Source organism: Dipteris shenzhenensis, chromosome 16 (assembly GCF_047967505.1).
Source record: "Dipteris shenzhenensis isolate YYH24624 ecotype China chromosome 16, Dip_SZ_1.0, whole genome shotgun sequence".
In the NCBI taxonomy this organism is placed as follows: Eukaryota; Viridiplantae; Streptophyta; class Polypodiopsida; order Gleicheniales; family Dipteridaceae; genus Dipteris; species Dipteris shenzhenensis.
This window is the reverse complement of record NC_141611.1, coordinates 12,820,111-12,887,652: the sequence shown is the minus strand read 5'-3', so window position 1 is coordinate 12,887,652 and position 67,542 is coordinate 12,820,111. Positions and strand designations below refer to the sequence as shown.

General features: G+C 41.7%; 1 protein-coding gene and 1 pseudogene across 1 annotated transcript; both read left to right on the top strand.

The window, feature by feature from the left end:
• The first annotated feature begins 29,268 nt into the window (after nucleotides 1-29,268).
• On the top strand, nucleotides 29,269-33,270 carry LOC147892570 (pentatricopeptide repeat-containing protein CRR2, chloroplastic pseudogene; annotated as a pseudogene).
• Nucleotides 33,271-56,750: 23,480 nt separating this feature from the next.
• Nucleotides 56,751-58,770, top strand: LOC147892569 (BOI-related E3 ubiquitin-protein ligase 1-like). Its single transcript, XM_087387305.1, has 4 exons — nucleotides 56,751-56,947; nucleotides 57,073-57,209; nucleotides 57,314-57,681; nucleotides 57,785-58,770. The coding sequence occupies exons 1-4, from the start codon at nucleotides 56,895-56,897 to the stop codon at nucleotides 58,319-58,321; spliced, it is 1,095 nt and encodes a 364-aa protein (XP_087243431.1). The 5' UTR covers nucleotides 56,751-56,894; the 3' UTR covers nucleotides 58,322-58,770.
• Nucleotides 58,771-67,542: the final 8,772 nt, after the last annotated feature.

Sequence of the window (67,542 nt, the reverse complement as noted above, 5' to 3'; positions counted from 1 at the left end):
GTTTATGGAAGGGACTTGGCCTACATCGGGTTTTGCTTTGGGCTATCCTAAGGCATGTATCGCACCCTCAGCCTTCATGGAGTAGGGATCTTCATTACAAAGTTAGTTGGCCCCAAAGTAAAATGGCCTACCTCACACTATGGCCCTTCAGTAATCTTGCAATCAGCATACGTAAAAAACAGTCTGATAAATCTTCAAAACATCGCTCATGCTCAAGGTGCTTGTAGCTCATGGAGGAATCTCCGGTGTCCTCGCTCCCCATCGTTAGTATTCTAAGTCACATATCTATTCGTGTCGCTAGGGGGAATAGATCATAAGAAACGGGAAGGGGAATAGATCACAAGTGGAGAATGCACAGGCAGTAGTATGACAAAACTCGACGTTATTGTAGTTATAACTATGTAACAGACAATAGCCACATAAGGGCATACAAAGGAATGCCTGTATATGCATACTAGGCACCAGACTTTGCGTAAGAAGTGAAAACATCGCTTAAATGAAGATCTATCTCACTAGACGTCCGTCCATCGAATCATTGTGTCCATTCCAAAGACAAAGGTGGAGATGCAAGAGTGCTCAAAAATGTCATTGCACATGCACAGCTCCCCATTCTATTATGTAAAACCTTCTCTCTAAGTCTATTTACTTTTGAATGTCTATATGAGGGGACAAAAATGCATGAAAGTCTCAGAACTTTTATTGAAATGACAAACAATATCTATTTCGCCTTATAGGGAATGTACATAAGTGTGTCTGAGTAAACATCATTATGCCTGTGCACACTCATCCTTGTGAGGGTAATCCCATACTTACAATCACTAATAATTGTGCTTAATGACATATGAACCCTACGCTAGAGATAGGCATGCCATATACTTAATAATTTCCTTTAAAATTTGTACTATATAAAAGAAAGCATAAAGAGAACATTAGAAATCTTAAAGGAAGACTACTACAATTAACCAAGTCTATATTTTTTTTCCAATTATGAAAGAAGGAATACTCAAATTAAGTTCATATAAAAGAACTACATTAAAGGAGTAAAAGACTATTTGCTAAAGAAAATTAACTCATTAGTTAAATATGCAACCAAAGCTTAAAGAACATGGAGATCACATCATAAGAACTTAAAGTTACCTATGATCATATCATCACACTTGTAAGAGATCCTACCTGAAAGAGTTATAAATGGAATGCCTAATTGACTTGCCTATATATGCAATTGTATTCCATAATATAGACTAAAAGTTAAACCTAACCCAAAAGGAGCTTTTAAAAATTTAAGAAATACCATAAAATTTACAAATACTATTAAACTATGCATGCAAGGAAAAAAGATAAAACGTGGGATGGTTTTTTATGATTGAATTATGCAATATATGAATAAAGCTATACTAAGTAAAGGTAACATGTGATTATAGATTCTGGCTAAAAGTGAAGTAACAAGTCTACAAACCATAGCCAAATACTCAAGTCCAAATGCAACATTGCATTGTCGTTGGAGACAAGAGAAATGGTTTTCTATCCATGCATTTTTTGACTGCCAAGCCTAGAGACCTTCCTAACCCTTCAATTGTTATTTCATCACCTCCAATAGGTTGGTATATCTAACAAGGGATGTCTTGTAGGTCGTGTGCAGGTGCATCAACATGTGGCAACGAGCAATTCACTTTTTGTAGCTTGGCAAATCACTGCCAAAACTCAAGCATTAGTGTTGGCACGGGAACTTTCTCTGAGATTTCATAGGAACTTTTTTGTAGTAGCGGTAGACGTGCATTGTGGTGGGTTGAGCTGAGGCTAATATGGAAAATTATGGGAAGGTAGAGTTCACAAACTCAAATGAAGTATATACTAGAAGAGCTATAGGTATGAGAGTAGAGATGTAGGTGCTGGAGTTGAGTTAGGGGCTAGCACTAGTTTTGGCTGAGTGGGTTTGCTTGAGCGATTCCAATAAGGCAGATAAAAATTATGGCTATAGAGGGGCCAATTCTAGATATAGTTGAGGCAAGGGCTAAGGTAAAGGTACATATCATAAGGAGATGAACTAGTGTTGCAAATGGTTATAGGAAATTGGGGATGATAGTGACTTAATGAAGATCGGCTCATAGAAACGCAGAGGGAGTGATGATCTTGGAAGTATTCAAATGAAACTACACAAGGTGAGATAATTGAGGGGAGGTGGCTCAAGGATAAGGCAAGCATAATAGTAGAGTGATGAGAATCGGTGTTGTTCATTGTCACTATAGGAAATTAGACTACCTGCTTTGGATTTAGCTACATTAAAGTCGATCCAGGCTGTCAAATATTTTCTTTGTGCACTTAGCTTAATAAGGACATCTTGAAAATGAGGGCTAAGAAGGAGGATGGACCCAAAGTCACACCCTCTCTAATAGACAATTGGAAGTTTAAAGTCACAAAAGCTCAATTAGAGGATTGCTCTCCCACACCAACACAGGCTAGTATCCAATTGACATATAGATCTCATTTAGGGAGCTATAAAGACAAAATTCTTTAGCAAAAGTAGACTTAAAGCTTGGGGAAGAGCTAGGAGTGAAGATGGACAATAAACATAGATGCATTAGTAAACCTTCCATCCATAGTGATAAATGCAACAACAATGACACTCATTAAAAATATTTTGCATAGAAAAATGAGCCAAATGATATTCATTGGAAATCATTTTATAATTTTCTATGCAATTAATCCCTTACCATGAGGCATTCCAGGAAAATAATCTATAAGGATTCAACATTTTTAAAAATAAAGAGGCACTACACCCTATAAGATGACCTCCTCTAGTGCAAATATGCAAGAATTCATCCATTCCAAAGCAAGCATTGCTTTTGAATTCTTCATCTTTCTCTGCATCAATGAACTCATCCACTCCTAATAAGATGTCACTTCTATACTGAGTTCATTGAAATCATCCACGTCTGAAGGGACAAATCTTGGCTTGTAGGCATATTCTTTAAGTCCTTTGAAATTGTAGTATACTCTATCTTTATCATTGAAAACCACAAGTCCCTAGCCAATACCCAAGATTTTGAGAGATATGTGGCCCAAGATGATTATGCTAGCATGGAAAGGGACAAGCTACCCTTTATGTTGTTAAAGGAAAGAAGATAATTCAAGAAAAAAGAAAGAATCAATGAGCAAGCCCCTCTATCAACAATCCAAAAGACACTACTTTGATGGAGAGAGAGAAAAGAAGGATGTCATGAGGCTTTTTCATCTCCACTCAGCACAACGCCGTTAGCTTCAAGAAGAAGAGGAATAAGAATATCTCCCAATAATTCACAACCCCATGCAAGAAAAATTTTATTTCCTTAGTGTAAATGTCCAAGGTTTGATGAGAATGATCTTAAGCCTCTTGTCTTTAGGAGGTGGCTAAGAGGTAGTGGTATTACAATAAATTTTCTCCCCCTTTATGAGGTTAAAGTCGGAGGGGAAAATATTAGGTGGCAACTAAAACAAGTAGACAAAAAATGAATTTGGTTCATAATAGACCATGAAGAAGGTAGAGGACACGTTGCTTTTAGGGTTGCTGATCATTTGAGCTAGGCTATTAGTGTGATTTGGCCTCTTTTAAAAAACAATGGGATTGGAATTAACTTTAACCATGGTGAACTATCCTATTAGATTTTCTCTGTTTATGCCCCTAACACAAGCTAGGAAAATAACTCTACTATGGGATGATAAAACAATGAAAAATTATAATTTTACTAGGGATTTCAATATGGTTGAGTCTAAAAGAGACAAATGATAGGGGCTTCGCAATGTCACTAGAGGTAGGAGTTCATTGCTTGGAATTCACTAAAAGAGTCTTCTGAGTCAGAGGATGTGTCAAAAGACACTTCATTCACATGGTCCAATAATCAAATAGGCTGTGCATGCTTCGAAGGATCCTAAACATGTCCTCGTTAGCACAATCTCCCTTCTTGGCCCACCATTCCCTTGAGTAAATCTTAGCTTGAGATGCTTGTATCAAGGCTTCTACTCGGAGTGACTCCTTACAAGTATTTACACAAATCTGGCCTTGCTCGAAAGCATCTTCATCACAAGATATGATCTGTTCTTCAAGATCCTATTCCTCTTTATCTGATCTCTTCTTAAGAGGGGATGTGCATCCTAGTGGACGCATTAGGAAGGGGGATCCTGACCGCACCTGTATGCCCAGTAGGGGTCACCAATCCCTCTAGGAGTCAACCCATAGCCATCTCCAAATTGATAACTAACTTTCTTGGGGAAGCATTCAGTGCTCCTAGAGATCTAGAAATGGTTAATGCTTTTAGCCTGGCAAGACAGGCCAATGGTACAGGCCAATGGTACAGTGCCCTCAGTCCAAAGGAGAAAGTCAACTAGGAGGCATTATGGAAGGCCTACATCGTAGGGTTCACTCAATGGTCATAAGTGGATCCTGATTAATCAATTATATGAGGTGAAATAAAGGAATACCTTTGAGATTACATCACTAGGATCAAACTCCTCAATTCCTGCTACAAACCACATGAGAGGATGAGCGACAAATGTATGTTGCCACGCTTCCTCATTGGATTGGCAAACTTGAAGCTACATGACCACTTATTAATGGTTATGAATCCCACTTCCTTTAATTCTATAGCCAAGTAGCCATCCGTATAAGTGATAATATAAGGTTGTCCAGGACAAAACCACAACTCCATCGAAGGTATCACAATCGGTAAGGTCTTCTAATATGGAGCCTACCAAGAAGGAGGATAATGAATCTAAGGGTTTATATATGAGTGAGTTGGCCTCTAACATACTGAATCAATTGGGCCAGTAGTGGAAGTCAAGAACCTCCAAGGAAACACTAAGGAACCCCCACTTATTCCCCAGGAGGGACAATGTTTGGTGCGGGGTATGCAATGACAATCACCCCTTGAAAGAGTGTCCCCACCTCAAGGCAAGGCAAGCCCTCTATTGTGCACACTGCTATTATAGATAGGGAAACCACGACACCTCCCAATGCTGATTTTTGAAGGTCCTTCCCCAACCGATCTATTAGCTGAGATCCCAATTAGCCCTGACATCCCCACCCAACCCAATGAATGCACAAGGAGCCCCTCTAGCCAATCCATGTCAATATGGGGCACAATAGGCTCCTTTACTACCACCCATACTAAGCTCGCAACCACCCCTACCTCATATAACTTCGGTCAATCAAGTATTGGCAAAAGAACTACCTACCGATAGGGAGGAGGTGGAACATTATCATGGACATCCCAACTATTACCCTTGTGAGGAGGGAAGTGGCATCACAAGTCACTACCTCTAACATGACAATCAACATGTCCCAATGTTCTAGATAGTGCCCATGGCCACGAGGGCAAGAGACATGAACTCCTTGGTGCAAAGGCCCTCGATCCAATGCTATACATGCCAAGGTCCACATAGGGCAAACGGATGCCCATATAAGGGCACAGGGAATCTCCCATGTCATGTCTTAAATGCGAAGGGCCACATTTTTTAAAGGATTGCCCATATAGGGATCTTACCCCAGTGGTTCCTCCCACAACAGGCCCCATGACCTTGTGTGTTGGGTGCATAGTGGAGCATTTATTCAAGGATTTCTCCCTAAGGAGGCTAGCAACTTCGGCCACCCAGCCCAAGAATACTAGTGACCTTGAAGGTCATCACAAGGATGCAGGCAAGGGTCAAATGAAGAAGCAAGCAAGGAAGGATAGAACATCTATGGTGCAAAATCTTGAGGCACCCCAACCCCCATAGACCAGGTCCAAGAAGGTCACGATGGTGGGCAAAGGAACAAACTAAGTGCTCAGGTTTAGATGGAGACAGTCACCCTCGCCACCTCCTCTACCTCCCGACAAGCCCCTTCTCAGGACAATTTGAGTATGCCCCCGTACTTGGATGTAAACAAGCCAGTGTGGGCCCAAGGCCTTACATCTCCACCTTCTTATAAGGGAACATATCTAGACCCAGCCTTAGAGAAACAACACTTAATAGATGCTCGGAACTTGGTATGGGAATGCCAAGAGAAATTCAATCATAGGCTCAAGGTCAACAAAGGGTTAGACACCATCCACCCGAACCACTTGAACACTCATAGGGGGGCAAAGGCACTTAGGGTACTAGAGAGGGTGGAAGAACAAGAGCTACCCAGCTCCGGTAACTTAGAGGATCCAGACTTGATGCAATGGATGTTCCAGGAGGACCCAATGCTGCGGAACCTAAGAGGATCTGCTATTGGTAGGAAGGGAGTCCTCTCAGGAACCATGTGATATTTTTGAGTTAGTGGCCCTCCTCTCCACAAAAGTCAGGCAATTGCATTCTTGTTGTTAAGAGGGAATCCTACCCTCTAGTGAGACCTCTCAAACTAAATGAACGAGGAATTCTTGCCCCAAGGTCCTACCAACCCCAAAGTCAACCAACCACAAGAAGAGAGCCTACCCAAGGTCCCAATCAATAAGTTAGGCCAATACTTTGAAGGTGATGATACTAATGCAGCTATCCCCATAACCTATCAAAACCAAAAGGTTGACAACATCATGAATGGGGGAGCATCTGTGAGTGTCTACACCCATGAATGTTGGGAGAGGTGAGGAAAACCTTTTCTCGAGGAAACCCATCTGGTATTAAAGCTAGCCAATGGTAGAGCTATTGAACCCCTGGGAGTTCTCACGGGTCTTAACATTAAAGTATTCGGCTTCACATAGCCCGTTCAATTTGTGGTCATGGGCTTTACCCACCCAGCAGCCTAGATATGAGTCATCCTAGGTAGGCCCTTTTTGCAAATGTTTGAACTCATACATGATTGGCATGCGGACAACATCTAATTACGGCATAAGGACAAAATTGCGTGAGTGGACTTGTGTACATACGAGGCCCACCCAAAAGGACAGCATCCCTAAAATTGTTATGGAATCCCTAAAATTTGTTGCAGAGTCTGACACAACCGCAAGGACCGCATCCTTAAAACTGTTACAAACTTGTGAGAGACAAGATGATGGGAAGGAGGAAGATGAATTTTGGTATGCCCCACTTCCTGAGCCAGAGTTCTCTCAGAATTAGATGCACATTATGGCAAACATTGATGTCCCAGAAAGAATAGGATTCCAAATAACAACCCTTGAGCATGAAGAGTTGAGTACAATGGTGTCCGTTGGAATGTTTAACATGCTCGAACCCCACAAGGTGAGAAGAGGGATAGTAAGGGTCAAATCAGACCTCCATTGGCTAACATATGTGGGTGCCACTATTGCTCACCATGAGTTCACCTCCAATTGGGGATCTCGGTTGAGTAAAGTTACCTCTCCAATCGGCTCCATAATTGCCATGGAGTCCCCCCTCAAGTTCGAGGCTCCCAAGTTCCAAAAGCCCAAAGGCTCCCACTAGAGCCAATGGGGAAACCACACAAAGGGGAGTGGAGGAGGTGGATGAAGAAAAGGAGGACCTGCGACAGGTACCTTTCCATTACAAGGCCTACACGATTGAGGATCACAAGATCTTATACTATAGCAGGCCAAGAGAACCTGGGAAGAAGGGTGCTTCCAAGGGTACGATGGCCCAACTAAGGTTAAGGAATTAAACTTGGCACCATAAGGGGTGGACCCACAATCAGTATACATAGTAGATGACCTCACCCTCAATGAGAAGCATGCTTTGATTGCCTTTCTTTGAGAGTACAAGGACTGCATGGCCTAGAAGTACATAGACATGAAGGGTGTGCCCGTTGAGGTCATGCAGCACATGATACCCATGCTAGATGATGTCATGCTAGTGTGACAGCGTACCTATCCTATGAATCCTGAATATGCACTCATAGTGAGGGAGTAGATTCAAAAACTCATAGATGCGGGATTCATCTACGAGATAGAGCATATAGACTGGGAGTCACCCATTGTGCTAGTCCTGAAGAAGAATGGAAAGATTTGAGTATGTGTAGACTTGAAAAAGGTCAATGCCGCTACCCATTGCCTTTCACAGAACATGTTCTAGAAAGAGGAGCCAGGAAGGAAGCTTACAGCTTCCTAGATGGATTCTTGGGATAAAATCAGGTATCCATCACGTTGGAAGATCAACATAAAATTTCCTTTGCAACTGGGTGGGGTGTGTATGTGGCCAAAGTGATGATATTTGGACTTACCAATGCGCTCGCCACATTTTTAGCGGGGTTGATGATCACCATCTTCAAGCAGTACCTAAGGGACTTCATAGAAGTCTTCTTGGAGGACATGTGCATGAACTCAACATGGGATGATCATTTGAGACTCCCTAAAACCAGTCCTTGAGAGTGCAGGTTGTACCGGATATCCCTGAATCCTCTCAAGTGTCAATTTTGGGTCAAACAGTCAATTTTGGGTCAAACACGGTGTGATTCTTAGTCACATAGTGTCCAAGAATGGCATCTTCATGGATTACAACAAGATCAAGCTCATTCTAGAGGTACCACCACATGAATTCCAAGGGAGTGCAGTGGTTTATGGGCCATATGGGCTACTATTGAAGATTTATCCTATTTTATGTAGACATAGCCTGACCATTGTACAAGCTGTTAGTAGTATTTGAGTGGACTGAGGAATGTCAAAAATCCTTCAAAAACCTCAAGCTAGCTTTGGCCACAACATCGGTATTGCAGGCCTAGGACTAGAATCTAATATTCCACGTCCACATAGATGCCTCAAACTTTTCCATCGGATGTGTGTTAGCCCAACCAAGGGAGTACAAATTGGACTACTCAGTGTACTCTGCTAGCTGGCAATTAAACGATGCTGAGGTTAATTACACTACACCAAAGAGGGAAGGTTGGGCATGGTCTATGCAGTTAAAAAGCTTAGGCATTACTTGTTAGCCAAGTTTGTCTTTTTTGTTGATCATCAAGCATTACTATATTTGGTTAACAAGCCTTGCATGATGGGACACATAACAAGGAAGATGCTAATCCTTTTGGAGTTTGACTTCACAGTTGCAGTGTGAAAAGGAAAGATCCACATCCTAGCCAACCACCTCTCAAGGATTCCCAATGGAGAAGCTCCAAAAGGAGTCGAGGATAACCTCCCAGATGCTCCCCTATTTCTCATTGACATAATTCCGAAACGGGTAGCCAAAATAGGCCACTACTTGGAAAATGGGTTTCCCCTGAACGAAGCCCTTAAGAGGGATAGAGCCCACAAACTCATTAAGGATGCAACACCATTCTCTACCACATGGGCAAGGATGGCATCATGTGCAAGTGCGAGTGCCAACATGAATATATCGACATACTTGTTACAAGAAGGCCTCTGGTGGCCAACTCTCTTTGAAGATGCAGCCGAGTTTATCAAGCGATGCGATCCCTGCCAAAGAGTGCAAATCCCACATAAAGCAGACATGATGCCCCTAATGGGAATATTAACCAATCAGACCTTTGAGAAATGAGGCATAGATTTTATTAGTCTGATAAACCCAGTAGCACAGCTAAAGGAACAGGGGCTAGATACAACATCCTAGCCACATATTATTTCACCAAATGGTTGGAGGGGTGAACTACAAGGAAATATGATACGTCGTCCATAGCTAAGTTTTTATACGAACAAGTCATTACATGGTTTGGGTGTCCCTTGGAATTAGTTAGCGATTGAGTAGCTCTTTTCCTCAATAAACCCATAGCGATCTTGACTAGCAAATTCATGATCATACATAGAAGTCAATGCCCTACTATCCCAGGGAAAATGGCCTAGTTAAGAGCTTGAACAAAACATGCTACACGATTATAGCTTGCACAGTCGAAGCCAGTCGTACCAATTGGGAACACAAGCTCATCGTAGCCTTGTGGGCCTACCAAACGTCTTACAAAGTGGCAATGAACTGCACCCCCTTTAGCTTAGCCTTTGGGGTGGAGGCGGTTATGCCAATGGAGTATGTAGTGCCCAGCCTTTGCATCACGGTCAAGGAAAGGCTTACCAAAAATGCTTTGGTGGAGTGCTTAATCGATCTTGAATGACTAGATGAAACGAGATTGTGTGCAGCCTATTGCCTTCGAGTGGAGAATGCAAGGTGTAAAAAATGGTTTGACCACAAGCTAAAGAACAAATATCTCAAGGAGGGAGACCTAGCACTCGTCTATAGCATCCGTAACACCAAGCACAAGCTTAAATATGAGGCATGGGTCCCTACCACATAGTGGAGATTACTTTGCGAGGTGCGTGCCAAATAGCTACCCTAGATGAAGTGAAGATGGATGGCTACCTTAATGGTAGCAAATTGAAAAGATACTATGGACCTACAAACCATCCAAGCCATACATAGGGAAAAGGAGCTCAAGGTCGAGGTAGCCCAGATGAAATGCCAAGCCATCAAAGAAGTCAAGGCATGTAATGCCAAAATCAGACAACGAAAGCAAATGGCCTTATTTAAGTAGAACACCTAGGGTTGACGAGGAACTAACCATAGATCCGGCTAGGTTGAGTGTCCAATTGTAGGGTCCAAGTACAAGCATCAAGGCACTTGATCATCTGAGAGCAAGCCATAATTTCATCTTTTGCAAAAAATGGGAAGTGCTATAGGTACCCCTAACCCTTACTGTGCTTTAGTTCGGGCAATCAACAAACAACTCTTAAGTACATTGGGGTACGTAGACTTGGAACTAATGCCAAGAGGTAGAGATTTGTTTTTATGTTCTCCCCATAGAGATATCAAGGAACAAATGATATTGGGAAGGACCTGGTGTTATACCGTGAACTGTCAAATCGACTGGAGAGTTAGAACTACAACTCTCACGTACAGAGGGAAACTACAGTAATTCTGCTCTGTAAAGTTCATTCCACTCCCCCCACAGTACAACCACCTACTGCAAGAGGCAAGGAAATTTTAAACAAAGGCAATTTCAAAGATCTCAAAGCCTCCAGTGCCGCCTTGTCCAATCCTCAGCAGAAGGAAATCCATACAAATGCAACTCAAAGTCCTAATCTTGATAACGTTAAACACTTGCCACAAACTGCTCTCCCACCCCTACTTTCCACACATAAGGCCAGGGGCCCGACCCAAAAATTCTTCAAACAACAAGTGCATGAAGCCGTTCTTTGTGCACAATGCCACTTCAAAAGGGAACAACAGCCTAGAAGCCCAAAGCCATGGAAGGGTTTTTGACCCCTTCATGTCCCATGCCAACACGGGCAATCCCATTAAGGAGCGGAGCTCATCATCGCCAATCACCTTGCCGACAAGGACAAATTCCAACACCCATCTGGCAGAATTTTCACAAGCATTGAGTTGCGACAAGGCTCTTGGAAGCCTAAGGCTACTATCAAGGCAAGCGATACATTTGGGTCCCAATGCTTCCAATGACATCGAATACGTGACCTCAACTTGTTGGGATTCATAAGGTAGCAACATAAGAATTTGTGTCAACTCCTGATGCAGTCCCACAAGAACCTACCCTCGAGCCCAACACAATCAACAATTCTGTAAGCCCAAGGAGTGTCATGATTCCACGTATAGTGCACCTCAATGAGAAAGCTGCCAAGGTCCTCGAGGAAGCAACACAAGAACTAACCCCTAAAAGTGAGGTAGTTACACAAGAACCTTCCTCCAGGCCCATGAGCATGCCATTAGAAGACACCTTACTCAATGGAGCACTTGTGATGTCACCCGGACCTACCCCGCCTGCCACATCAAGGGTCATGGTACCACAAGAACATGTCCCCGCTTTGGTTACAGCCACACAAGAACTCACATGCCTAATTCTGAGAGAGTTCCATCAAAGTGAATGCACAGCACCGATACACACGTGACAACCATGATGATGCACAAACTCAACACATCCTCTACTTGTTCGATGATGTGGTATGCTGCTATTAGGTATTCATCTCCATTGCATTCCATATAATCATCAAGTCCAGGTCTAGGTGAGTCTGTATGGTAGGCATATCACCCAGATGCACCAGCAGCTCACAAGTCCTTGGTTCCAATGCACGCACTCACATTCACGGCCACCAGTAGGTGAATATGGCAATGCATTTTTGTGCATTTTCTTCACATTTTGCATCCTTGCATGCTAATTGCACAAGTCTATGCATCACCTAGTCCATCCACCCCATTTTCCCTCTGGGAAACACACTTAGGATCAATAGCCCCCCTTCCATTCTTTTTTCCCCTTTCACCTCTCAACAATTTTGATAACTATCAACCTGATGACCCTTTGCCTTATAGCTATCCCGTCGGAACATTGCCTTACAGCAGCTAACCCAACGACCCATCACCTTCCTCCCATCCCATCGGATTGTCGCCTTCCTCCCATCCTGTCAGCTTGTAACCTTATGCTATCCCCCCAACCATTGGGATACCAAAAACTATAAAAAGGCACCCTATCCCCCCAGATCGTCACCTTAGCAAAAAGGGAAAAACTCTACCAAATTTTTGCAAGATTTTCCATTATCGCCAGAGAAGTTTTTGTACTATTTCATAGTAGCCACTACTACATGTGGCCGGGAGCTTCAACAGATCTTTCCGTCAAGGACCATCCTTATCTACTGCTATGTACAACTTGTTCATTGAGTTTTATTCATTACTTGAAGAACTTGGTCTACTATCTCAGACGCCATTTCTATGCAAATGCTATTGTGCATCACAAGGCCTAGTTTCCCTAGTTATTGCTATATCTTCAAATGTTAAAGTCTTTCCAAAGGGAGCTTCTAGATATTATAGTTCTCTATATTGAGAACTCACTCTTTGATTGATGCTGCCTATGAAGGCGATGTGGGCGACGAATTGTTCCTGTCCCTCTTATAATCTCAAAAGAAGCACTTTTACAGATGCTGATTCAGTTGGTTGTTGGGTTAGTTTGATAAGTTGCTAAAAGCTGTGCAGTTGGACATAGCAGTCTACCTCAAGTACTTGCGAGCTCCTCCATGAGACCTCTTATAACCCATGACGTCGATGCCCTTCTTTTAAGTAAATGTGTGCAAACTAGTAAATATGTAACCAATAGGGAACCAATATAAATGTAGCTCATAAACTAGACTTGAAACCAGTCAACCTGGAATTAATGAATCCAACCCCAAAATAGATAGTCCAACAATTACCTTTCGAAAGTTTCCCCTTAGCAAGGGCTAACAATTATCATGCATCAAGCCAATACTATTTGTTTAATCAGTCTACCCTATAGCGATTGCTAGAAACCAAACTTGAACTTGCAACAAATAGCCAATAGCAATAAAACAAATTGATAGCGCACAAAGCACAAAAAACTTAACATCCCCCAAAGGAAGACGCATAGATGCTTGAAGGTTTAGATTAGGTTGTTGCAGTTCAAATTAGATATGGGATATATCGACAGTGTTAATATCTACATACATAGGTTTGCTTTTTATAATCGTGTATATTAATGCACCATATTTGATGAATCGAAGAGGTTCCTCATAAGATCAAGTGAGTCACTCGTTAGGATATAACAAAGGATTCTCATTCCTTGTATAAAGAATGATACTCATCATCCAATAGAGATCCCTTCTCTAATTGCAATAAATGCATATGAAAACTCTATCTCTAACACACCCAATGTTAGCATTTTTGAAATACACAAACTACCTACTATTGATATGATAGAAATAAGGCAGCTAGGCCAATATATGAAATGGGCAAGCCATAGAAATTCAATAAAATAATGATTCATGCCATGGCTATTGGGCTAGTATATTATCTATGCTCGTTGCATAGATATTTCTTCTTGCTTGAGCAAAGCATGCTTCCTGAAGTTTAGACTTACGTTGATCGAGCTTACCTCGCTGTGCTTCTTTGAAAGTAGGGGATGCTTCTCTTCGTTTGATCAATGATCAGGGTAGCACGCGTATCAAGATTGCTGGTTTTATTCATGAATGGGAGAGAAACGATAAGGGTCTAGACCCGGAAGGAATCGAGGCGGCAGGTGCGCGATATCCAAGGCAAGATGCAGCAGACTCGGTTCAACAGGATGACAAGGACCTGTGTAGTTCACCCACATGGTTTGTTTCCATCCTAAACACCCTAAGGACAACTAGAAACTACTTGAAGATTTGAAGCCTCGAAAGATTTGAATAAATGACCTCTGCATTGGAAACCCATAGCCAAACCACTATGCCCTATTATTAAAAGCTAAGTCAAGGCTAGGAAGAGAGCCTCACTGCCTGTAACCTTGCTGACATGGTGACAAAATCTATGGCTGTATTATCATGGGCATCGAGCATGCCTGATTTTGCATCATCTTTGGATAGCCTAAGACCTTGCTCTCGTCTAATTTGGTATCCCAATCATCCGGGTCGGGATACCAAATTAGAAGAGAGCAAGGTCTTGGGATCGTTGCCTGTCCCATGTTTGAGACGGATGGCCACTCACCAACATGTTGGGTGGAGGTCCAAGTGGGCCAAACTCGCACAAGAGTTGCTAAGCGGGCTAGGAACTAGCAAGGTGGATGTGCATCATCAGAGTGACCTTGCAAGGAATGAAGACTCTAGCTTGAAAGAGGAGATCCTCTGTCAGCTGGGTCCAGAGACAGATGTTGCAACTTATGCCTCCCTGTTGAGGCGTTGCACCGATAACAGGGCCCTCTCTGAAGGTAAATGTGTGCAAGAACACATGACCAGGCGTGGTTATGCGGACAACAGATTTCTGAGTAATCTTCTCCTTCAAATGTACAGCAAGTGTGGGAGCTTGGAGCATGCACATGCTGTATTCGATCAAATAGTCCATCGGAATCTGTACTCTTGGACTATTATGATTTCTGCGTGTGCACAGAATGGGCATGGCAGGGAGGCTATCCAACTGTTTGGTCAAATGCTGGTCCAAGGCTTTGAACCAGACAAGGTTACCCTCATATGCATTTTAAATGCGTGTGGCAGTGTGGCAGCCTTAGAAGAGGGTTGGGAGGTCCATGCTACTATTGCTGGCAATGGATGGGAGGCTGATCTTGTTGTGGAGACATCCCTGGTTAATCTGTATGGCAAGTGCAGGAGCCTGGATGACGCAAACACTGTGTTTTCAGATATGTTGTTGCGGGATGTCGTCTCTTGGAATGCCATGATGGCTGCCTGTGCCCAGAATGGACATGGCAAGGAGGCTATACAACTCTTTGGTCGAATGCTGATAGAAGGCTTCAAACCGGACAAGATCACCTTCATCTGTGTTTTAGAACTCGGTGGCAGTGTAGATGCCTTGGAAGAGGGTCAAGAGATCCATGTTACTGTTGCTGGCAATGGATGGGAATTGGATGTTGTCATGGGGACAGCCCTTGTCAATATGTATGGCAAGTGTGGGAGCTTGGATGATGCAAGGGCTGTGTTTGCAGAGATGCCACTGCTCGATGTGGTCTCCTGGAATGCCATGATTGCAGTCTGTGCCCAAAATGGGCATGACAAGGATGCCCTACAACTGTTTCATAATATGCAGGCCAAAGGCTTTGAGCCAGACAGGATTACCTTCACCTGCATTTTGGATGCATGTGCCAGTGTGGCAGCCCTAGCAGAGGGTCAGGATATCCATGCTACTATTGATGAAAACGAATGGGAGTTGGATGTGGTTGTGGGGACAGCACTTGTCAATATGTCTGGTAAGTGTGGGAGCCTGAATGATTCAAGGGCTGTGTTTGCATTGATGCCGCTACAAAACGTGGTGTCCTGGAGTGCCATGATCTCAGTGTGCGCCCAGAATGGGCATGACAAGGAGGCCCTGCAACTGTTTAGTCAAATGCAGGCCAAAGGCTTCGAACCGGATGAAATCACCTTCGCCTGTATTTTGGGTGTCTGTGCAGGTGTGGGAGCCTTAGAAGAGGGTCAAGAGATCCATGCCACTATTGTTAGCAATAGACCAGAGTTAGATCTTATTGAGGAGACAGCCATCATTACTATGTACGGCAAATGCCAGAGTCTGGATGATTCAAGGGCTGTGTTTGCAGAGATGCCATTTCGTGATGTGTTGTCCTGGAGTGCCATGATAACAGCAAGTGCCCAGCATGGCCAAGGCAAGGAGGCCCTACAACTCTTTGGCCAAATGCAAACTGAAGATGTAAAGCCTAACATGATCACCTTCATTTCCGTTTTAGATGTGTGTGCCAGTGTGGCAGCTTTAGAAGAGGGTCGAAAGATCCATGGTGCTATAGTTGGCAATGGATGGGAGTTGGATGTTACTGTGGGGACAGCCCTCGTCAACATGTATGGCAAGTGTGGGAGCCTGGACAATTCAAGGGCTATGTTTGCAGCATTGCCAGTGCGGGATGTGGTCTCCTGGAGTGCCATGATCGCAGCATGTGCTCAAAATGGTCATGGCAAGGAGGTGCTTCAAATGTGTGGTCAGATGCAGGCTGAAGGTGTAAAGCCAGATAAGATAACCTTCATCTGCATTCTTACAGCATGCAGTCATGCAGGTATGATTGCTGATGGCAGGAAATACTTTGTCTGTATGAACGAAGAGCATGGCATAACCCCCTCGATTGAGCACTATATGTGCATGATTGATATTCTTGGGCGACATGGAATTTTGGACGAGGCAGAGGATTTGATTACGAGCATGCCATTTGAACATACTGCTCCAGCATGGTTGACCTTGCTTTCATTGTGCGGAATTCACAATGACGTGGAGCTTGCTGTGCGTGCTGCAAATGTTGTTTCTGAGCTAGATCCCAGGAATCCTTATCCATATGTATTGCGAGAAAACATCCATGCTAATGAAGGTAGTTAATTATCCTGCCGGCCTGACAGTCGTTGATCCATGGCCATAGCGTTATCCCCACGATCGTTGTTATAACGTTATCTCGCCGATCGGTGTCTTCAGGCACCCCCATGTCCATGGCCATATTCATGTACTGCCAATCCAATTATTATGCCAATCGGCACGGTAAGCTCATCCCCATGACCGTCGCCATAATTATTTTGCCGACCCCGTTATCCCTTCGACCATCACTATTTTTCTATCCCCACGCCCATCGCTATAATTATTCCATCGATCGGCACATTAGTTGCTATCTTGCCAACTCCATTATCCCTCTGATAATTGTCTTAAACATATCCCTACGTCTGTGGGGATAACATTTACGTCTTATCCTGCGAAACATGTGGCACGATCTATTCTGCCAACCGTCGTGTTATGCCTATTCCGCCACCCATTGCGTTAAGCCTATCCAATCGCCTATTACTCTAGTGGTATCCCACTGGCCGATGTGATAACCCATCCTTACAACTGTCGCCATAGAGCTATCCCTACGACCGTGGGGATACCTCTGAGGTTGTCCAAAATATAAAAATTCTAGAATTATAGTTTAGCCTAAGTGTGCCTAGTTAGAGGTCTCATACGTGCACTTGAGGTCCGGGAGAATTTTTTCCAAGGATCCCATGCCAGAAGATAGTGCTTTGAGCTATGCTCAGTCCACCTTTCACCCTAGTAGGGATCCGGAAGCTCGATTTCTAGCTCCCACTTGGTAATAGGCCCTCGACAGGAAGATCTATCTAGCTCCGATGAGGTAATGCAAGACCCCTTGGGTCCAAGGGCTTTCGAAGCCCCATTCACTAGTGTGGCCTCTCCCAACTCTCCTGCACCTTTGGTAGCATCTAGGCTAAGAGGTACATTCTCCAACATGTTCAAACGTTTAGGCCAAATAGAGTCGGCATACATGGAGAACCCCTTTGCCAACATCTCTGTAGGAAGGGAAGGTCAACAACATCCAGCCCCCGAAATGCACACCGGGATGGAAACCACCTTCGCGGACCCAGTACCCTCCTCCTTCGCAAGAAATTCCCAATGGGAATGCATGGATGAGAAAATTCCAAGGGAAGACCCTAGTCGAGGGGGTATGAGAGGCTTTCAAAGAGGGGTGCCTTATGAACCCCCAATAGCCCATATGCCACCAACTTTCGTCAACTATGGGACTCCACAGGTTCCACCTTATCACTCATTGCATGAAACCATCATGCCCATGCCCCATGACCCACCCCCTCTAGGAGTACGTCCGTTTCCATCCATACCTATTGCACCAATGAATGCAGGCCTTGGTGCATCTATTCAATGCCGGCATTAGCAACTACATGGATACCACCACCAAGGCCAGAACCCTGCGTCCTGTCAGGCCCACAGCGACACCGTCCCCACCAACTGCTCAAACAATGTTAACTAATGAGGCAATGCGCATCTTGGTGAATGCCCTAAGAATGGGGGCCATACCACCCCCACCTGCTCTAGTGTTTCCCGTAGGGATTATGAATCCCTCGAGGAGCCGACCCATAGCTATATCCAAGTTAATGATCAAATTCCTTGGAGAAGGAGACTTGGTCTCCCACGTGGAGCGATTTGAATAAATTTGTGAAGCCTTTGGTGCTCCCAGAAATGGCCAATGTATTTGGTCTCAGCTTGGATGGCAAAGCAGTCCAATGGTATAGGGCTCTCACCCCAGAAGAGAAGTCAACTAAGAGACATTGAGAAAGGCCCTAGCAGCCATAAATGGAGCCCAATTAACCAGTTGTATGAGGTAAAGTAGAACGATAAGGAATCCCTTAGGGATTACATAGCCAGGATCAAGCACCTCAATGCCCATTGTGAACCATACAAGCGGATGAGCGATGAACGACTATTGCCCCGCTTCCTCATCAGATTGGTAGACCCGAAGCTACACGACCACCTAATGGTGTTGAATCCTACCTCCTTCGATCTATGCAGCAAGGTAGCCATCCATAAAAGTGACGACATCATGGACAAGGCAAATGCAGATAAAGCCCCGAATCCCTTAGAAATTGCTCATCAATTAAGTCTTCCAATGTAGAAATGATCAAGAAAGAGACCAACGAGCCCAAAGGCTTGGATATGAGTGAGCTGGCCGCCAATTTGCTAAATCAGCGAGGTAGACACTAGAGGTCGGGAACCTCCAAGGAGGTGCCAAGCAACCCCCACTTGTTTCCACAGAGAGAGCATCTGGTGTGGGGTGTTGTGACACCAAAAATTGATATTTTTTATTTGGCATTGGTATTGTTTTCTTCTATGTTTGATAAGAGTTTGAGTATCAAGTAGCCTCGCGGCTCTCACTTATTTCTATTTTCTAAGATATTGTATGGGATTGAGAGGATGAGTGGAATGGATCATTGGAAATACCATGTGTATGAATGATAAATACCTTGGTATGGGGTGAGTGTTATCTGTGTATGGGATATTATGGGGTTTTTAGAAAATAGGAAGAGTGAGTCATATAAAGAGGTGGGCTCATGTTCATGTGTTCCAATAATATAAGAGAGATCACATGCCAAGTGTGTGGAAGGCATGTGGAGGAGTGTGGAGTCAAGAGGAATCCTTCTAGAATTCTTATGTGGAATAAGGAGGATGTGGACATATGGAAAAGAGAGGGTCCCTATGGGCTCCATGTGGGGAGACTCTTGACTTTCTCAATATTTTAAGAGTCTTGAGCATCTTTTGATGGGATACATGCCAAGAGTAGCCAAAAAGGACATGGATGGTGACATACGGGCTTATGTGATTGATGGGGAAAGGAATCTACAGGCAGCAATTGTAAATGGGTGAAGGAGGGTGACAAAATCTCTATAAGAGAAGCCCTCCTCTCCCTTGTTCATCATCTCTTCGACCATTAGGCCTCTTGTTGCTGTAGCTCTAGTCTCCTCAAGCCTCTTCCATGAGTCTTCTCTCCCTCTTGTAGATATTCTCTTATGTAGACTCTTGAGTCCATCTCTCTCTAGTTCATTCTCTCTCTATGAGTAGTCTTGGAGCTTCCGCTCCCTCTTGTACGTACCAAACCTCTTCCTCCCCCTTGTTTTTGTAGTATTTTGAGTTGCATTGGAGTGGAGTCTCACTCTATTGGTAATGAAGGTTACTTCAGGTTCTCTCTCTTGAGTGTCTCTTTCCTTTTTCCATTGTTTTCTCTTCCAAATTGCTCAAAAGTGTTGTCTATTCAACCACTCATTGTGCATACATGGTTTATCTATTTCCCAAGCCACAAAGGGGGCTCTTCCTTCCCTCCTAGGCAACCTCTATGGGAATTGGATCGTTGGTTAAGTCTAATCATGTACTCTGCCCAGTAAACTACCCATATCTTTCCGATTGCTTCTTTGTTTCTTACGAAACTTCTCAAGGCACATCTTAATATGGGTTTGAATATTTGATATCATGCTACTGAAAGTTATAGGTCTCTGCATTTAATGACAATTTGTAGTGTTTTGAGCTAATTGTAGAGGTATCTATAAAGGAGGTGCAATGTTTCCCCAAAACCTACCAATCCGACCCAATCAGCCTCTTCAAACTCCTTGATATATATCAGTTCATGTCATGTTGAGCCACAAGATCTTCTTTCAACAACGTATCGCTCTTCTCTTTGGCACAGGCCGGCTTGCTGAGATTATGGCCTCTGTTGATCCTTTCCTTCTCCCTATGCTTGAGTACAACATCACTTGGGATGTTACCATCACTTGGAATTTATCCTTGCTAGCAAGGCAATTGGCGACGTCGAGCTCTGATGGGATTGCCCGTGTTGGCACGGGACAGAAAGGGGTCAGAAACCCTTCCACAGCTTCAGGCTTCCAGGGCTGTTGTTCCCTTTTCAAGTGGCATTGTGCACAAAGGGCGGCTTCATGCACTTGTTGTTCATGGAATTTTTGGGTCGAGCCCCTAGCCTTGCGCATGGAAAGTATAAGTGGGAGAGCACTTTGTGGCAAGTATTTGCTGTTATCAAGATTAGGACTTCGAGTTGCATTTGTATGGATTTCCTTATGAGGATCGAACCAAAAGGAACTGGAGGCTTCGGGATCTTTGGAATTACCTTCATTTAAAATTTCCTTGCCTCTTGCAGGTGATTGTACTGTGGGGGAAAGGGAATGAACTATATAGAGTGGAATGACTGCAGTTTCCCCCTGTATGTGAGAGTTATAGTTCTAGCTCTCTAGTTGATTATTGAAAGTTCATGGCATAGCACCACGTCCTTCCCAATATCATCTGTTCATCGAGTATCTCCGTGGGGAGAACATAAAAACAAAACTCTACCTCTTGGCAGACAACAATTAGTTTCAAGTCTACATACCCCAATGTACGTAAGAGTTGTCCGTTGATTGCCCAAACTGAAGCAACAGTAAGGGTTAGGGGTACCTATAGCGCTTCCCATACTTCAAAGGAGATGAAATTATGGTCACTCCCGGATGATCAAGTGCCTCAATTCTTGTACTTGGACCCTACAATTGGACACTCAACCTAACCGGATCTACTGTTAGTTCCTTGTCAGCCCTAGGCGTTCTACTTAAAGAAGGCCATTTGCTTTCGTTGACTAATTTTGGCATTACATGCCTTGGCTTCTTCGATGGCCTGGCGTTTCATCCGGGCTACCTTGGCCTTGATCTCCTTTTCCATATGTATGGCTTGGAGGGTTTGTAGGGTGAGGGGTCCATAGTATCTTTTCAATTTGCTCTATCATTAAGGTAACCATCCATCTCCACTCCATCTATGGTACCTATTCGGCACACACCTTGTGGAGTAAGGTAGGGACCCATGTCTCTATATTTAAGCTTGCGATTGGTATTATGGATGGTATAGAGGAGTGCTAGGTCTCCTTACTCAAGGTCTTTATTCTTGATCTTGTGGTCAAACCATTTTTTACTCCTTGCTTTCTCCACTCAAAGGCAATAGGCTACACACAATCTCATTTCATCTAGTCATTCAAGATTGATTAAGCACTCTGCTAAAGCATTTTTGGTAAGCCTTTCCTTAACGGTGATGCAAACGATGGGCACTACATACTCCATTGGCATAATTGCCTCCACCCTAAAGGCTAAGCTGAAGGGGGTGTAGTTTGTTGCCACTTTGTAAGATGTTTGGTAGGCCCACAAGTCTATGATGAGCTTGTGTTCCTAGTTGGTACGACTAGCTTCGACTGTGTAAGTTATAATCTTGTAGCATGTTTTGTTTGAGCTCTCGGCTAGGCCATTTGCCCTGGGATAGTATGGAGTCGACTTCCTATGTATGATCATGAATTTGCTAGTCAGGATCGCTATGGTTTCATTGAGAAAATGAGTTCCTCGATCGTAGCTTTCCTTGTAGTTCACCCCTCCAACCATTTGGTGAAATGATATGTGGCCATGATAATGTATTTGGCCTCTATTCCTTTAGCTTCTAGGCTTATCAGACTAATAAAATCTATTCCCCATTTCTCATAGAGCTGATTGGTTAATATTCCCATTAGGGGCATGATGTCCGCTTTATGTGGGATTTGCACTCTTTGGTAGGGATCACATTGCTTGATAAAATCAGCTGCATCTTCGAAGAGATTTGGCCACCAGAGGCCTTGCTGTAACACTTTACATGCCATAATGTCAATGGAAAATTGACCGCCTCCTATCCCAAAATGGGCTTCTTCAAGCATGCTAATAAATTTTTGTTTGCACACGCACCTAATCATGATGCCATCCTTGCCCATGCGATAGAGTTGGCCTAATTAGTAGCTGATATGGTATTGCATCCTTAATGAGTTTGTGGGCTCTGTCCCTCTTGAGGGATTTATTCAAGGGCAACCTTTTTTCAGGTAGTGGCCTATTTCGGCTGCCCATGTTAGGAATGACCCAATAGAGGGTACACACAGAGGGTAGTGGCCTATTTCGGCTGCCCATGTTAGGAATGACCCAACAGAAGACTGATACTAATGCCCAAGAGCTCACACAATGTGATGTGGGGTGTGGAATCACAAACTTCTTAACTTATGTGCATAGATGTGCAAGCCAGTAAATAGACAATGCTCAGAGACAAATATAGAAGCAACACTTTATACTTTTGTCTATCTAGAAACTAGGACAGGATACAATACCAAAAGGTCCTTCTATTACAAGCCTGGCACTTCTAGATCTCTGAGCCCGAGGGCTCCACCTCAAGCATATGTAGACTCTCTGTCTAGATCCCTTCTACCTTGCTGTTCGGAAGCTAGCCTAGGTGGGTTGCCACTCTAGCTTAGTCTATAGCTTCTCCTCGATCACCTTGTCCTCCTAAATGTAGGCCTAAGGATCCCCCTTTGCTGCTCCTGCCTGTTGTCCTAAGGCCTACTCCAAGGAATGATTATGGAGGCCCCTAGGTTCCCCTTTTATAGGGCAAAGCCCTACTCAAAATAGTCGACCCAAACTGGCCGACTTTAGGATCTATTTGGGCTGACCCTAGTCTGTAGGAATACATGTTGTAGGTAGCCCCTTTTAGGACCCTTGTGGACCCCGCCTAGCCATGTGGCTTTTAGCCATTGGCCCAGGCAATGTAGCCCTATATCCGACCTGCAATGGTCATCTTTTGTTGCCCAAAACCTATCCATCTATTGTGCCTCTTGCCTCTTCTAGTTCTGCCTCTATTCAACCTCCTTTTGGCCCTAGAGTCACCTGCCCATGCACCCACATAGGTTCGTACATTAGCTGACGTCAATGCCACCTCATTGCAGCCTTTCTAGCCTACAAACCCTATTGGATTCCCTGCGTAGCCTTGTTCTAGCCAATCCCCATTGGCCATGTGGCATACTCGTAGTCCTTTTGCCCTCCATGGAGGTTGATAACTGCTTGGTGCTGTCCTTGGTAGCCCCTTCTCTTTGTTTTCCTCTCTAGGTGTGTTGCCCACATGGCATCCAATCAAACGCCCATTTGGCAACCTTGACCCTAGGTCCACCTCCCCCATGCTCTCCTCATATGGGGGCTTACAGATGGAGAGGTGACCTTTCCAACACCCCCTCTCACTGACACATCTCGACCATTACCAACACGTCGATGATGATGCTCCAGTAACTCCCTGGTTGTAGCCCTCTCAAACTCTTCAATGTCAAAATCCTACTTTGAGGATCATGGTATCAGCTACATTTGATGAGCATCCCAACACTATAGCATACAATAGTTTCTTGCAATATAATAAATATGTCTTCTCTCATGGAATTGATGTGCTATTCTTGGTGAATCATGATCAACGATGTGTTCCATCGTATCCAAGTTTGTCTTATTTGACTTGTTAAAATAATATTTAAGGCTAGTTGTGTGTTGCCAAAAAATCCAATGTGAAAGAAAAGATCATGCTACAAAAAGAGAAAAGAAAAGAAGAAAGCATACTATTTAACAAGTTTAGAAGCCTATGGAAGCACACAATGATGAAGGGCTTCCTGATGAGAAAAGTCCTTACAAGGTGACACAACACAACAAGGGCAAGTTGATTTTGACATGAGCATCAACAAAAGCAACAAATAGAAACAAAAGGCCCCAACCATCTTAGGGAGCAAGATACTTCAAATGTGAGAAAAAATGAGGCAAATCTTGACCACAATTTTGTTCATGTAGGATTGCAGATGCTTGTATCCAGGAGGGCTCCATGGCATCTCTATTAGGCCAAATCCATCTCTGCTAGACCTGTGTTACACCTTAAACCTATCTCAGTTTTCATTTGGATAGTCTCCCAATACAAACATGAGGTTCTATAAATAGCCACAAAGCCACGTTTGATATAGGTAAGAAATCTACATCCTCGGCTATACGTAAGTTAAACTCTGGCCATGATCCCTTTACCAAGCCATTTGGGCTTGCATTGTACATAAATGATCATTGCATTCATGATATATCTCTACATTCACCTATAGAGTTACTTGATGCAAGAGCAGGGTTCTCAAAATGACTACCTAGACTTTCTTAATAGAGGCTACAGTTTTGCATCTGTGGCTCTTGCTATGGATTCAACTTTGGGTACAACTTTGAGGCTTCTAGATGTGTGTTGCACCCAAACCACATCATGGTTCCTGTAAAGTTGCTTTAAAGGAAAACATGGGATTTTTTTAAATGACTGTTGAGTTGTACTTGATACAAACCAGAGTTTCACATCCTTGTCTCTTATTGAATTGAATTCTGGTCATGTTGTTTGTAGCGAGCTTTTGGACCCACATTGCACCCAAAGCTCCTCACGATTCACATAGAGGCTTTCAAAGCACACATGAGATCCTCTATACAATCTATATCTATTTTTAACTATGTCTTTAATAGTATATCTCTTTTCTTTTTTGTAGTCCATATCGGATGTTTGTCTAACTGTGTCTGTATTTTAAATTTGTAGTATCAAGATTCAGTTCACTTTTTGGGGCAATGTCAAGGTTTAGAGCACCCCACATTGGCACTCCATGTCAGAAGGTGTTTTTCTTCCACGCAGAGTATGGCCTGAGCTTGGTGGGCCTAAACCCACACCAACTCATAGAATTTGATGTTCCAGATAGGTTCTGGTTGACCGTTTTTTCCCACATTTGGCCGGGGAAAGAAAAAATAAAGTGTCGGTTTATCAAGCCCGAGGTGTACTCCTAGCTTTTGAAATTTCATCTGAAGGTCTACCAAGAACCTCCGATCAACCTGAAGTTGTCCCTCTCTTTTGCGAGAGGATTTGCTTATGAGTATGGATAGGATGGTTGTACAAAAATAGGCTTGATTGCTTGGGCGAATTTTGCTAAGAGCATAATCTCTGGTCCAACATCAAGACAAGCTCCAGCAAAAGTTTGACAAGTGGCTAAGCAGGAACAAGAAGGACAACAGCGAGAGGAAATCTGAAACTCCTTTGGCTTCCCAAGCTTTTGTTGGTGGAAGCGTTTGTTTCAATGGGAGCAGCCAAGGGTGGCCAACCCCAGGCGCAGAAGATGCCAGGTCGAAGAATTTCAAATCTGCAATGGTACTATTGCAAGATAGAGAAAATATGCTAGTTGCGGTGAGGGAGGAATACAAAAAGGCAGCGGAGTCTCTTGAGAAGGCAAAATACCAACTACATGAAACTCGAAGCATTAGCTCAGTAGCCCAAAAGGTGAAGAATGATATGGCCAATGCCATGATGGAGGAATATGAGACTGTAGTAGAAATAGAAAAACAGAATCTGCATGTCAGAATAAAAACTCTAAAATCCATGCTTGCCTACATGGAGGTCGATAGCTCCAGGAATGTTCAGGCTACTGTGGATTCTACAAAGGTCCATGAATACTTAGCCATAGAATCTTACCTGGAACGTGATGGTCGTAAATTGTTTTTGCTCCATCGATCATTTGCGAGCCTGTCCATCTACTCTAAAATCCGTCAGGAAAACTCTGAATCTAAGTGCTTTCTTCCTTTCGGATTGCAGGGTATGTTGGTTTTGGAATCCATGCAAACCTAAAGAAGGTGGCTGAGGCGTTGCATACCACCCATCCTAGAAACCAAATAGGTGAATGGATGGCTTCTAGCAATGCATTGAAATCCATGTAGCAACAAGACAAGCTTGTGCCCAATTTACCCAAGAGCCTTTCTCTGGATTGAGGTGTCGGCCATATAACACAATACGAGCTTGGATTGTCATCCATAACTACTTTATGATTGCACAAAGTTCCTGAAGGATCATCTTGTTGGGACGAATCATAGTATTTTAATCAATGCCAGAATAGATTGCACTGATCAATGCTGGAATAGATCGGAGAGCTTGCAATATTTGGAATTATGTTCGTAGAATCAAACTCCTTGCACGGAGGACGCCAACCTTTTGGGGTATTGCCCTCAATCCGAAGTAGAAGTTTAAGTGCAACCTGATTTTAGCAAACAGATTCTAGGAACGAATTCTAGGAACGATGTAAGGCTATTCCGATTCACCCTACCCATCAAGGACCATATACTAGGTCTACCTATGGGGAAGCACATATTTCTATCAACAACAATCGAAGGGAAGTTGTACATGCGAGCCTACACATCCAGATGACGATGTAGGGTACTTTGAATTGTTGATCAAGCTCTACTTCAAAGGTGAGCACCCCAATTTCCCTACAGGAGTGATGATGTCTCAATATTTGGACTCTCTAGCTATGGGGGGAACTTTGGAAGTGAAAGGGCCACTAGGGCACATTGAATACATAGGAAGAGGATAGGTTATAGTGGAAGGGAAGCTAAGGGAAGCTAGGGTACATGAAGAAATGTGCTATGCTGCCAAGACATGTATAACTCCCATATATCAACTGATAAGGGCAATTTCGAAGGATCCTGAAGACACAACAGAGATCTAAACATGAGGAGGAGGATATAATGATGCTGAAGCAGCACTTCAACTTCAAGGTATGGTAGGGAGCCTGAAGGTGGGTCTTGGAGGTATAGCATAGAGGAGGTATTGAGGCAACTTTTGCCTATTGGGTCCTCAGAGACTGTAGCTTTTTTGTGTAGATGGCCTCTTATAATCCAATTTTCTTGCCTTCCTAATCTTGAGAAGATGGGCTATGAAAAAAGCATGTGCTATCAGTTTTGAAGTCCTCATTCCAATTAGCCTTTTCTTGGAAAGAAGATCAGCTCTATGACAACAGCTTGTATTGCTATCAGTTTTGACTTCTTTACTCCATTGCAAACCTCATCTTGGAAAAGACTCCAACCATCCATATGGCCTCAAGACAAGGTGCGGTGCGAATTCTTATCAATACGTGGACATCGCCTCTCGGTTACCTATACTAGTGTAATGTCCCATGGCCCACTAGGATTTGATTATACTGTAAGATAATTCTCACGAAGTAATGGTACTTGTCAAAACAAAGAGCACACTATTGAAACAAGAGCTTTTGCTTGACACCAATCTGTTTAGCAAGTATTCAAAGTTGGGTCATGTAATGTTGAAAAATATCATGCTACAATATGCAAAGTGCTATTTGCCAAATTCAAAGTGCTATGTGCTATATGCAAAAGTGCTATTTACCAAATTCAAATTGCTATGTGCTAAATGCGAGTTGATATAAACCCAAGGAAGGGCACGTTCCTTGGTCTTATAATTTTTGGAGAGAAAGTGTACCAAGTCTCCCCCCATACAAATGTGTGGTTATGTGCTAATTACAAAGTACTATGTGCCAAATGCAAAGTGCTATGTGCCAAATTCAAATTACTATGTGCCAAATGTAAAGTGCTATGTGCAAAGTACTATGTACCAAATGCGAAGTGCTATGTGCCAAATGCGAAGCACTATGTTCCAAATTCAAATTGCTATGTGCTGAATTCAAATTGCTTTGTGCTAAATGCAAATTAAAATGAACCCAAGGAAGGTCACGTTCCTTGGTCTTATAATTTTTAGAGAGTAAGGGTGCCAACTTTTCCCCACGCAAATGTGTGATTATGTGCTAAATACAAAGTATGTGCAGAATGCAAAGTGCTATGAACTAAATTCAAATTGCTACGTGCAAAATAAAAACAAAACATGTGGTCATATGCTAAATGCAAACCGTTATTTACAAAATGCAAATTACAATCTAATTATATAATATAATAACAACTTATCTTATCTCTAATATCTAAAGCCAATTATATTTTCTTTGAATTACAATCTTTGTAACTCCTTTGAAAAGTGTCTTCAAATTTATTTTGCAACTCTCCTCCCACACAAATGTATGGTTATGCGCTAAATGCAAAGTACTAGGTGCGAAATGTAAAGTGTTGTGTGCGAAATTCAAATTGCTATGTGCTAAATTCAAATCGTTTTGTGATGAATGGAAATTGACATGAACCCAAGGAAGGCCATGTTGGGAGAGGAATTGTGCCAACTCTCCCTCCACACAAAATGTGTGGTTATGTGATAGATGCAAAGTACTATGTGCAAAATGCAAAGTGTTATTGCTGAATGCAAAGTACTATGTTGAATTGCTATGTGCTAAATTCAATTTAATGCAAAGTGCTAAATTCAATTTAATGCAAAGTGCTAAATTCAATTTTATAAAAACAAGACTTAACAAAATTAAGAAATTCAAATGAAACATATTCTTTGTCAATACAGCTACCTGCCTGGATCTAGTTTTTCTAAGTCCTATTGACTTTGTACTATTCAAGCAATCACTTTCAATATCCATAGATATGGCACATGTATGCTATATAGCCCACAAAATATGCTATGTGGCACACAATTGTAGTGCACATATAGATGCCGAACCATGCATGCTATATAGCTCAGTGTTTGTGCTACTTAAACCACAAAATCATCTATGTGGGAGACAATTTCGGCATAGATAGATGTGGCACAACTATTCACCGTGTTGAATATGATATGCATGCTAATATATTCAAACCACGAAATCAGCTATATGCAAAAAGTTTCGGTATACATACCATGTATGCTCTCGAGAGCACGTGCGAGCGCATGAGGCAGCAGCAAATGGATATACTCTCATGAAACAAGATATCAGCATTGATTGGGGAGGTGAAAGCACAGGCTCAGCTGAGCCCTGATAAACTAATATTTCGGCATAAAAGATGAAGAACACCACAGTACCAAAGTGTGGTCAAAGAATCTGAAGCTATGATACGAACAACAGACGATTTGAGCGGGCTAATAAGCCTGCTTGACAACGAACGAGGAGAAGCCTTCCATCAGAGTTCTGACTTGCCCAGCAATCTATCTGGGTCCCTGCTTTACCAGGGTGAACAAGTGATGGCTACAAACACCCGTTTAAACCCTTAGACTCATTTGCCCAATTCTAATAGTTTATTTAGATTTATGGCGCTATGCGTTTTTCCTTCTTTATACTCGTCATTGGACATGCCTCATCGTGCGATCGAGCTGCAATGCATGGAGCGAAGGCAATCACACAAGGTTGTATGTTGCACCCCTACAACCTTGAATGGCTCAGATAAGCAGGATCCTTGGGCTAGGGATACGAAAATGGACTTTACTAAGCACAATTGCAAGGTTTTGGCTACCGAGCTACAATGTGGGCGGAAGTCCATATTTGCAGAAGAGGTTCTAAGCGGGCTAGGAAGCAGCAAGGCCGCTTATGCAAATATTTTAGATGCGCACCATCAAAGTGGCCTTACGAGGAATGACAACTGCTGTCCTGACAGTTTCGGTGAGTGTATCCTCGGTCAGCTGGTTCCAGGGACAGATGTTGCTACCTATGCCTTGCTTTTGAGGCGTTGTACCAGTGCCAAGACCCTGTCTGAAGGTAAGCGTGTGCATGAACACTTGGCCGTAAGTGGATACAGGGGCAACATATTTCTGAGTAACCTTCTGATCCAAATGTACAGTAAGTGTGGGATGCCGGGTTACGCAAGTGCTGTATTTGACAATATAGGGTATCGGAATCTGTACTCTTGGACTATTATGATCTCTGGCTTTGCCCAGAATGGGCTTGGCAAGGAGGCTTTCCAACTCTTTGAGCAAATGCAGGCGGAAGGCTCCATGCCCAACAAGATCACCATCATCAGCGTTTTGGATGGATGTGGCAGTGTGGCAGCCTTAGAAGAGGGTCAAAAGATCCATTCTACTGTTGTTGACAGGGGATGGGAGTTGGATGTTGTTGTGGGGACTGCCCTCGTCACTATGTATTGCAAGTGTGGGAGCCTAGATGATGCGAGGGCCGTGTTTTCAGAGATGCCGTTCCGGAATGTGGTATCCTGGAACGCCATGGTTGGAGCGTGTACTCAAAATGGGCATGGCAAAGAGGCCCTACAATTGTTTGTTCAAATGCAGGCTGACGGCTTCGAGCCAGACAAGATCACCTTCATCTGGATTTTGGATGCTTGTGCCAGTGTAGGAATCCTAGAAGAGGGTCGAGAGATCCATGCTAGTATTGTCTGCCACAGAATGGAATCCAATATTGTTGTGGGGACAGCTCTAGTTAATATGTATGGCAAGTGCCGGAGCCTGGGTGATACAAGGGCTGTTTTTGCAGAGATGCCAATGTGGGATGTGGTCTTGTGCAGTGCCATGATTGCAGCATGTGCCCAGAATGGACATGGCAAGGAGGCTCTACAAGTGTTTGGTCAAATGCAAGCCAAAGGCTTCAAGCCAAACAAGATTACCTTCATGGGTGTTTTGGATGCGTGTGGCACTGTGATAGCTTTAGAAGAGGGTCGAGAGATCCATGGTACTTTTGTAGGCAATGGATGGGAGTCAGATGTTGTTGTGGGGACAGTCCTTGTCACTATGTATGGCAAGTGCGGAAGCCTCCATGATGCTAAGGCTGTGTTTGCAGAGATGCCACTAAAGAATGCAGTCTCCTGGAGTGCTATGATCGCAGCAGGTGCCCAGAATGGTCATGAGATGGAGTCCCTACAATTGTATGATCAAATGCAAGCTGAAGGCGTGAATCCAGACAAGGTCACCTTCATCTGCGTTTTGGATGCTTGTACAAGTTTGGCAGCCTTAGAAGAGGGTCGAGGTATCCATGCTACCATTGTTGGCAATGGATGGGAGATGGATGACTTTGTGGTGACAGCCCTCATTAATATGTATGGCAAGTGCGGGAGCCTTGATGAGTTGAGGGCCGTGTTTGCAGAGACGCCACTGAGAAATGTGATCTCCTGGAGTGCCATGATCACAGCGTGTGCCCAGAATGGGCAGGGACGTGCAGCCTTACATTTGCTTGGTCAAATGCAGTCTGAAGGTGTGGAGCCCAACAAGGTCACCTTCACATGTGTCTTGGATGCATGTGCCAGTGTGGCAGCCTTACAAGAGGGTCGAGAGATCCATGCTACTATTGTTGGTCATAGATGGGACTTGGATGTTGTTGTTGGGACAGCCCTCATAAATATGTATGGCAAATGTGGGAGTCTGGATGATTCCCGAAACGTGTTTGCAGGGATGCGACTGCGGGATGTGTTCTCTTGGAATGTCATCATCACAGCCTGTGCCCACAATGGGCATGGCAAGGAGGCCCTGCAACTGTTTAGTCGAATGATAGAGGAAGGCATGAAGCCAGACGACATCACCTTCATCTCTGTTCTCACAGCATGCAGTCATAGTGGTTTGGTTGCTGAAGGGAGGCGATACTTTGCCTCTATGAATAAAGACCATGGCATAAACCCCTCCATAGAGCATTATTTGTGCATGATTGATCTTCTTGGGCGGCGGGGACTATTGGAGGAGGCAGAAGACCTGATCATCAGCATGCCATTTGAACATGCCGCTCCAGCATGGTTGAGCCTGCTTGCATCCTGCAGAATTCATTGTGCTGTGGAGTGGGCTGTGCGTGCTGCAAATTTTGTTTTCAAATTAGATCCAAGGAATGCTTTACCATATCTATTGCTAGCAAATGTCTATGCTAACGCAGGCAGGCTAGCAGATGTAATGAACGTGAGCAAAGCAATGATTAATAATGGTGTGAAGAAGGTGCCAGGTCACTGTTGTATTGAGGTGAAACACATGGTGCACGATTTTGTTACAGGCACACCACATCCTCAACAGGAGGAGATACAAGCCGAGTTGCAGAGGTTGGATAGATGCATGAAGGAGGCAAGATTTGCAGCTGACAGATGTGGTGCTTCATGATCTGGATGAGGAAGAGAGAGAAGATTCGCTTTGCTACCACAGGGTGAAGCTGGCCATCGGTTTTGGGCTCATTTCCACCCCTCCAGGAAACACTAATTCGTATTACAAAGAACCTTAGGGTGTGCTCTAACTGTCATTCTGCCACCAAATATATTTCTAAGGTGGCTCAACGGAAAATAACTGTAAGGGATGCTAATTGTTTCCATCACATTGAGCATGGAGTATGTTCATGTGGTGATTATTGGTAGGATTGTTTTGATTCTTGATCAGCAAAAGTTATTCTTGTCTTCATATGGATTGTGCCCGTGGCAATCTACTTGATGACAGGGCAGCCTCAGAGGCTCTAAACCCTCTGCCAGGGTTAGATCCAGTGACAGGAGATGTGGCATAGTCCAGCAGCAGCAGATGGTCCATGTGGCAGCTGCACAGGCAGCAATAATAGTTGCAGCAGTATGCAGCAGGAAAGAGGGCAGTTCAGCCCCCAGGAAAGCCATGCAGGCAGGCAACGGCTGGCAGCTATGCCCAGAGCAGGAGGGGGTTTTATACAGGCCCAACCCAGGTTGGGGTGTTCATAAACCTGGTTGGGGCTGCCACAGACTAAGTCGGGCGCCCAGAGACGTGATGACAATCTGGTGGTGTTGGCCAGATCTGGGGCAGCATTTGGCTATACAAGGGGCCTCAGGCCTCATTCAGCAGCATCTTCCAGAGCAGCAATACAGCCAGCAGCTTCAGTGGTCGTCAGCTTTCCCAGGCAGCCCTTGCAACCATCATAGCCTCTCCATGTTGCAAGGGTTCATGTGGAATCAGTCCCAAGCCTTCAGGCCCTTTCAGATTCAGCCATGAGGGGGAATCAGGAGCTATATTGTTCCGGGGGAATCCAAAGCATATCGTTCTGGGGGTTCCCTGGCAGAAAAGCATAGAGATCAAGTGAGCAGTCAATAGCTTTTCACTCAGGAGATCCACCCTCTCCATTGAGTAACTATCATTGTGGGAAGCCTTCAGTCGTAAATCAGTGGCTTCTTGGTGATTGCCAAGGCCAACCAGATTAAGGATAGTCCAATCAAATTTCCAGTCTTCTGTTGCTTTGTTGTCAGAAGAGCGGAATCTCTTCAACCAAGTACCTTCCCATGCCAAACTTTGGCTGGGGCACAGTTGATGGACCTAATGAGGCAATGTTTCCAAGTATTATAAGCTTATACAATTGTAAGGAACTTTATTCATAACGTCCTAAGGGCAATTGCAACTACAATGCATAATCTTGATTGTACTGAACCGTAGTGTGAAAGTCGGTAGGAAATTCTACCTCGCTTGTTTGTCATGCACATTCATGAGTGACTGAGTAAAGAGGTATGTAAGTGAGTGGTGATTCATTTACATGATGGTGTTCAGTGAGAGGTGATTCATTTGCATGACGGAGTCATCTTTGATGAGATAATGTTCAAGTATTGGAAGGAACTCTCTATCAAAACCTGCGAAGGGTGCTCACAGCTACAATGTATAATCTTTACTCATAGAGTCCAACAAAAGAGATCCATCGACTCATGCTTGTGCAGCACAACACCTAAACAACCATTGATCATATACTCTATCCTATTGCCATGTCCAACACTGACCAGAATTGTCTTATACTCTGTCTACCACCATGTCCAATTGTCCTATATTTTGTCCTATCACCATTTCCAACACTAACCATAGTGTGAATGTTTCTCATGGGGATCCCTCTATCTTGGTCGATACTGCTGTGAGTGGAAGTGCTACGATAATGAATACCACTATCATTATTGAGCACAAGTGAATGAAACCTATTGACAGTACCAATTTTCAAATGTGAAAGGTGCATGGAGATGTGTATGCGCGAATATGATCTTTGGGAGACAACTCCTGGAAAAATCAAGCTTCTAGTGACGGAGTATCCTAGTTGGAAAAGGATAGCAAGGTTGTGGCAACCACATTTAGATTGAGGGGCTAAAACGTGTAGGTGTGGGTGTGGATGCTCTTGCTCTCTCTCTCTCTCTCTCTCTCTCTAATTGCTATCTATCTCTCTCTCACACTCTCTCTTTTGCACAAAATAGATATACAAATATCCACACAGATTTAAAATTACAAATATTTATCGCTTTATCATTCATAGACCATAGAGAGCCATCAATCTAGAGGTGCAAACTTAATAGATAAAATCTTAATTATAAATGAAACAACACTTTGTATTATTTATGATTTCTGTTCATACATGTAACAATGCCTCATTGCCAAGTGCATTGTTGAAGCACTAAGGATCCAAGAAACTGGATATTTTGAAATACCTGCCGCCAGTCCTTAGTTGAAGTCCCAGGGGCAACTCATGGCTTTAGCTTGGTCAGCTAAAGTTTCGATTTGGGAGAGAGATCAACATTTAAGAGGCACAACATTAACACTTTGAATGCTTCAAGTGTGGCAAATTTGGCCATTATGCGCACAGTTGTGCTACTAAGGAAACAAAACTATAGAGTTGTGGAACTAGACGAAGGATGACATCATGATAGCTAATGATGCATGTGAGGCCGATAAGGATTAAGCCAACACGTAGCTCAATCCAGTGTCACAAGAAACCCATTTCTACACCACATAGAACCAAAGTTACTACTAGGAGGGGAAGCTAGAGCATGAGGCAACCGTTAATCATAGAGAGAATTGTCAAAAAATGAATGGTCACCTCCCCACGTGTGAGCCCCCAAATGAGGTGTGCAACTGGGGGGGGGGGGGGCAAAGAGAGAAGAAAAGCATGGGGCTAGCACATGGACACCACAAGACAAGAGTAGTTACTTAGCTAGCTAGAGCAAGCCACAATAGATACTCGAAGGCTTGGCTAGCTGAAGCAGGTGGCGCTAACATCAGCACTTGTATGGATGTCTGGTATAGGCTATATGGCTATGTACGGAGCATGGATGAGCACTCCAAGGTTGGTATAGATCTAAAGCAAGATGAGATGAAAATGCTCATGTCTAGGGTAGGTTTACAAGCCTAAAAACAAGTGCATTCATGGTGGGATAGCTTGGAGACGGCGGGTCAGGCCATTGGACTGGGGCTGGTTGGGGCTAGCCAACTAGGTTGGGTTTGGAGAAGACCATGGGGCTAGAACCCCATGGAACTAAGGGCTAGATTGCCTAGTTTTGCGAGCCCATGGGGGGGCTGCTAAGTTGGCCAATAGACCCTTTAGTGGGCCATTTTTGTGGTAGGTGGTCGACCAATATTCCCCTACTTGGTCGGTTATTTTGAGTAGGGTAAGAGCCCTATGTAAAGGGGTCATATGGGTCTCCGTAAGACATCACTTGGAGTAGCCTTCGAAGGAGCATAAGGAGCACCATATCAACATCATTTGGGCCTCATCTAGGAGGAGAGAAGAGGGTTAGAGAGCTGTAGACTAAGCTTGAAGGAGATACCCAGCTAGGCTAAGGTTCCAAACAACAAGGTGGAGGGATCCTTTGGATAGAGAGTATACGTACAAAACTGAAGCACACAAGCTCAAAGATCTAGAGGTGCTAGGCATTTAGCAGGAGAACCTTTTGATAGTGTTACCTATCCAGCTTGTGGATGGACATAAATATAAAGTGTTTCTTTTATATTTGTCTCTGAGCAGAGTTAAGTGCTAGTATGCACATACACATGAATGTTGTGAAATACACACACTTGATGAACCATTGATTCCATATTGAAACACTTTTGGGTGTAATTATTGGGCTATCTATCACACTGCAGGATACCATCTGTGTGAGTACTCACTTTTCTAACATGGTCTTAGAGCCCAGAGGGAAGTTCTCGGGACGTGGAGCTTGAAGGAAAGATCTTGCTAAAGGACGAACCTTGATTCATTGCTTAGAGGAATTAGCTTTGGGATCTGAAAGATTGTACCCAAATAAGAGGCTTAGATTCAGATAGGAATATGACACTCTAAACCTTTTCTTCTTATATCAACTCATTATCATGGCAAATAGATACCAGATCCCAAACTTGAGTGAGATGGTCAAGCTCGATGAGACCAACTACCCGTTGTGGAAAATGAAGGTCCGGATCCACTTGGTGTTGAGGGAGTCATGGGGGGTTACAATGGGGATGGAGCTGATACCTTAGGCCATCGTAACTACTCCCCACACCGCCTGCAGAGCCTATCTTAGTGAGAGCATGGCATATCTAGGATGTGGAAGCCTTGGCTGTCATTATCGGTATGATGGTAGATGTGGTGTTGTTGCATATTCAATTGGCAAACACTTCTTTCGAGGCCTAGATGGCTTTGAGGGATATGTATGAGCTCGACAATTAGGTGAGAATCTTGGAACTCGAGACAGAGCTATTCAGCATCAGTATGGATGAAGGGGAATTGGTACAAGAATACATCACCAAGATGAAGGTGGTGTGGGATCAACTGGTGATAGTTGGTCAAAGGATGAGCTCGACCAGGATGGCAAAGTTATTGATGGGAATTCTCCCCCTGAGCTACAAGAGTTTTGTGACTATGCTGATTGCAGGGCATAGAGTGGCATCGGTAACTTTTGATGAGCTAGTTCCATTGCTATTGCAGCAAGAAGCTCGAGAAAAGAAATACGATGATACAAAAAAGGATAACAAGACACTGATAGCTCAGGATAAGAGCAAAGGAAAGGGCAAGGTAAGCCTTGCAAAGGCAAACCCAAATTTGATGATAGACTGATCAGAAGAAGACTAAGAAAAAGATAAAGAAAGAGAAGAAGTGCTTATACTATGATGAGCCAGGACATTTTGTGAGATATTTCCAAAAGAAGAAGGCCGATCAGAAGAAGGGTGCCAAAGCTCAGAGTCAGAGGAGTCAGCTCAAGTGGCAATAGGGAAACTTTTCTTGGTAGCCACTCAGTGTGCTTCTGAGTTTAGATACATGGACGGTGTTACTATCACGATGTTAGACATTTCGTATTGAGGAATGGTCATAAGAGGAGTCAGGGTCCTTTGTGAAGGGTTCTGGAAAGCGACGAGTGCCTTGAATCATATGGGTGCCTGGCTGGTGTTGCTGAAGTGGAGGGTGATTCTTCGATCGAACCTAAAGGCTTAGAGTCAGACGGTGACTGTGACTTAGAGGGGGACAACAACTCTGAACTACCACAGTTGGAGCTTGATGGTCCAAGTTAACTAGATTTGTACTTGGGATATGATGTCTCGGGTATTGTGTTTGGTTACAGATCTATCTAGATGAAGGATGGGTTGGTGAAACAGATCCTAAGAGCTTGGTGCCTAGAGGACTTTAGGTTGTTCACAAATCATGAGGGGGACATGTGGAGGATGCTGATACCTGCACAGCTCGAGTTCAAAGGTAGGTTCGTGACTGAAGGTGGTGGTGCCATCAGATGCTGCCAAATATCAACTTGTGTACCAGTCTAGTGTGCAAAAGAGGAACCAAACCTGGCAGTGAAGAAGCCACTAGTTGACAAAAGGACTATGATGACACCAAACTATGTGAGAGGTCACTAGAGTATCATCATCAATGGATTGGGATTAGACTAGGGTCAGTGAGAGGGATTGTTGGAAAATAAATGGTCAGCTACCCACTTGTGAGCCCCCAAATGAGGTGTGCATCGACGAGGGGTGGACTAGAGAGAGAAGAAAAACATGCGGCTGCCACATGGGCAACACAAGACAAGAGCAACATAGATGGCTAGAGCAGATCCTCGAAGGCTTGGTTGGCTGGAGTAGGTAGCATTGATGTCAACACTTGTAGGGATGGTTGGAAGAGGTTGTACGACTATGGACAGAGCATGTATGAGCACTCCAGGGCTGGTATAGATTTGCAGCAAAGGCAAGATGCAAGTGCCAATGTTCAGAGCACGTTTATAGTCTTGGAAATAGGCACACAATCATGGCAAGACATCTTGAAGGAGGTGCCCACATAGGTTGAGGTTCTGGATAGCAAGGTGGAGGGATCCTTCGGACAGAGATCCTACATTTGCTCAATGGAGCATGCATGCTTAGAGATCTAGAGGTGCTATGCATTTAGCACGAGAACCTTTTGGTATTGTATCTTGTCTAGTTTGTGGATAGGTAGAAATATAAAGTGTTTCTTCTATATTTGTCTTTGAGCATAGTATATTTGCTAGTCTGCACATACCACATGAGTTTTGTGAAGTACATACACTTGATGAGCTTATTGATTCCATAGTGAAACACTTTCACTTGTAATTCTTGGGCTATCTATCAGTCTTCCATTGCCGGATACCCTCTATGTAAGAGTTCAATTTTCTAACAAGTGTTTAGATCAAGGACTTGCAGATGGATCAATACATTCGTGGTCGATAAATTTTTTGTTTTGGTTATCCATTGAGTATGGTTGATAACACAGACATGCAAGATGCCTCTATTTGGACATATTATTCAATCATTGTGAATTTTCATAGTCATGTCATCTTTGTTTGAAACCTTTTTTCCTTTACATGCACATATGTTTCCGAAATAAATGTACACACATGTTTACTAAAATATTTCTCTTTTCCCCCATCTTAGGACATGTAATAGTTGCTCTATTTGGACTTATTTATCAATCATTGTGAATTTTCATAGTCGTGTTTTGTTTGTTTGAAACCTTTTTTTCTCTACATGCACTTATGGTTTCTTTATATTCTTAATTTTTTTTTATGAAAGTGCCCACACTTTTAATTACCTACCTATTATTTGCTATAGGACCAATCAATATTCACTATGGCTACTTGAAGTTGCAACAACTATTCTAGTTCTAGAGCTTTCCTTTGAGATCCCCTACAACAACATCTTTGTGACTGTCTATCACATCACTAGTCCAAATTGGGTAACTCTTGATTGCTACAAATAGTTTTTTGATTCAAAGTAAGAAGACCTCATGCTGCTAGTGATGTTGTGTGTATTGGGAGTCTCTATTTTATGTCGTGATTATGTTGTTGACTTCTTTAGGCTCTTCAATTCGAACCTATTGGGTTGCTACTTGTTGCTATGACTAGAAGGAGGTTGTTTTTTGGTTGACACCTCTATTGCAGCTCCTTTGAAGGTTATATGAAAACCATTTTTAACGATTGTAAACCTAGTTGGATGGTTTGATGTTCACGACTATGTTCTTTGTGCATGAACATCCCCGTGACCTCAATGATGTCTCTGTTTGTCTACATAACATTTTATTTTTTCCAAAGGGTCCTTCAAAGGTTCAAGGATGGCTCTAGTGTTGACATGTGGCATTTCAAAAAAATTCCCATAAAGCCCTCCCCAAAGGTTCATTTCAACAAGTCAACTTTGTAGTTGATTAAACCTTTCTTTCACCTTTTTCAAGGCATTTGAGGAGCTGTGTTTCAAGGCACTTAGTAGTTGTTATTGCCTTCATTTTTTGAACATATTTACCAATTAAACAATTGTATTCATCTTAAAAATGGTGACAAAGGAAATTTCTTTTGGTCATATCAAGCCATTTGATGGAGAGGGGTTTCACATGTGGCAGATGCAAGTCAAGTATTTGTTCATGTACAAAGGTTTGTGGCCTTATGTGAAAGGCACGAAGCAAATGGACATCACTACGAAATTTGAGTGATTTGATAAGTGAGCTCCATAGTATCACAATGCAATTGGCCACTATTGATGCTAAGGTGGAAGAAGAGGAGGTGATTGCTATGCTCTTAAAGAGCATGCCCGAGCCATATGAGCACCTCATCACAACCTTAAATCATCTCCCCGACCCGAATTTGGAAAGCATTATTAGTGCTTTACTTGATGAAGAGTGCAACATAAAGACAAAGAAAGGAGAGGGCGTATCTACATCAACTCAAGTGCAAGCCCTATCCATGGGTCATGGCAAGAAGAAAAAGTTTTTCAATGGGTTCAAATGTACTTTTTGTAAGAAAAAGGGTCATGATGAGGCCCATCATTTTTTGAAAGACCCTTCACGAAGAAAGTGTCATCATTGTGTCATCTTGTAAAAGATTGCGAGAAGCCATGTGAAGCAGGCAACTTCGTAAGCTCGTCAAATGACACCTTTGATGGAATCCTCTAAGTGAAACAGGAATATGCATCTTGTACATTGGCCTTTTCCTACCGTATGCTATGTAATCTTGTATGCAATGCTCGACATGTAAGTTTCACATGTTGGCATTAAGAGGGGATGTGGAAATCTCTTCCTAGTAGGAGCAAGAGAGAGTGCATCGGTGAGTGAGTGATTAGCAAGCCAATGGGATGTGGGCTTGTGGATTGGGGATGAGGACCCTAATCCTAATATTTGTATAAGTACACACACAAGTTGAAGTGTGTGGTGTGGATTGGAAATCCAAACGTAGGAGCTGGATAGCTCTTGTCCCTTGCTGTCTCTCTTCCACCATTTTTGTTTCATCGAACATTCTTTCTCCTCTTGAGCATTTTGATCCAAGCTTTCTAACAATTATATCAATATGCATAATAGGCTTGGCTTCTATTCATATGTATTTTAAAATATAGTATCTTCCAATTGACTGTACCAACAAAAACATGGCCTATAGATTGTTTATTCCCATGGATTAATTTTTGCTTATGATGAGCAGAGCTAATTCTTTAGGTTGAATAAGATTTTTGAAATACAACCATGTTAAATATAACAATGATTTCCTTTTAGATTTTTCAAACTTTGCTTTTCAAACCACTAAAATAGAGCTCCTTATCTAGAAGTGTCATTTCAACTATTCATGAGAAAGACTATTTTTAGAAAGCATTATGATATATAATTTATCACTGATGATAAGCACTCTAACCACTATTTGGATTTAAAAGGAAATCAAGGAGAGTATGATTTTTATTAAGTCACCAATAGCCCGACTAAAAACATGCACATGCATTACAAATACTTAAAGAAGCCACTCAATCTGCTTTTAATGAGTAGCTACAACATATACTTCCTAGGGTTCAATCGAGAGATTGCATGATACAATTTATTGTTAGGTAAGAGATAGGTTTAGACCAAGAACATAGTGGGTCATTGCACCTTACAGACCTACATGAACCATCATTATTTATAATATAAAGATAGCAATGCAAATCGTCATCTATAAAGCCAACAAGTCATAGAATTCTAAAATGTTTAAGACTTTGGTTAATAATGGAAGGAGCACTCAATACAAGATACGAAATCTTTCAAAAACTCTTTTATAAGAGGTCAACTATCTCGATTTTTTTTACATGATGATAGTAAGAGGCCATTTTACATAGAGATAGACACATTCTAGTTTTATTTATGTATGGGATACATGCTAAAAAAATATGAAGTATGCTTGCCTTGGTAGATTTGAAGTGGATTCAGTTCATGGACTTGCTAATTTATTAGAGATTCTTGCATAAACAGCATCATCTAGGCATCATCATGCTTTCCTATATATCTTTTATGCTAGCTCAGCTTTAAAATATTTCTTTCATTAGCTTGTTGGGTGTAGTTTATGGAAATGCATGAATTCATCAACTATGAAATAACAAAGATCTTATAATGTATATTGTTCTTATCTTGGAAAAAGGTTGCACCATTGATGATTGTTATGTTTCCTTACATCTTGCTAGTTTTTTAATATAAGGGTCTATTTTTAAAAGAAAGGAAAAGTAATGAATCTTGGAGTATTGTCACATGGAGCTTTTAATTATGCATAAAATGTGTTAAGCCCACATACACTCCTAGTATAATACATATCACCTCAACTTTTCCTTCTTCATAAATAATGCATAGGGTGACTTCACTAGAAAAGGTTCAAGCAATATCTAATGGAGCGAAGGTTGTATCAATTCAAGGCATGTGTTTGGATATAAGCACTTCGATAAAGGTAGCCTTTGAAATTTAGTTGTGAACTTCAATTATGGTTTGTCACTTGTGAACCATCATGAAAAAATCGTGTTGTAAAGGTCATCTCTTGTGTAGTGATATAGTTTATTTTGTGTAGGGATATTGTTTCTATTGTATTGATTTAGAATTTTTAAAGACAACATATGCATTACGTTGGAATGAATGCTATGATGGTGGCTTGAACATGTCTAAGTGGTGTCATTCTCAAAGGTGTCAGCCATTCAAATTCAAAAGAGTGATCACTAGTCATAGTACAAGCCTTTCAAAAAGGTAGCATAGGAGCGGGTGGCAAGAATGGAAAGGAGCGCATCTCATAAGCATGCTTGTGGTTATTGTCGCAAGGTGGTTGGCATGTCCATTGTCAATTAGAATAGAAAGAAAAACACAAAATACAAGAGGAAGTGAGATGGTTCTTTTAGACGGTACGAATTCATAGAGAAGAGGCCCATAATAGCGAAGGAGAAGAAGCTTGGGAAGGTTCCAACTTCCAAGGTGTGTACTTTTAATTTTAAAATGGGAAGAGGGGGGACCGGAGGGGCGGACTTGCGGGAGGGCTCAAGATAAAGTCATCGATGACAAATGCACTGGTGATGAGTCCAATACCAACAATTGAACGATTTTTTTCTTTTCCTTCATACATATGCACCCACTCACACATCAATGGCCAACTAACAAGGGGCCAATAGCATGTGGCCTATAGGGGAATAGTGAGTCGTGACCGAACCTGCCAAGATCAAGTGGGCAAATACCCAAACCACTTGAGCTCACAACAATAGCGCGTGGCCTTTGTAGATAGGTAATTTAACTTGCCTAAACCACTTGAGCTATTGACAGCAGTAGGGAGCTTCTCAAGGGAATCGAACTTGGCAGGGCGAATGCTCAAATTGCTTGAGGTGGAGGAGCTTTTCAAGGGAATCTAACCCTGCGTAGTTAAGGTGGGCGAACACCCAAACTGCTTGTGCTGCTAGAGGTATCCAGAGGGTCAAGTTTGCTAGAGGTATCCAGAGGGTCAAGTTTGCTTGTTCAATAGCCGGAGGTGAAGGTCAAATCCTTAGGGAGGAACCCACTTCTCAGCAAGAGCCTTTGCCAACTTATTAGTACCGAGGAAAGGTGCGCCAAGGGGGACTAAATTGTTCGACGACTGCCTAGGCGTTCATATTGACCGAAGTGTTGAGGTTCCCACGGGACACCCGTTTACTTTAGAAAGCGTTACGCATCCTTCAGGGACAATTCAAAGTAGAGCGCGTTTGCCCACCAGCTAGTGAAAGCAACGTTAGTTTACTGTAACGTGAGCGTTCCATCCACCCAACTTCCGCAGTCGCAGAGACCGGACAGAAGACACAATTTGTCTACGGGAGAGCGGTTGTTTGTTCGGTGAACCACAGTGTGAGGAGTCAGGAGTCTGGAAAAGACTAGTCCATAAAACGTGCGTAGGTGGCTACAGAGTACGCAGCTACTAAAAGTAAGTCGGATCATGGCTGCTGCATTTCCTGGGCCGCTGGCTACCTAGCTGACGGAACTTGATGAGGGGCATGGTCTTGAGGAGGAAGCAACCATTTAAAAATTGCAGGATGGATGAATCATGGCCCCTCGGAAGCCTGAAAGAGAGGCAGCAGCTACTACGAAACGCGCAGAACGCGTGAGATGATTCAAACTTCGAGGCCGAGTATAAAGCTCTGTTTTAAAAAATGGTTGTATGATTCAAAGCCAACTTCCAAATTCCAAGCAATGACTTGAGCTTGTCAGGACGACTCCGACTATCTGGAGCAACTCATGGGCCGGCCATGGTCTCTACTGGCGCAGTGGTTGGAAAAAGTAATAGACATGTGGAGAGGGGACTGGAGAGTGGCATTCTTCTCTGATGATTCATAGGGAATGGAGCTGGGCTATGGATAAAATTCATCGTTCAAACCAAAAAACAAAGCCTCGGGACTTCACTATGACAAAAGTCTAGGCCTTAGGGAAGAATAGCCTTAAACACTAGGGGAGACGACCTTCCATGTAGATATCTTATCTATCAAGGGATGGCGTGGACAAATGGAATTTGTTATAATTAAACTAGACAAAACATAGGGAGACGTTTATGCATGGAAGCACTCCACATTGCAAAGCCAATGACTTGCCGGCAACAAGCATTGGGGAGATTGCAAGGAGAGCCCCCTCATCAGGCCTGGCCTGCCCATGGGCCCAAAAGCTTCCTAATAATTGCTACCTGTCTATTCTTTCAAGGGAGTCTTCCTTGCAAGGCCCTAGCAATGTTCATCGCTGCGATGTAGGCACTTCGTGTTGGCACCCCCTCCCCCATCGATCATAATCTTGCTCTTGCCATTCAGATGTGCATGCATCCTGGTCATAAACATACTAGGACAATGCAAGGTAGACTACAAAAACTCCAGATTTATCGCCAATGGTGGCCAAAGAAGCTTCTAGGGCCCATAGGTAGGCCCATGCCTTGCGAGGCTCATCTCACAATCTCCCTATCACTCGGTCAAAGATGCCTACTTGGCAACTCGTTAGCTTTGCAACATGGCGCACTCCCATCAGGTAATCTGTCTCTTCCTTGTCTTTTCCTATGTTTTGCCTCATTTAATTGGCATGAATTCCATTTATCCACACCACCCCCCTCCCATGATATTGTCTTCCTTGGTACCTTCTATAGACCTTTGAACCACCTTTTACAATTCTCACATATATTACACATGTATCTAGAACACACCTCCTTGGGAGCAACCCCTCCTTTGCCCAGCAACTCCACACTAATCACAAGGGATGCAAGACAATTTCACTTGGCCTCTTAGTCAAAGCACTTGCCACATGTGCTCCTCCCACTCTTTCCTTCCATCATCACTAATCACAAGGGAAACAAGACAATTTTCTCTTGACCTCTTAGTCAAAGTAATTGCGACATGTGCTCCCCCCACTCTTTCCTTCCATCATCGCATAGGTACATAGGTACAAGTCTTTCAAGATGAGTTTGTGAACACCATGTAGGCATACACCCAATTACTTATTTTGCTTGTCTAGAAAAGCCATACCACCTAGGCCCACTTGGCCTCCCATCTTCTTCGCATAGTACATAAAACAACTCTCATCCTTTTAACCGAACTTTGAAAGAAAGAATCCAAGCATTTCAAAAAGAACCCAACGTACCCAAGAGGTTTTCACACATAAGTTTGAGGCATGCCTAGTAGAGTGAGTGGGCTAATTGGCAAGAATATTTGTACTATTCTTTCAGTCAAATTGCTTTGATTTTTGTATAAGAAAAGCGTATCTCTTTTTTAAAAAAGACGACAACATCCAAGAAAATTGTCCTTTGGGAAGAAGTAAAATTATTTACAACCACAATAGCATCATGCTAAGAAAATCCTTCCATGTCATCATCGCATTAATATGACATCATTAGCAACAACCTTATTCCCGTTGTCTTGGGCATGCTGGCCAACCTCTATGACATTGCGATGGTGTAACTCCTCCTCTTAACGAGGCATTAATGAAGGCATCACCTGACAATGGATAAAAATAGATGCAATAACTTATTTTTACAAAGCACTAGTATTTCTTTCAAGGGCAAAATTAGGCATCCTAAGGATACTTGGACAACAGTGTTTGGGTCTGAAATGAAAAAATATTTTAAAAAATGAGTTTTAACAGCAATTTAATTGTTGCCAGTAATAGCCAAAATGGCTTTGAAAAGGTGCATTAGCACAATAGGGTGATATGATAGGGGAAAAAAGTCACTCAAGTTTAGCACACTTGAAATTGTTAAGGTGCTGACATCAACTATACATTGAAAGGAAAACAAAAAGAAAAAGCTTGCCTCGCATTTTTATTTTAAATACCAACATCTATTCTAGGAACAATGAGAAGATGTTACATGACTTTTAAAAGAATGATGCTAAGTTGTTGAGTCACTCTTTAAAATCTTATACATAATATTGCAATGATTCAACATAAGATGCGATATGAGATCTTATACACTCTCTTTAAAGGTGTAAGAACGATCTAGTACACAATTTGCCATGTAATTTGGAACTTCTCTGAGAATAGTGAGGTTCCAATCCAAAAATGGGATCGAAATGATAAGAATTATGTTAAGAGGAGATGAAGACATGCTAAAGAAAGAGGCATTCATACTTTTATGAGCTAAAGTAAAGCTTCATTAAAGGGATTAATTTGACACGATGCAATTGGACATTCTCTAGATAATCCAATAACTCTTTTAGGTTGTTCTCTTGAGGGAAAATGAATGTGTGGGTAAAGGCATTGAACAGTTTTCTAGATAAGATGTTGCAAGCTCCTTGTGACTACTTTGTTAGCACAAGATTTTCTAAAGATCAAAGTGATATGAAGAAAGAACCACCTTAAAAAGCTAAAGATGTGTTGGGATAGCTCAAGGTGACTAACAAAAAGGATAGTATCAGGCTCAAATGGAGTGTAAAGGCAACATATTTAAGATTTTAAGGAAAAAGAAGTTATGTTGGATCTCAACTCACAATATATGGAAGGCAAATTCAACAAGTATATGTCTAATGAGGAAATGAGGGAAGAGGATCTACAATCCATTAAAGACTACCGTGATGGATAGCATCATACAGTATGCTTTCCAATCTCGCAGTTAGAGCATCAATTGAGATTGTCATCCCCAATCCATAGAAAGAATAAATGACACATCTCACCTTAGTGCCAATAAAAAAACGTGACAATGCACTTGTGAACCCTTGCTGCATGAGATATGTGACAATCATCTTGTACCAATCATGTGGGGTTGTCAAGAGCAATAACAAGGAAGGAGAATGGCAAATCCAAGGAGTTTGATCTAGCTTAGAAAAGCATGGAGGATCTTGGTAAGATCTTAGAAGCACCGTAATTCTCCCCAAGTCCCCAAGGGTGCCCGAAATATCCTCATGAAGTTCAGTAAATTTTGGAATGACGTACAATTAGCAGTTTTGGTTCTATAAGATGAATGGACAAATGTGATGAAGGATTGATTGATGCTCTTGTTTTATCTAGGTTGACCTTAGAGAAATTTTTGAGAGGATCCTTCACATATAGAAACATTTGACAAGCTAAAAGGAAGAGTAAGGGGATGGAAGAGAAGAGCAACATGTTCTAAACTAGAGCTAAAATTTTACATGGTGTTGAAATGAAACAACGTAAGAGGACCCTTCAATCTTGTTTTGATTTGGAGGAGACTCACTTATGATGGTAGCTTTTGTTGGAATGAGCCATGGTTCAACAATTAAAGTGTCATTCTAAGGAATCATAGGTCGGTATCCTTCCACTCCTCCCAAGGTTGGTTCCCTAAAAGAAGGCTACATAGAAACAAAAGAAGCATATAATTATCCTATGCATGGTGCTAATAGAGAGTGATGATTTGGGATCGAAAAAAGGAGTTTGTACAATCATAAAAACTTGAGTTGTATTAGTCATGATTAATTCTTCATTGTGCAACATAGTGAATCTATAAAGTTCTACAAAACAAACTATACCTACAACTTCTTGGGATCTTTGGACTATTGGTATGAGTGGGAGACATGGAGCTAATGAACTAAAATATAGTTTGATCATAGTGGCATCAAATCCCAATATGCATTTTGCAAACCTCACATATTAGAAGCTCATAGTAATTTGGGTATCATGAAACACACCCTACCTACAGCTTCTCGGGATCTCTAGAGTATTTGTATGAGTGGAAGACATGGATCTAATCAACCAAGATGTGGTTTTATCTAAGTGGCATCAAGGTGTCTCAAGATAAGGTGAATCTTTAGAATATGGTGGGCATAAATGTGAACCTGTAGAATAAGGTGGCTCAAAATGAGGGTAAATGTGAATTACAACGTAACTCTTCACATGGAAGATAGATTCTATAATAAGTTTAAGCATTGGAAGTGCAAAGCAGAGGAGACAAATAAGACCCTGCTTGAAAATGAGGAGTTCTAGTTAGTGTGCAAAAGTGGATAATGCCCAAATATTAAAAGTCATGAAAGGAATTTATTTTTTAAATATCTAAAGCTGATGAGTAGAGAATCTATTGAGATCATTCATACGTCCATGGGCTACATATAGTCCTTGAGAAAATTTTTGTGTATGCAAAACCACATAGGACAATCAATTGGTAAGTGTCTCTAACTCTCAGTGGCAATTATCTTGTGCACCCACTATGTGTGAGGTCCAATGACATTTAAAGCATATTTCCTTTTGAGGAGGCTTATAAGCTAATCAATTTGTATCAATATATAAGATTGAGGGTCAAAATAAAGATTTAAAATACGGGGAGAGCTTTAAGAACTCAAGATCAGACGTTCATCATCCCTCTGGCAACATCCATTTCCTCTTTATCTACTTCTTGGAATACAAAATTGTTTTTTAACCTAAAGGTTTCTCTAAGTTAAAAATCAAACATGATCTAAGTGCCTCGATTGCTTTATTATATGCATTTGCAACATGACATATGAGTTCTCACTTGTATTTTTCACAAGTATGATCCACTAATGTCATTTCAGTAGTACATAGATCTCAATTTTTGTGATAAATTTCATTCACTATCTCCATTTACTGTGTTTAATTTAGGACTTGTGGGACATTGCAGTGTTTCTATTTGTTGTCTACATTAGTGCATATATTTTACACATATATGCTTGTCATTACCATCTCCTTAATGGGAAAAGCATCAAATGAATTCCTTAGGTAGAATCTAGGAACTTTTTGGAAATGTTTGCTTTTTCAAGGAACCATAAGAGTAAAAAAGCTATAGTGCGTCTTTGCCACCATTGTGTCACAATATCATTCTTTTTCTTGACCTCTTTGCATCTAATGGTGTCTCTACAGGATTTAAGGATGGCATGCCTAATCCTATTTCTTGGATATATGTAGTGTTTTATATTTAGTTTCCTTCATTTAAAATTGAGGCACTTGTATGCATGTGCAAATTTTTATAAACATGCATTAAAAAGTAGTCTCATATGGTTCTAGTGACTAGAAAAAATATATTCGTTTGGAAGCTCCTTGATCATCAAAGAATATGTATCTTCATCATTACCAAAACACAATTGTTTCTTGGTAGAGGAGATGATTATGGAGAACTAGGTTCCTCGTCTTTAAACTTTGGCACTATGTAGGAGTTGAATTTGTCACCCAAACTTGTAGGCTTAAACTTGGTGAAAAAATGCTATGCTACTTTATGCCCCTGTGGGTTCCTCATGGTGACATTGGCACTATTTAGGATCTAAGATCTTCACCACTAAAGGCATAAACTTGGTGTGAAAGGATGATATGTTAGCATACTTCATCATGGATGCCATATGGTTGAACAAGTTATTGCCTTGTGAGTCAAGGATAGTGCCCATAAAATCATACCTGACAAGTCTTGAAGTCTAAGAGGATACATCCTTTGTAGCTCAAAACACTTGACTATGTAGCATGATGGAGCTTGGGGATAGTCACAAGACAAAGAAAATGCAAACCAAAGGTCTCCTATGGAGTCTAGGAGCATGATGAGATGTGGAGTTAATTGCTACAACAAGAATTGCTTCCAATTGTGAATGACTTCAATTGGCAAGAACAAGGATCATTTTCTTGGAACTTCATCTTGTCAAGGAAAAACCACATGGTGCATAAGGTATCTACTAGTACTAAGTATATTTATCTACTAGCATACATTAAATAGAACATTGCCACACTTTAACTTCTATCTATTCTAACTCAATCATCCCATCTCTATGATATTATAATAGAAAAAAACTATACAAATATCCCGAGGGGTTCACTCTTCATAAACCACATATACTACGTTCGAGCAAGTATGTAATTTTAATATCCCTAATCTTGGATTTTTACAATTTCTCATGTAATTGATACCCCCCCCCCCCCCCCCCCTTGCATGTATACATTTGAAAATTTGAAATTTCTTTGGGGTCCCTCCATAAATATACACATATAAATTATACCGAATTGCTATTTTATGCATCCCTCATGCATGTAAATGGCATGTAAGTCCCCCTATTAAAAAAATACCCTTCCATGCACTAATGTGCTATGCCATTGTACAACTACAAAGAAGCTATAACAAGCTATTGCAAATTCATTCACTTATATTTCCATTAAATTAGTGTACAAAGTGGATTCTCAAAATCACTTTATCCAAATTAGTTTGGTTGGCTCATCCTACTTACCTTTACCTAGTACTAAGTATGCACCCTTCACATGGCTATGAATCTTCTTTCAAATACAAAATACTCTTGAATTGTGCAAACTCAAATCCTACTCCAAGACTAAGCGTTGAGATTTTGTTGGGCCTTTTCGTCTTCTTCAACTCCTAGAATAGTAGTGCGCTTTTGCAACTCGTAACCTTAAAACCAAGATTATCTTAGGTTTAAATTCAAGAGGCTTTCTTAACTAGCCTCTCATGTGAAATTTTGTTTGTAAAATTTACCCTAGTATTTACCACTTGCCTTTGTTGTTAACTCTCATGGAACATGTGCAAAGTATATGAGGCATTGATCAATTATGAAGCTATCATTTTGATAACTATTGATTAAAAACCTCCTACAACTTTCTATTATTGACTTTCATAGGTGGATTTATCACAAATAAGTGCTTCGACATTACTACTAAGCCTAGGGACCACAAGCAATTGATTCAAATGTTTGGATTTATTGGAGACAATAAGATCAATATTTTTGTTCATAGAATCGATTGAATGCTAATAACATGAATGGAAAAATATAATAGATGTGAAACTAGTAAATCATAGTTTGAAGTGTTTTGTTGAAACCCATCCTTGCTTTTGGATGATTCCATGAAATGAGGTGATAAGTGAGGACAAAAATTACTATTAATAAGAGTATTTGAGAACTCATGGCTGCTTGAGTCTCTAAAACCATATTTAATATCTATAGATGTTTATGGCTTGATTCATATGTAAATTGATACAGATACCATTTTCATGTATTCTTATAAAAAGTACAAGTTATAAACATTGTACTATGGAGCAAACAAGCCACAAAACCATTATTGAAATGTTAAAAAAGATTTGACATGAACAATATTAAAAGATCCCAATAGGTTTAATTATATGGCACAATACAAATATCAAGTCAATATCTAGTGTCCCATTTTTTGAGAGTGAACATTGAGGATTAATCACTTTTAATCAAGAGTTGTATACATTCTCATACATAATCTTGTCATACATATGGACTCTTTCGCTACTAGTGATAATTATTTTGATTAATTTGCTCACCTGAAATACGACTCGATCTACCAATATGGAACCATCAAAACAAGAGTTTTGTTGTTTTGGAGAGTGACAATGTTAAGGCATCATGGTAGAATGTGAAAAGCGTACAAGTTACATTGTATCATATACAAAATAATAGTTTAAATAGTACAATCAGCAATAGGTCTTAGTGCTCATAAATCTAGATAATACGTAAATAACATCTATTATAAAGTTCTTGAAGTCTTATACAAAAGGGGCTACCTAATGCCCTAGGCATTTTAAAGGACACAATGACATATGTAGAGGCTAAGACAATTATTCCATATACAATATTGGGTGACTTTACCAAATAACTGCAAGGCACATATTAGTGTTGTTTAGTAAGGTGCCACTTTGAGGGATCTAACGTCAAAGACCGTATGCTGACATGTGCAAAAAAGAAACAAAAAATCAACCCTTTTACTAAAGCGACTAGGTTAATCACTCTCAAAGCATACACAAAGGCACCATTGAATCAAGATCTATATTACTAACCACTTCACAAAGAAAGAATAGGAAAAATGGGTACCTTTTAATTAATTAACTTTTTAGTCTCCATTCCTTATACATAACAATCGGACTGCCTATTTTCATGTCATGTGCCATTCATTTAAATTGACATTCATGCTATTTCAACTCTCGGACCATCTATTAGCTGCATCCATTGATATCAATGCATAATTCGATTTCATATCTCACAATGATTACATATATATTATAATGGCAATGAAATGAATTACATGAATCTTCAAATCATGCCAATGCTATGATGTTATTAATATTACGAGTGGTTAGCAAACTAGGAAATTTAATGTGATGAGATGATACTTAACTAAGATATACAAAAAGAAGACTTATTATGAGCTTATTATAAGTTATGCTAAAGGCCACTAGCCTATAGTTATCTTATTAATCTATGATATATACACATATCTTATATCATGTAAAAGACAAATAATGTGGATGCTTCACTAAAGCTATACTACATTAAGGGTAGAAAAAATGATTTCAATATTAATGAAGCCTATAGCTTACATAAATGAAGTATTCTAACTTCCTTTGCCTTACAATGCACTCCTTAAGCACTTTATTTTAAAGGATGGCACGACTCAACTGATCATTTTAGAAATTGGTCACCAATGTTAGATTCTCTTAATGTTGGAACATTAAATCTGCTAATGAATATAGGGGTAGCTAAAAATTTTCATTTGTTGTAGGAACTACAGTGGGTGGGGCAATTTAGTTAAACGCTCAAGCTCTAGCTGTACATGACATTTATAGAGCATGTAAATGCAAATAAAAAGAGATCATCCTTTGAGAAATTTAGAGGATAATGCAAAGGCTAATTGACAGTCAATCCATAGACTAAAAGAAATGTTCAAATTGGTTAACTTGGGATTGAGAGGTGTAATAGAGTTTCCCCTATAGGGGAAACTCTTTGTTACGTCAGCCATAATCACGGAAGCCTAAGGCTTGATTATGGTGAGGCGGGAAACCAGAGGGCTCGACAGCACTTGTAGAGCAAGGCCTAGAGGGCTTGGGTCTACTAGGCTCACACCTAGGCCTAGGCCATAAATGAGAAGCTACAAAAGAAGTCCAAGAGAGGACTCGTATGCTAATGTCCCCTATGGGACACATGGCACTAGTTGGGAAGGCCACATGGCAAGTGTTGGGCAAGCGGGAGGATTCCAGAACAAGGGGCTCATAGGGGATCCGTGGCTGGGTGGAATTGAATGAGAGAGCCCTCCTTGGTTGTAACACTCTAAATAAGGGAACGTGCCTAAGAAAGTTGTTAATTAAGTTGAGTTAGAATGACCTCATTGGGTTGTAGCCAAGTGAGTCATAGAAAATGAAAGGACCATGGAAATGGTGAAAAGAAATTATGTCTACTATATGGGACATAATAAGAATTTGGCAAATACAAGTTCTTCCATTTGAAGTCACATAACTAGTTGCCCCTACGAAATACAGTAGTTCTGGGCATAAGCTTTCATTATCTTCCACTGTGGGGAGCGATGGCTGTAGTAAGCAATCTCCATCTTTGTATTTTCTTTTCCTTATTGTTGATGGAAATTGGTCTTGGATACATAGACATGTGCATCCACATTAGCTATGATGTGGCCACTTTAGGCCAGTATTTTGTTTGGCTAAATGGTCGATTAAAAATCAAGTAGTTTCTTAGTTGGAATGATCACTATATTGTCCAATACTTCCAGTGGTGCAAGCTTGGGGAATTAGGTGCTAAATTCATAAAAAAATTTGGCATCTATGCAGAACTCCCTATTAGAGGTGCAAGTTTTTAAAGAGTAAGAGGGTAAACCTTACTATTGAAATATTGTAGGCCTTGAAATCGTGTTGTTTTTTAAGCAAGAATTGGTATATTGTCCAACACTGATAGCGGTGCTAGCTTGTTGTCATAGCAACATAAAGGAAGCAGTAGATGCTCCATTCATAAGAAATTTTAGGCATGTATGCATAACTCCACCGTTAGAGGTGCAAGCTTAGTAGTTGTGAGTAGCAAGTCCAAGAATTAATGTCTTTGCAAGCAACCTCCAATGTAGTCTAGGTAAGTAAGAGGGTAAAGCTACTTCAGGCCTTGATCAATTTGCCCCTTCTCATGTTTTTTGTCAAGTCTCATAATATTGGGTGTTTTCTCCCTTGAGGTGTGTAACAATAAGTTAAGTCTTTGGCAATGAAAATAGGATGGCATCTACATAAGTAGACCATGTATAGTTCCAATTTGAGGTATATGATAACAAGTTATATTGATTGCATTGAAAATAGGATAGTGCCTACATAAGCACACCAAGTATAGCACTAATCAACAAGTTTATAGCCTATTGTGGCGGTGCACTTCATGTGAATTAATGGTTTAGAACGAGTTGGCCCTTCGACTAATGCTAATATTAGTGTCAAAATTCAGTTTTATTTCTAAGTTCTCTTTCCTATGTAATCCAATTATGTAATTGAACCAAAAGTTTTATCTATATAATAAAGAATTGCTCTTTTATGGCTAAATATTATTGTCCAAGCTAGTCCATCAACACTGGATTCCCACTAGGGTTGAATAGGCATGTTGAGTAGAGTTTGCATAGGAAAAAAGGTTGCTAATAATTTTTAAAAACTATCAATTCCCTTGTCTAGGAATGGTGCAACACTGGTGCAACTATAAGCATTGGTTGCATGATGTACATTCTAAGAGTGTCATGAGTCCATGCTATTAGGTGGTATACGTTGGAATTAGAGTGAGTGCTACTAGTAGGAATGAGCATAGCATTGCTAATTAGGCAAACCAAGATGATTTTATTATGTCCATGCTTTTAAGTCATTAGAGTTGCAAGCAAGCGTGCAATAAAAGGGACCCTTAGTGGTCAATGGGGAATGAGAAGTAAGGCCAAAATGGTAGATATATATTTCTACTACAGACAATCCTTTGGCTAGTGCCTATTGGGGGTGCCCAAACTATACATGATGTACACATCACTTTTGCCCACTCACACAAGAAACCATTGCCTAGATTTTTGAATTTTAAAGCAAGGCACACACAATTAGGTTTGGGCAAATGAGGTGCACATGAAGTTGACCACCTAAATTAGTAAGCCCAACAACTGAGGCTACCATAGAAGGGACCCTTAGTTTTTTAAGCACATTTCCATGCCTTTGATAGGGGATTTGTACTACAACACATTACTTGGAAAAAAAATAAAAGCAAAAAACATGCATTGTCTGCAAACATGCATGAGTGCGTGAGATAGCCTTCTTATCATCAAAAGCAATTATATGCTATGTTGCAATGAAGTGAGAATGCTTAGCATGAATGTAAGGTTATATTTGTAGTGCATAACCATGGTAATTACAAAAGGGAGGTCCTAATTCGAGTTTCTATGAGGAAAAATGCTTAAAGGAAGATACTAAGAGACTCATTAGTGTACTATAAGACAAGTTGGTGCCTACACCAAGCAAAGATAGGACACACAAGAACAAGCTAGGCCTTCCTTGGCAGAGCTTATGTGGGTCATAGTGAGACCATAGTTGTTTTTTCAATGGAGGGCACACATTGTGGAGCCATGTTAATGATGGCATGCACTTTTCATTGTTGGTTGAAGAGAGAATCTTTGCGTGCTTTGTGACAATGCTAAGGCAAAAAATACACGTAGTACCCTGAAAAAGAGGAAACCCTTTCCTATGTGAATGTTGCTAACTCTGAAAGCCCAAAGAAATCCCTGAATTATTAGCAATCAAGCCAGTGAATGTCACCTTCATCAAGGTGGAGAGCAAGGAGGTGCTTATTTTCAGGGCCAGCATTTCATGTCATTGGCCTTGGAAATAGGATATGCTCCCTTATTTTCATAGTGCCTTCTTAGGTGACAAACAAGGGGACTAGTTTGCTTCTTCCCATAATATACAAGGAGTGGCTATTGCACAAGTGAGGGGATATGCTTTAAGAGCTTATGTTATGGAGAGGAAAAAGAGAGTGCACCATGAGAAATAAAGGAGGGGAAATAGAGGAGAGCAAGGCAAACAACACTCCATACTTGAGACCTAGTAAAATGTTAATGTTACACTTCTCTTATTTAGTGTCTCATCCTCACTTTGACATTGTATCATGCATGAGTTTAAAAAACTTCAGAAAAGGGAAAAACATCCAATTGAACCACCACTATTTCCCCTCTCTTTCACTTGAATCACACAGGAGCGCATGGACGCAACAATGTGTGGGGGTGGGTAGCGGTAGCAACAGCGGGGGTGTGCTGGTATCCTTTTGTTTTGGAACTTTGTGTTTTTCCTCATAGAAGCTGTGGAGGGTGTGTTGAAACCGTGGTTAAATAAGCATTAAGTAAGAAAGAGAAGGTGGTTCTTTCTGTTCAAGGTACAATAACAGACCTGTGTGGGCCGAGGGCTTGTTGTCCACTTCTGTGGCCAGCTTCTGTAAGGGTTCTGTATTGGACTAACCCCCTCTTATATTTTCCTTCGAATACAATCGGCTGGTTTTCTTTTATTTTAAAAAGAAAAGAAAAGAAAGAGAAGGTGGATATGCCCTCAAGTTTTCCTGCTAGCCCTTGCCGTTGCTAAAAGTGCCATAACTTTTTTATTTATAGTGGCTAGCCATAACACTTTTACTGACCCAATTTCCCCTCTCTCCTCTCATGAAGGCTAGCGTTTTTGCGCGCGGGAACCCGACAACAAGAATGCGGGGTCGACAGGTCAAATGCCTCCAAAATGAGAGCTACGTACAGAGGTGTTCACGCGAGAGGGGTGGTGTGCGAGCGACCCTGAACCAGAGAAAGCTGACCCGAAACTGGTGTTTCTATTCGACGGGATGGCAACGAGGTGGAGTGGGGTGAGCAAAACCCGGACTCGGGTTAAAGGGAGAAGATGGATTAGTGAAGTTAATAATGAGAAAGGAGGATTAGAGGAGGTAATGAAAAAAAGATGAAAAGGCCTTAAGGGTTTAAGAGGTGAGCTTTCTTTATTATCTTCTTCCTTCTTCATCAACAACAACAACAACAACAAACGGCCTGGTCTTTTCTGTGTATTTCTTCATCGCCATAGCCAACCTCTCCCTTCGTTCTTTCTTCATCTCCTTCATCCCTCCATAGCCAATCCTCCCCTCCTCCTTCCCTTGCTCCCTCCATGGCTGTTCAAGCTCAGTACCCTTCCAACATCCTCCAGGACTTCCGCAAACGGTTCGTCCCCTTTCCTCCCTCGCATTTCGGCCTCCTCCTCCCTCCCTCCCTCCCTCTCTTCATCCCTTTTCATGCACACTTCTCCTAACGCTTTTCCTTTCTTTGCTTGTTGATTCCGATTGCAGCGCCCGGTCCTCCGCTGCCAACAATGAGAATCGTAGCTTCCCCCTCCCTGCAGCAGCCAGCAACGCTGCCCTCGGCTTGGTGGAAGACTTGCAGCTCCAACCTGTGGCCGCTAACTTGCTCCGGATTTACAACTCAGGTGGAACATTATCTCATTATGCAAAGATTCATCTCCTGGCGATCCTTTTCTTGCAACTGTCAAGTTTCGGGCGTTCTCTAACGGATTGTTTATTTGTCCCACAGTTCCGGGCTTGAATGTCACGGTGCAACCTGTCCTCAACACCGCACCTATTAGTGAACCGGAAAACGAACTGGCATGCAATTTATCCGGTTCAAGGAAACGGTTACGGGATGGCGAAGATTTGCTTGCGAGGCAGCACTCTCCCTTCTTCCCACTCGCAGATTTTGAGCAAATTAATCCCAGCAATGCTTTCATTGTTTCAAACTCGGGCGTACCTATCTCAACTGGATTGCAATTGGCCTACGATGATACGCGGCTTACTCAAGCTCCAACTTCGACGAGCGGGAGGGGTGCTTCAATCCTGAGTGATGAATTTCAATCGCAATACATGAAGCAGAGGGAAGAGATTGATCAGCTCATTAAAATTCAGGTCAGCCTTGTTCGTTTCTTTCCCTATATGTTCCGGTGAATTCTTGTTGTGTCGTTCTGATTTAATGTATGTGATGTTGAGCTGACGAGAATTGGTCCTTCAGGGGGAGCGGATGAAGCAAGCGCTCGAGGAGAAAAGACAGAGGCACACCAGGGCACTACTGGCAGTAATAGAGGAATGTGTAATCGCGCGGCTAAAGGAAAAAGAGTTGGAGGTTGAGAAAGTTAGCCGTAGGAACTTGGAATTGGAAGAACGTGTTAGACAGCTCAGCCTGGAATCTCAGATCTGGCAGAACATGGCAAAAAACAATGAGGCGATGGTCTCAACTCTCAGGAACAATTTGGAGCAGGTAGTAGCACAGAGCCGGGATCAAAGCAAGGAAGGCTGTGGCGAAAGCGAAGTTGATGATGCGGAGTCCTGCAATCACGGCGAATCGGGTGATGCTCATGCCCGCACATTGAAGGAGAACAGGGACCTCAAGGAGCAACGGAGCTGCAGGATTTGCCGAACTAATAACGTCTGCATTCTCCTCCTTCCCTGCAGACACCTCTGTCTCTGCCAAGATTGCGATGCTCGTCGATCTGATTGTCCTCTTTGTGGAGCTCGCAAGAACGCGAGTGTCCAGGTTTATATGGATTGATTCATGGTCCATCCTCATTGTCACGGCCAAACCAAATATGCTACTCATCGTTTCAGCGTTTTACCTTTCTGCTTAGTCGGCTCTCCAAAGCGGCTATGAGATTGAATGGGGCATAACATGATCACTGTGCATTTCATCGGATCAACTCGAGCTCTTCAACTGTTATGATCAAAAAATATCTCGACGTGGTCATCTCCAAATGTTTTGATAGACTGTGTCACATAACTATATAATGTTGATAACTTTAGGGTAGTTTAGGTTGAAACATTTGGTCATGACCATCACCTAAGGACTTGTACATCAAAGTAGCTCAGCTGGTCGAGTGGCAGTATCCATCTCCATATATGCATTGGCTTGATCCGCCAATTGATAGTTTTGACTCACATTTTGAATACGAATCTTCCGCCCAAATTTCGTCTTTATATAGCTCTGGTCTTCAAACAATTTTATGCGCATCTACATTTGTATTTAGGAAATATGGCATGTATGAATGCTTGTAATCTATTCTTTCTAGCTATACTGCATTCACAAAATCTGAATTGCTAATCGTTGGCTATTCTGTGACTGGCTTGATCATGGTTCTATTGTATAATCTCTTGGGAGTCTATCCGGGACATGGGTTCTTTCAGGTGTGAGGATTTGATTAAGTCCAATTTCATTGGGACCCATGATGATTCAGCCCACTGCGAAACTATTTTTGCAAGCCCTTTTTATCATGAACCCTACGAAAATGGGACAAAAGCTGATGAGTGAAAACCAAATTCAAGCAAATAGCAGTACTCTTGAATGAATGAAAAGGGAGAGGATGGCATGAATGAATTAGGGCAGTAAATGAACTGGCGTTTTTCAGTTATAAACTTTTCTTAAATTTGCGAAATGTAACGGGAGTCGATGCAAACTTCTCCTAAGAAGAGTTCCAGGTATTTTGTTCTCGTATGATTGGAATAATTGTTTCAATTTACTATCTCGTCAGCTGTACGAGACTTGATTTGTAAAACTCGTAGGGCCGGTGTTAGAGCTAGAAAAAGTGTGAAATGATATATTTGGTATGTTGGATTAGCAGCTTCAGTTAATAATAGACATTTGTAGTGTTTGTAAGATCTATATATGCAGGAATCTGGAGGTAAAAAGGAGGAAATGTTTGGGATCTGTTTTTTGGATGTGCAATTGATATACCCTTTATATTAGCGTTAAATGACCCATATTGGGCATTTGCCGAGATAGACTTGGCAATAGACCATCAAATTCTCGAGCAACAATCCTCCATCCTTGATGTCTGTTTTTTATAAAATAAATAAATAAAGCCGACTTGTATTAAGGGGGAGGTCAAGCCCCAGGGAAGAAAACCTAGATACAAAACCAAAACAAAAGTTGGCCCAGCTAAAGGGCAATTGCCCAAGGCCTACACTGCCACGTAGTTCCCAGACACTACAAAAAGTGGATGATCTTCAAAAGACATGCCCCTAACAGAAAGTCCTTCCTCATATGCAGGACCCCACAATCCGAGACAATCCTTTTCAATTCATCTACAATCATCGAATCTCTGACACCCATCGGAATCTGGCGGCGGAAAATCAAGGTATTACGGGAGTACTAGATCGCCAAGCATACACATGCTCTGATATGCACCCAGCTACAAGCTAAGGTCGATGGTAACTTAGCTGTGTCCCCCGACAACACTAACTTCCAATTAAGCTCGAATGCCTGCCAAAGCCCTGCAAGTTTGACTGCTTTCTCCACCTATTTCCAAACCTGCCTGATAGTGAAACCTGAAACCTTGATGTTTATCAACACTTTTAACTTTCAACATAGAAACCTGAAACCTGCAGTGTGCATGATCTACAATGTCCAGTTTTTGTCATTCGTTTGCTTGTGTTTAAAAATTTCAATTTCCCTTGAAATTGGATGATCTAAATTATGATCTTGCAATCACACAAAATGGTTTGAAAACTTGTTGGGCTTTTCACACACTTGAGGAATCATACATTCACCCAAACCAAATACATCTCTCTCTCTCTCTCTCTCTCTCTCTCTCTCTCTCTCTCTCTCTCTCTCTCTCTCATGTTGGAGCGGATTTGCCCTTCAATTGTCTTTGATGAAACAAGGAAAAAATAAGAGAAAAAAAAATTCCTACAAAGGCACTTTAGTGATTACTGAGAAAGACCATAGTACCGCATTCAAAAGTATCGATTCTTATTGTACCCACAAACTTACAAAAGGTGAGTTATATTTCTTTATCTTTGTGAAGTGGCAGTGAGTGCAATGGGTGCAAGGTCACCATCCAAATGAAAAAATGGAAAAACCACATAATTATTAAAGTATGTTTACTTTTCAAGAGGATGCTTTAGGTGTATATACTCCAAATAATTGGTTGATCCTTTAACCACATTTTTAGCCTTCTGGTTGGGATGACAGGCTTTTTTGAGTGTTTTGCTAAAAACTTTTGCTCCACAAACAACAATTTGCCCTTTTGTTGTGATTTAGATTGGAAATGGAAGCTTAAAACAACAACACTATGAAGAAACATACCAAATGTGCCAAAACTATGAGAGTAGGTTCTAGACTCATAGACATTTTAGTAAGTTTAGTTTCCTCTATCTTTTAAGGTCAAAGGAATGGTAAATCTTGCAATCAAGGATAAACATAAGTAAGATGTTGGTATGTTTGAGTAATGTGTTATCTAATGGACCTATGCATGCTTATGGGGGCATTCCATGTCTTGCTAGGGCATACCATGTGGGTAATACTCATCCAACTATTAGCACAAATATCTACCCATTGAGGCAAGAATAGAAAATCTAATAGCAAGGACTTAGAAATGGACTCGATAGCATCATGGACACAATCGACAAAATTGATGATCATTTAAGTTACAAATTGTTGGACGAGGGAAACAATTAGGTGTCTAAACTAACAAATCAAAATGTCTAAGGGCCTTAGATGAGCAATGTAATTTCATATACACAAAACTGTGAGTGTATCATGGTCTAAGAAAAATGTGCGATTCATCATTCGTTTATAGTTGGGCTCATAAAAGAAGGGCCAATTATAAAAGAATGTGAACCCTCTAAGGGTTCACATTAGCTTACTCAATATACATAAGCTTCAGATTCTTTAACAAGTATGATCTCATCATCATGAAGCTATCTAGATCATAAGTCAATTGTAGGGTAAATCAATAAAAGGCCAAATGGCAAGTTGTTGTAGTGCTAGTGCTGTCTATCAAATTCCACCTTGAAAAACACATCTGTAAATGTTTGATACCTTTAAGCAAGTGAATAAAGAAAAGAAATCAAGCTCTCAATGACAATGAAGCATTCAATAGTGTATGTGGTATTGTAGCGTTCTTCATAATGTAGTGTTCCATGGAGCTTGAAGATGCCTTTTGTTGCTCACAAAAGAAACAAATCAACTACCGTAATATCTTGCGCTTACAATCCCCATAAATGAAAATGAGGATGTGTAAATGCTTAATATGTGAATGATTTGATTATGGAGCATTGTTTGTCGATAGGCCCATCTATGCACTAGGATTTGACCATTCGACACTTGCTGTTAGAATCATAACAAACCTTACCGATCTTGTGGTTCGTAATATGTTTGCATCTCTTTGCAATTCAAAAGAGTTTTTTATATCCCATTGGATACATACATTGAACATCAATATAGACCCTTCCATATTACTTTTAAAAGAGATAAAAGGCTAAATAATTGGCTTCACTACACGTCGAGATGAAAAATATCGAGATTACAAGTTCATGTAGGCTTGAAAACCTTCATTTTATTGCAAAACAAATCAATTCCTAGTCTTGAATGTCTTATAAGAAAGGTATCCAAAGAGAATATTGATCTTTTTTATGCCATGCATATACAAAATGATCTTTCAGTCCCTTTGCCTATACAATTGTTTAATTCTACAAAGGTTTTTGCATAGGTTGTGTAATAGCGCAATTTTGAGTAATGTTTCACACAATGGATTCACATGACATTATGCAGTAAGAGCAATGTAGAAAGTGATGTGTTAATTTGAAAGCATTAGAGTAGCTAGAACTTTAAATTCATATGTGATTAAATATATAAGCCTAACATTACTTTTACAAAAAATGACTAGCAAAACTTAATTAATAGGTACAAACAAGGAAAAAAATGACATTGTCAAGCAAATTTTAATTAATAGGTACAATAAGTAGGGCATTGCCTAGACAACAATAGCAAGTTAAGCATATCTACAAATACATATTTGCATCTATTTGGCCACATCATTGAATTTGCCACCCATAGACATTGTTGCCAAATGTAAACCATCATTGTAAATTCCTTTTTATCAACAAGGACTCACTACTAGTAATCTCGAGTGAGAGAAGATTGTCTGGCTTTAAATTGTCCAAATCTGTACTAAGATTTGACCTTTGAGAATTTACCATAGTAACACAAACGTAGAAGGTAGACCAATATCTCCCAACATCCAACACATGAAGGAACCTTTTGAATTGATTTCATGCATTATCCTAGCATATTGAATGGCATAGAGCACCTTCCTCCACACTAGCTCCAAAATAAGTGATTGATTGTCTCATACAATCTAAAGGGATGATGTGAATCAATCAGTAGAAAGTTGGCCAATTTTTTTCAAGTATCTAAAGGTAATGAAAGAGGACTTTCCAAAGATAACTTGTAATGTTAACATCACATTAAAATTTGAGACTCATATACCTCTACATGTATCAAATACATGTCATGAAGTAGGGCATGCTATTTTTGTGTAAATCCATATGTTCATTCTTTGAGTATTTGTTTCTCAACATAAGAATTCTCTCATTGACTTGTATTGATTAATGTCTACCCTACATTGCAAAAGAGATCACATGAGGGCACTAATGGCCATCTTTAAACATGGACTCCTTAGTGATGACCATTGTTATTGTTTTGGCCTGAAACACAACCTAATGTAAAATTGAAGGTTAAAAGTCATAGTTAAACACGTTTGCTACTTGAAATTTTCTAAGATGTATGATGGTAAATCATTGAGCTAGTAATTGAAATGATTTTTTGTTATATTAAACTTTTTTATTGTATGCATGTATGGAGGATGCCATGTTTGCCCCTTCAACCTTGAAATTGAGTTCCCTTCGTGTTCTACTCATGATTATGCTTGTTATCATATGTAAATTTCATTTGGCACTTTTTGCTACCACGTATGTGGTCTTCTAGATTTTTTGTCCATACTTTGCTCAATAGATGAAAAATCTACTCTACAAGGGGATGTTTATGAACAATTTTGAATGAAAGCTCTTGTAGATGGATGTAGAGCTACTTCCATTCATAAGGAAGATAATTTTGAATTAGAGCTCTTGTAGATGGATGTACAACTACTTCCATTAAGCATATTCCCAAGTAATTTGTTGATTCTCTTGTGTGCATTAGTAGGAGGCTTGGTTGATTGAGAGCATTATGCATGTTCATGGTTTCAAAACGTGTTGTGACCATTGTAAGTAGTATACATTGATATGAGATGTGAACTTACTCATAGTGAAAGATATGAACCTTGTCGTTCAAGATTTAGATGCTAAAGTTGAGAGGAAAGCACAAACCGACCAAATGATGGGACTCGGAACTTCCACTTGTTGGAGTCTTGGAGGGGGAAAAAACAACGTAATTAGTCATCTTATTTCCACCTTTGATTTGAATATTTTGGGAAAAGGATATTTGTAGTCTTTGAAAGGAGATTTGGACTATAGATATGTTTATGCGTCATGTGGGTTGTCAAGCATTATCTATCTTCCATGCTCGAGATGTCTTCTAGTGCACGGATTGAGCACTGCGCATTTATTTCGACCACCACTCAAAAGAAGAATTCAGTTTCCAATCACTTTGATTCTCGGGAGCTGATTATTACAGCAGGTTGGAACAGAATCTCATGGTTGGATGGTTACAAACACATGCTGGATGAAAATCTTTTTGGAACAAAAATAGGCGCAGTATAGTCATATGTAGACAAGGCTTTTCAAAAGAGAAATGTCTGATGGTCATCTGTAATTGACTGGTAAAAGGACCGCGGAGAGGGGACTATGCTAAAGCCTTACGCAAAGACTTTAGATGGTACGTCTTTGAATAGAGGCTGATCTTTCATGTGCTTTATTCTGGTCATGGGTTATGCGCGTTTCTGGAGAATCAAATTCAATCAGCTTGTAACTTGTCACCATATCACGATTCACGAGCCGAAGAACCATTCTGAATTTCTGGAGTCAGGAAGGTACCACTTGAGCCGTTCACGACTTTGCCGTGGTTGCGAAAAGCTTACACGAGCGACAAGTGACAGGATTTGACAGGCGATGATAGCTCCCCCCTACGGCTACGGATTTGAGTAAAGAAAGGCGAGGCGAAAAGAAGTTTTTACGCGAAGTGTGAGTTTGCGGGTAGTAGGGTACACCTTATTTTGATTTTCATCTGTTGCTGTCCGATTGGGAAGTACCTAGTACCCACTTGAATTGGGTGGCGCCGGGCTGGGAGGGCACTTATGCCGAGAGGTCTGTGAGAGAGTCGTGGTGCACTGGTGGTGTGTTGTGCGGTTGTTAAAGGGACAAAAATAAAGCTGATTCAAGCCTGAGATACTGCCGCTGGAATTCATTGATAGCCATTAGCAGAGATTTGGCTTGAAGGAGAAGCAAGAATAATACATCAAAAATGGGTAAGAGACAGATGAGGCTAAGGATGCACTAGGAATCGAGACGAAATAAATATTTTCTTTGTGCCTGGCCTGCAGGCGGTTCACTGAGCGTAACAAACGACAGAAATAAAGCTGATGCTACAATCCAAAATTATCCAATTGACCAAAAGTTGGAGTGAGGGGGAAGGAATAAAGAGGAAATTGGCAGATACAAAGTGAGGGGATAATGATGCAATGAAGTGATTATGTTGTGGGTATTGGACTGTAACTTGTAAGGTTGTTCTTGGGTGTAGGTGAATGGATTGAATGTAATTATGAAAGGTGATGAGAAATAGATGTCAACTGCATGAAACGATATATAAATGACAAGCAGTCAGCATAGATAATCTATTAGATAGCCTACGCATTCAAAGTTCACTTTGCTGAGCAAAGTTTGTAAAGTCCTTATTACTTCCTACTTACCCATTTGTTGGTGCTCAGTCCCTATCAGCAATTTTGGGCATATTGCATCTCGTTTTGATCTCAATGCTGGGTGGTTTCCATATGGTTGAGAATTGAGAAATCAGTGACTCATGCTTGTTGTATTTATCACTTGGATCGGTGCAACATAATGCGTTTTCTTGTTTGGTTGGCGTCTCTTTTTCTGGAATCTGTTGATTTTTGCTTCAGCACGGAGGTCAGAAAAAGAGGAAGTGGGCGCTGTGATCAGTGTCTTCCACTCTTCCTACCATGACGAATCATCTCATCCCCACCTCCCCGTGCTGTTTTCATCAACATCACGCTCCAGTTCCACTAATTTTTTGCTTTGTTGATCACAGTAGAGTCTCGATTCCCATCATCCATCTTGCCTCGCTCCTTCATCCTTTGATTCTGCACGCCTCTTCTCATATCACTTTGTTGATCCAGCCCCCTCTCGTTGTTCTCATCGCTTAGCTCACTTCTTGTCCCACTCCATCCTTTCACGAAAAGTTCAACCATCACGTATTGCCGCAACAATGTTTGGTTGCCGCTCATCATAGCCCATTACCGTTGACTACGTGTTTTGCGCGAATTATTTTAGCACCACACCCTGTCACCAGCCCGGCCAGCTGGTACGTTCCCAATCGCACTCCCCTCCCCTCGAATCTCTGCTCAGATGACGGAGCAGGTGAGACCGCCCATTGCGCCGCGCACTGCAGTCTGGTCACTGGTGGTGGTGGAAACTCTTGTGCAAAAGGTGGAATAAAATTTTATCACCGGAGTCTGTGATACATGAGTGACCCGAAGCCAGATGGGCGATTGGAAGCATGATGAAAGATGCAGATTCTGATCTCCTGATATGACCAAGTTATAATGATAATATCAGGGGTCGTTGCCCTCATTATGATGATCGTTGTTGTCATAGCGTCCTATGCGTGGCACTGGGCGATGCGTTGAAGGCTAGGATTCTGTGTTTGTTGCAGAGGGAAAGCGATGCGGCCCCGCGGGGGGGAAGGCCGGGGAAAAGAGAGGATATGCTACGGATGGGCTTGTGTTTTTTGTGTGTTGGATTCTGACAAGCAAACAGGGTGTGTGTTTGATGAGTGCGTTGTTCGTGAATCTGGGAGAGATCGTTTTCATGAAACAAGAAGAGGCGATGGAGGCAGGGAGGGGGACAGGAGTGACGCAAGGGAGGGAGAAATACAAGCATAAAGAAAGACGGTGTTTTGAGAGACGTTGGGGGAGTGGATATATGATGCGGAGAATGGGAGGAGCTGTAGCTGAGGGTGAAAGCTACAGAGATGATTGTTAGGCTAAAAATATATACAAGGGATGGTGTTGTTGTTTGCTGTTGCTGCATGCTGATGAAGATGGCATTGAATTGAACAATGAAGAGTGAATTGAGTTGATGGGTGACGTGCAGATTGTATTGTTTTTTACAGTGTGTGTAGTGCAGCTCACCAGCCTCAACACACACCAAAAAAACAGACCGTCGTCTTCGTCTTGTCTTCTTGTTGTTGATGGTGTTTTTTTCTCGCTTGCTCTCTCGAATTCCAAGTTCTACGCAGCTTCCCGAGGCTGTTGCCGCACGCGATTTCGCGTGCGCTCACAGTCGCCACTCGCCAGCCCCATTTTCTGTTGCGTTTTCACATGGCATCGGGATGCGGCTCCAAACCTTGAAATAACCGATTCGAGCACGTCCCCTTTGATTGTAAAATTACGTCGATTACCATCTCCCCCTCACGCACCCTTGAGACCCGCGGGTGCACCATTTGGAGGATGATGCCCTCCTCGCACATGGCGGTACAACCCTCAAGTCATTCTCTTGGTCATGCAACAACATTTAGTAGCTGTTTCCACGCAGCGTAGCTGCCCGGGCACATTTGAATGCGGGGTGGCGCATTCAAGGTGTTCTCATGTGGCAGATTTGGGGTCGAATGGTGGATTTACGGTGGCCAAGGCGGCCATCGGGTGGCAGTTGGGGTCCAAGGATCTCGGGGAAGGCCATTTATTAATCATGATGTTAATGTTGTTAGTGATGTTCAAGTTGTGGGCCAAAACATTACTTGTGTCTCCAAGCTCACATGGTCATTTA

Bases quoted from the DNA above. Each gene is read 5' to 3' on its own strand.
- LOC147892569 (XM_087387305.1), top strand. From the start codon at position 56,895: ATGGCTGTTCAAGCTCAGTACCCTTCCAACATCCTCCAGGACTTCCGC. The intron at 57,210-57,313 runs GTGGAACATTAT...TTTGTCCCACAG, and splicing joins GCTCCGGATTTACAACTCAG to TTCCGGGCTTGAATGTCACG. The intron at 57,682-57,784 runs GTCAGCCTTGTT...TTGGTCCTTCAG, and splicing joins ATCAGCTCATTAAAATTCAG to GGGGAGCGGATGAAGCAAGC.